This window comes from Hylobates moloch, unplaced genomic scaffold (assembly GCF_009828535.3).
Source record: "Hylobates moloch isolate HMO894 unplaced genomic scaffold, HMol_V3 SCAFFOLD_2, whole genome shotgun sequence".
In the NCBI taxonomy this organism is placed as follows: Eukaryota; Metazoa; Chordata; class Mammalia; order Primates; family Hylobatidae; genus Hylobates; species Hylobates moloch.
In genome coordinates, this window is record NW_026652277.1 from 124,704,488 (window position 1) to 124,776,576 (window position 72,089).

The window sequence follows — 72,089 nt, forward strand, 5'->3', positions numbered from 1 at the left end:
GTAGAGACAGATGTCGACATATTGCCAAGGCTGGTCTTGAACTCCTGGGCTCAAGCGATCCTCCCACCTCCACCTTTCAAAGTGCTGGGATTACAGACATGAGCCACTGTGCCCAGCCTCACGCTGCACTTTCTAATTGTGCTGGTGATAATAATAATGGTAGTAATGAGGGTGATGATAAAAATAACTAGCATGTGTTCCATGTTCACAATATACCACTCACAGGTCTATATGCTCTAGACTCACAGCAGGCCCTGTGCTGTTACCTAGTGTGCCTTACATTACTCAGCTAGTAACTGGTGGAGTGGAGATTCTGACAAAGGAACTCTGGCTCCAGAGCACACGTTCTTAATCGCAGCGCTCTGTTCTTCTGGACACTCTGGTATTAGTTTTCTGAGCCTGCAATAACAAACTACAGAAATTATTCTCTCACAGTTACAGAGGCTAAAAATACAAAATCCAGCAGAGCCATGCTCTCTCCAGGGGCTCTAAGGAAAAATTCTTCCTCGCCTCTTCCAGCTGCTGGTAGCTGCCTTGGCATTTCTTATTTTTTTTCTTTGAGACAGAGTCTTGCACTGTCACCCAGGCTGGAGTGCAATGGTACAATCTCGGTTCACTGCAGCCTCCGCCTCCCGGGTTCAAGTGATTCTCCTGCCTCAGCCTCCCAAGTAGCTGGGATTACAGGCGCCCACCACCATGCCTGGCTAATTTTTTCTTGTTGTATTTTTAGTAAAGACAGGGTTTCACCATGTTGACCAGACTGGTCTCGAACTCCTGGCCTCAGGAGATCCGCCCACCTCAGCCTCCCAAAGTGCAGGGATTACAGGTGTAAGCCACCGCACCCAGCCTGCCCTGGCATTTCTGCTTAGGCTGTGGTTGCATCATTTCAACTTCTGCCTCTGTCTCCACATGGCCTTCTCCTGTGTGTGTCTGATTTCCGTCTGCTTCTCCCTTGTCACTGGACTTGGGACTTATCTGGATAATCTAAGACAAGTTTCTCTTCTCAAAAAATCTTAACTTGCCGGATGCGGTAGCTCATGCCTGTAATCCTAGCACTTTGGGAGGCCAAGGCAAGAGGATCATTTGAGCTCAGGAGTTCGAGACCAGCCTGGGCAACATGTAGAAACTCTATCTCTACAAAAAAAATACAATTAGCCAGGCACTGTGGCTCACACCTATAGTCACAGCTACTTGGGGGGCTGGGACAAGAGAATTGCTTGAGCCTGGAAGGTGGAGATTACAGTGAGTGGAGATGGTGCCACTGCACTCCAGCCTGGGTGACAAAGTGAATCCCTGTCTCAAAAAAAAAAAAAAAAAAAAATCCTTAAACACTTCTTTTTGTCATAAAAGGTAATATCCACTCTTTTACTATATAAGTATATTTACATGTTCTGGGCGTTCGGATGTGGACATATCTTTTGGGAACTACCATTCAACCCATAAAACTATAAAAAATCAACTGACTTTTGTATATTCCATATAAACCCAGCAAACTGGCTGTATTTTCCTATCAGCTCCAATAAATGTCTGTTGATTCTTTTGAGTTTTCATTCTAGTCAATCACGTCATCTGTGAATTAGCTAAAACTGCTTTTTTTGTGGAGATTCCGTATTTTATTGTGCATGCTACCCTATTATCATAATTGTCATCACAAACAACAAATGTTTAGTGACTGTTTACTTGGTAAAAAACCATTGTACTAGATAATATGGGCATCAAAAGGCTGAAAAGGACATAGTCTTTGCCCTCTCAGAAGCATAATAATTGAGATATGGCTCATATACATGAAAAAAATCACTATTAAGCAAAAGGGAACAAGGTTGCAATTACCTTTGCAGTGTGAGTCTTCACTTAAAAGAACTGCTTTTCAGCCAGGTGTGGTGGCTCACGCCTGTAATCCCAGCGCTTTGACAGGCCGAGGCCGGGGGATCACCTGAGGTCGGGAGTTCGAGACCAGCCTGGCCAACATGGAGAAACCCCGTCTCTACTAAAAATACAAAATTAGCCAGGCATAGTAGCACATGCCTATAATCCCAGCTACTCAGGAGACTGAGGCAGTAGAATCACTTGAACCTGGGAGGCGGAGGTTGCAGTGAGCCGAGATTGGGCCATTGAACTACAGCCTAGGTAACAAGAGCAAAACTCTGTCTCAAAAAAAAAAAAGAATTCTTTTCTTCTGCCTCAATAAATAAGCATGCTGCATCACCCCACATGGGCTATTTCATCAAGACTCCCTACTTTCCCTCTCCTCTTTTTTTTCTCTCCCTTGTTTTGTACATGTCCAGTCTGTGGTCCGAATCGCTCATATTATTAGAAGTCAATGGAAAAGGAAAAGCGAAGCAGGAGAAGCTTGCAGCAGAACGGCAGAGTGAGCAATAGCTATCATTATTCTCTCTACCTGGCAGGGCTTCTTGCCTCTTACATAAAACAGAGATTACTGAGGTTGCAAAAGACTGAAATCTGGCTAGGTGTAGTGGTTCATGCCTATAATCTCAGCACTTTGGGAGACTGAGGCAGGGAAGATCATTTGAGTGCAAGAGTTCAAAACCAGCCTGGGCAACATAGTGAGATCCCATCTCCAACAAAAAATTTTAAAAATTAGCTGGATGTGGTAGCGTGTACCTATAGTCCCAGCTACTCAGGAGGCTGAGTTGGGAGGATTGCTTGAGCCCAGGAGGTCGAGGCTGTAGTGAGTTGTGATGGTCCAACTGCACTTTAGCTTAGGTGACAAAGTAAGACACTGTCTCAAAAAAAAGAAGACTAAAAAAAAAAAATCTGAAATCTTTCCCAGAAGTTGATTGCCAGGCTGAGAATTCTAAAGGAACATAAGACAAATAAATAACATTAATTTCTTATCCATGAAAAGAGCAAAAGATTAAGAAAATTAATAAAAGAAAATATAAGCATAAAATTTGGATTAAGGAGATATTTTTAGCCTTTCAGTTGTTTTCAGACAATTTTGGAGTAGCGTTAATTTAGCTAATCCTTGGATGGATTACTACATAAAAAATTTTAAATGGTTTACAGAATAGGGTGTCCAATACAATCTATTTTTGACAAAAAGAAATAGATATGCACAAAAAGGAATGTCAGCTGTCAGCTGCTATCCCAAGTGCTATGTATGATTTTAGTTTTTACTTTCTTCTTTTATAGTAACCACATTTTCTATATTGAATATATATTACTTTAATAATTTTTAAAATATAATGTTTAATTTAAAAATATGTTAACATATGACCATTGTGCCCATGTCATGCACTCTATAGAAATTATATTAAGCCAGGTGCAGTGGCTCACGCCTGTAATCCCAACACTTTGGGAAGCCAACGTGGGCAGATCATCTGAAGTCAGGAGTTTGAGACCACCCTGGCCAATGTGGTGAAACCCTGTCTCTACTAAAAATACAAAAATTAGCCGGGTGTGGTGGCATGAGCCTGTAATCCCAGTTACTCAGGAGGCTTAGGCAGGAAGAACAGCTTGAACCCGGAAGGCAAAGGTTGCAGTGAGCCGAGATCATGCCATTGCACTCCAGCTTGGGCAACAACAGCAAGACTCCGTCTCAAAAAAAGAAAAAAAAAAGAAAGCATATTTACTACACAATGTCACACCTGTGAACCAGCAGGAGCGAGACCCAGAATTGGGGAGATGGAAGTAAGGTCAATCTCTGAAGTAGAAAATAGTGGAATTCCTTTAAAATAACATCCTATACAGAAAGATCATTGGCCAATTATTTTGGTGGGACTGAACTAGCTCCCAAGTTGTTTCTTGAATTATAGGAAGTTATGTCTCAGGAAGACATGGACTGAAAAAGAGCTCAGACAAGGATTAGAAGAGGGGCTGCCTTGGCCACTCCCGTGCTTTCCTGAGCTTGCATTATTAGTTCTATTTTCAACCACAGTTTCTTCGCAGCCACTGCTTCATGGATCAGGTGGATGTTTTCGTTAAATGAGAAAGCATAACCCATAAATCCACTAAACTGGGCTCACATCAGCTACAGGTGGTCAAAATGCACTGAGGGGCTACAGGAGGGTGCCGCCCACCCCCCTCTAAGTTGAGGCCTCTCCAACAGCACACCTGACACAGGCACCATGGCCCTCAGTTGTACTAGATAATACGAGGATCATATTCTGTACTAGATAATATGAGGATCATATTCTGTACAACTCACAGGGGTGAGTGCCAGGAGTCAAAACAAACATTGAATATTAGCAAAGCAAATTAGTAAAGCAGAATATTAGCAAAGCAGAATTTATATTTGTAGATAAAATAAATATAAATAGATATTTTAATATCTTCTTACCATGCTCCAAAGAAGTGTTGGGGGCCCCACGCTCACACCCCACTTTGGAGAACTCTGGTGAAGAGTAGGAACGGAGGCAAACATTTCAAAAGCTTCACATAAACGTTTACATAATCCCATCAACTACTCCATGGGGTAGATCAGGACAGTCTCACTGAAAACGAAGGTTCATAGAAGGAAAGAAAATTGCCACATTCTCATAATTAACCAGGGCACAATTGAAATCCCAAATGTCCCTGCCTAACCCTGCATCCCGGGTCCCATCTCACAGGAGGTCCCTGCCAGGTGGGTTGGCCCAGGAAGACTTTGCCAGTGAGGAAGCCCCGAACTGGGTAAATTGCAGGGCAGAGGGCAGGAGCAGACAGAAAGCAATAGGAAGGAGGAGTTGCTGGCTTGGGGAAATGAAGAGTTTGTGGAGATGAAGGGGAAGTCCGTGTTTGAGCTACCAGCGAGCCTGCAGGAAGAAGTGCCCAGCACAGAGCAAGAAACCAGCAGTCAGGTCAGGTATGCAGATATAGAAGTGGGAGTCTTCTCGGTGGAATTAAAACCAAAGACATATAAGAGAAACATAGGCCGGGCACAGTGGCTCACGCCTGTAATCCCAGCACTTTGGGAGGCTGAGGTGGGAGGATCACAAGGTCAGGAGTTCGAGACCAGCCTGGCCAACATGGTAAAACCCCATCTCTACTAAAAAAAAATACAAAAATGGCTGGGTGCAGTGGCTCACGCCTGTAATCCCAGCACTTTGGGAGGCCGAGGCGGGCGGATTGCCTGAGCTCAGGAGTTCGTGACCAGCCTGGGCAACACAGTGAAACTCCGTCTCTACTAAAATACAAAAAATTAGCTGGGCATGGCAGCGTGCACCTGTAGTCCCAGCTACTTGGGAAGCTGAGGCAGAAGAATTGCTTGAACCCGGGAGGCGGAGGTTTCAGTGAGCCGAGATCGTGCCACTGCACTCCAGCCTGGGTGACAGAGCGAGACTCCATCTCAGAAAAAACAAAAACAAAAATTAGCCAGGCATGGTGGCGCACGCCTGTGATCCTAGCTACTTGAGAGGCTGAGGTAGGAGAATTGCTTGAACCTGGGAGGCAGAGGTTGCAGTGAGCCGAGATCATGCCACTGCACTCTAGCCTGGGCAACAGAGCAAGACTCTGTCTCAAAAAAAAAAAAAAAAGAGAGAGAGAGAGAAACATGAAGAGAGGAGGGAGATGGAGGGAGCCAACAAAGACATGTTTATGTGTAACATGGAGTCACCCACAGGTGCAGTAAATCCTCGGTCAAACCAAAACTAAATAGGTCACGCATCAACACATACATAACATAACTGCAACAGAATTAGCCACAAAAAATGCATAAACCTGATTATTTATTCAGGCACCCCACACAAATCTTATCATTGCTGAATTTTTATCACATGCCTAAAAAAATGAAATATTCACTAGTGAAAGGTGAGCAGTAGCAGAATGATTACCTATAACAGCACTAAATTAAACAAAATTCTAATAAACAATAGCAGCAATTGAAACCCTGAATGATTAGTCATTTTAGGAACACACGCCTTTGCAGACTGAAATTTTTCAAAACACAAGGAGAGCCTGTTTTTTTTCTCAACTAAGCAGCAAAACCCATGGAGTTTCTGCTTCTCCGGTGAGAGGATGCTGACCTGGCAGCTGATCCAACAGAACTGAACTGAGGGAGCCATTTACCCACTGCAGAAGGATGCGTTGACTTTCTCAGGTCATGTGACCACTCCTAACCAGAGACACTGGACAAATTCAGAGTTTTAGAAGACATGGAGTTTGGGCTTTAAACTTGCAGAGACTTTCAGGAGATTTTGGAGGGCCATCCTAGCGGACTCAGGGGATGTTCTGAATTTTTTGGAACTTACCTTTGTTTATTATCCCAACTCTCAATTGGGGTCAGAGCAAATATGAGTTGAAGGTACCCAGCTCTTTTCCTATTGTGATGCCTGAAATGCCACTATTTTAGAGTCTCCTTTTGGCTCTGGAGATTTGCTTGTTGAAATGTTGCACCTTAATTACATATTACTGTTCATCTGAACTTAGTGAGAGGAAGATCTGGTGGGAAGAATTCCTATGGGACATGAACATTAGACAGCCACCCAAAAGTGGTAAACAAAAGAGAGATAGCAAGATGAATCCTGAAGGGAAAGCTAAGAGGGCCTCATAGCAAACTTTCCTACTTACAGTTTTCCTTGATTCTGGATAATCACTCTAGCTAATGGATTCACCTCTAGCTTATACCTATTCCAAACTATCACTTCTTAGTAGATCAGATAGACTCTTGGTAAAGACTCAAATGGGGGGAGGTGCCGGCAGGGCTGGAGAAGGCAGTAGGTCTTGCAGCAGAGCTGAAAATAACGCAGTCTCACTAAGCCAGGGGAGACCTCACAGACAGCCAACAACACTTGTATCTGTGTTGGCTTCTGTGGCTTCCTTTTAAATGTAATAATGGATTAGCCCTTCTCCCTTCTGTCTCTCTTCCTGATTCTGAGCATCTGATGAAGAAATGAACATGGCTAGGAACTGACTGGCCTTGTGCTAAGTCTTGAGGTATCTAAGGGATCTTTGAGGGACAGAACCCACCTCCACCAATGGTGGCTTTTGAGAGGTTTGGTTCAGTTACCAGGTATTTAGGAGAATCTCACTGAAACCAGGAATTCTGTGTCATACAGTACACTGTTGTAAATGCTCTGTAATTTGTTGGAAATTGTGTCAGCACTGAAAGTTAATTGCCAGATGTTTGGATAGTAAATACAGATACTGCTGAATAACACAAATACTTGCTTCCTCAAATATGTTTGATTTGGTGAAATGCATGTGCTGGTCTCTAAATAACCTAGAAAACTAGATGATGTATGGTAAAATTTAACAACCAATGAAAGGAGACATAATAAGTAAGTACTCTTGAAGAATCATAATCAAAATTCCTTTTGTTATCTAGTCAAATGAAAGAAGAAATCCTAGATTCTGGTTGCTACTTTCAAAGGTTTATTATGAACTCACAGGAGGCCACTTGCTACTGTGAAAAGGACATCAGCTTGGTGTTAAATCAGATACCAAATCCCTGCTCTGTGACATACTGACTGTGTGACTTTGGGCAAGTTATTTAACTTCTCTGGACATCAGTTTTCATCTAAAGAACGGGTTGTTGAGAAGACTGAATAGAAAATGTAATTGAGGTACCTAACAGTGACCTCACCTAGTAGGTACTTGCTACAGACTGAATGTTGGTATCCACCTCCCAAATTCATATCTTGCAGCTCTAATCTCCAATGTAGTGGTATTTGGAAGTAAGGCCTTTGGAAGATAATTAAGTTATGAGGGTGGAGCCCATGTGAATGGAATTAGTGACCTTATAAGAAGAGATCTGAGATTTATGTTCTCTCTCTGTCAGGTGAGGACGCAGCAAAAAGACAGCTGTCCGCACATCAGGCCGGGAACTGAATCTGTCCACACCTTAATCCTGAACTTCCTAGCCTCCAGAACTGTAAGAAATAAATTTCTGTTGTTTAACACCCAGTCTATGGTATGTTTGCTATGGCTGTCTGAACTAAGTACTGTATAATAATAGTGCAGTAGGACAATATTTTTTGAAGTCTTAACTGATATTTTTTTTCCAAGTATTCTCTTACCATTTGACTTTTGGTCCCAGTCAGTCATGCAGATCATTATGTAAGGAGCATGAGAGCAGAAGGCAGAGAAAAGAGGTATAACTCCTCAGCTTTTGAATTTCAAAGGCCGAGGCTTTGAAGGAAGGGAATGAACAGATAAGAGATTTGGGTGGTTATAGGATAAATAAGGAAGAGTTACCCTCACCTCAGACCAGAAAGATTCCCTGAGGTAGGGGAAGGAGACTACCATTGAATGCTGGAGTTCTGTGGGGCTGAGAAAAGAAAAGGGAGTGTAGAAAGTCTGTATAAGGAGCAGTGAGGTCCCCTGGACACTCTCACTGCCTCCCATGCCAGGCTAGGCAACCTCTGCTCCCGAACTCTGGCAAAAAGGGAAAGGTCTATTAATCTCTTCAGGGTTGGGACATAAAAGGTTTAGGCAGGGCAGGTACAGGTACACAAAGGTATGGGTAAGGGACTACTGGGAAATGAGGATTTAATGAAAGTTGGAGTTTCAAATAAGTCTTCCAACTTCTTTCCCCTCTGGCAATCAAAACATTGACGCCCAGACATATACTCCCAGGGATAAAATGAGAGGGTACCTTTCTGTGGAAGCTGACCAAGTGAAGAAAAACACCTACAGGCACTGACATCTGCTCGAAAAAAAAAAAAAGTTCGTTTGCTGGCTTCCCCCTCTACAGTGAATCCCACCAGTCAATCAGTTCTTTCCTCCCCTCTCTGACAAACACCTAGAACTTCTGATCAGCTTTTTGAGTACTTGTGTCTTGGCTGTCCAAGAATTATCAGACATTTGAGGAGAACCACTAACAGGAAGACAAACAGCAAAACAAAGAAATAGAATTAAAGGATCTTAGAGAAAACAGATAACACAAGGCATATTTATTAATTTTTAAAAAAATTGGCTACCTATTGTGGCTCACACTCATAATTCTAGCACTTTGGGAGACTAAGGTGGAAGGATTGCTTGAGCTCAGGAGTTCAAGACTGGCCTGGGCAACACAGTGAGACTCCATCTCTACAAAAATTAAAAAAAAAAATTTCCACCAGTCATGATGGCGCATACCTGTAGTCCCAGCTACTTGGGAGGCTGAGGTGGGAGGATTGCTTGAGCACAGGGGGTTGAGGCTGCAGTGAGCTGTGATTATGCCACTGCACTCCAGCCTAAGTGACAAGGCAAGATCCTATCTCAAAAATATATAAAAATTTCAAATTAGGGGCATGAGGCTGACACATGGTGAATGCTGTGCTGTTTGAGTTTCTACACATGGAGATGGTAGCAGAGCTGTGGGATCACAAACCCAACCCTGTCCATGGGGGGACAGAAGATAAGCCTGTTGATCCTGGAGAGCATGGATTTCTGTGTGAGCCAGGTTCTAGGTGAGAGACTGCCCCTGGAGATGCTCATCTCAGGGAGGAGCTGGGTGTCCTCAAGTTCATATGCAAAAATCTGTGGGTGGCTGTGTTCCAATAGATGGACAGCTTGTGCACCAATCACCAAGAGACCTACTTTTTGCAGGACAACAGCTTCCACTCCTCATCCCGATGATCCTGGGCCTGGATTCACTTGTGGCCTCCTGCATGGCACCCTCAGTACCCTGGGTATGGAGAGTTTGGTCACTGCCTCCGTGGCAACCCTGACCACCTGTAAGTTCCCAGTGATAATCTGGAAATCCTGAGGACCCCAGTTCTCCACCCCAGCTGAGCCTCACAGTTGCTTCTGGCCCTCAACCCCTCTGGAGACAGAAGATCCCTTTGCCCAGGGACCCCAGGCCTGCTGCTTTTGGGGGTGGTCTTGGGGCTGGTCCTGGGGATCCCAGCCTCTAGGGGTCACATGTGTTCAGGAAGTGAGTATCAAAGAGAGGTGGGAGCACCATGGGAGGCAAGGAGATGCCAGCTGGAGTTGGGACTGGAGTGGAGGATTCCCACATTGGGCACATTACTCTGCATGGCGGATGCTCACTAAAGGTTCTACGTATGGAAAAAAAATTTCAAAACATTATTATACATATCTTCAGAGAAGCAAGAAATATAATTCATCCATAAAACAAGAACATAATTTTGTGGAAAAAGAACACCTGAAAACAAGAAATAGCTCTAGGAAATTTAAAATATGATTGCCAAATAGAAAAGACATTAATTAACAAATTAGAAAATAGGCGTGGCAAGGTGCCTCAGGCCTGTAATCCCAGCATTTTGGGAGGCTGCGGCAGTTGGATCAGCTGATGTCAGGAGTTCAAGACCAGCCTGGCCAACATAGTGAAGGTGGGAGGACTGCATGAGCCCAGGGGGTTGAGGCTGCAGTGAGCTGTGATTATGCCACTGCACTCCAGCCTAAATGACCAGGCAAGATCCTGTCTTAAAAATATAAAAATTTCAAATTAGGGGCTTGAGGCTGACACATGGTGGATGCAGTGCTATTCGAGTTTCTACACATCTCCACTAAAACTACAAAAATTAGCTGGGCATGGCAGCAGGCGCCTGTAATCCCAGTTGTTCAGGAGGCTGAGACAGAAGAATCACTTGCACCCAGGAGGCAGAGGTTGCAATGAGCCAAAATCGCACCACTGCACTCCAGCCTGGGTGACAGAGTGAGATTCCATCTCAAAAGAAAGAAAGAAAAAAAGAAAGAAAGAAAGAAAGAAAGAAAGAAAGAAAGAAAGAAAGAAAGAAAGAAAGAAAGAAAGAAAGAGAGAAAGAGAGGGAGAAAGAGAGGGAGGAAGAAAGGAAGGAAGGAAGGGAGGGAGGGAGGAAGGAAGGAAAAGCTTAACCCATTTTCCAGCAATAATGAGAAATATGAAAAAAAGATAAGAAAATTAGAGGGTTAATCCAAGAGGTCTACAATCCAACTAATAGAAATCCAGAAAAGGGAAGAAACTAAAGGGAAGAGTTTATTAAAAGAATAGCAATATTTAACAGAATTAAAATAGCTCACAAATTAGCCAGGTGCAGTGGTGCACATCTGTAGTCCCAGCTACTTGGTGGGCTGAGGCAGGGATTGCTGGAACCTGGGAGTTTGAGATTACATTGAGTTATGATCATACCACTGCACTCCAGCCTGGGCAACAGAACCTGTCTCTAAATAAATAAATAAATAAATAGCCAGATACGGTGGCTCATGCCTGTAATCCCAGCACTTGGGGAGGCCAAGGCAGGTGGATCACAAGATCAAGAGATCGAGACCATCCTGGCCAACATGGTGAAACCCCATCCCACTGAAAATACAAAAATTACCCAGGCGTGGTGGTGGGTGCGTGTACTCCCAGCTACTCAGGAGGCTGAGGCAGGAGAATCACTTGAACCCGGGAGGCAGAGGTTACAGTGAGCCAAGATTGCGCCACTGCACTCAAGCCTGGCGACAGAGCAAGACTCCATCTCAAAAAAAAAAAAAAAAAGAAAAGAAAGAAACAAAATAAAACAAAATAGTTTACAGGCCAGGCGCAGTGGCTCACGCTTGTAATCCCAGCACTTTGGGAGGCCGAGGCGGGCGGATCATGAGATCAGGAGATCGAGACAACGGTGAAACCCCGTCTCTACTAAAAAATACAAAAAATTAGCCGGGCATCGTGGCGGGCGCCTGTAGTCCCAGCTACTCGGAGAGGCTGAGGCAGGAGAATGGTGTGAACCTGGGAGGCGGAGCTTGCAGTGAGCCGAGATTTCGCCACTGCACTTCCAGCCTGGGCGACAGAGCAAGACTCCGTCTCAAAAAAAAAAAAAAAAAACAAAAACAAAAACCTTTCGATCATTAAGGATAACCAGAGTTAACAGTTAACAGTCAAACAACAAAGTGGGAATAAATTATTTGTGGCCACATCAAAATAAAGGGCTACTTTCCCTAAAATATAAAGAGCTCCTATAAACAATAAGAAAAAGATTAACAACCTAACAGAAAAATTGGCAAAAGTTTACATAAAAGGAATTTTAAATGGTTCTTAAGATATGAAAAGGTGACCGACCAGCTGTACTCACGAGAGAAATACAAATTAAATCTCACAGACACCTTTTTCACCTGTAAGATTAACAAATATAAAAATATATAATGTCTGTATTGGCAAGAATATGCAGAAATAAGCACTCTCATACAACAATGGTAGGAGTGATATTGGTATAATCTCAGTGGTGGGCAATTTGGCCAAACCTATAAAAAATACAAATGCATATATTTTTTAGCAGAAACTTTACCAAAATTTTTTCCTATAGATATATTCACACATGTGAAATCACTTACGTATAAGATTATTCTCTGAAGCATTGTTTTCATGGATAAAGATTTAAAACAACCCAAATAGTAGAAGACACGTTAGATACATTATATCTATAAACTGGCATAATATACAAGAACAAAAAAGAATAAGGTTTATGTACTTAGTTTGTGAACTAAAATGGAAAACATTTTAGTTTAAAAAACGAGGCCAGTCGCAGTGGCTCATACCTATAATCCCAGCACTTTGGGAAGCTAAGGTGGGTGGATCACCTGAGGTCGGGGGTTCAAGACAAGCCTGATCAACATGGAGAAACCCTGTCTCTACTAAAAATACAAAATTAGCGGGACGTGGTGGCGCATGCCTGTAATCCCAGCTACTCAGGAGGCTGAGGCAGGAGAATCGCTTGAGCCCGGGAGGCAGAGATTGCAGTGAGCAGAGATCGTGCCATTGTACTCCAGCCTGGGCAACAGAGTGAGACTCCTTCTCAAAAAAGTAAATAAATAAAAAATAACAAAACAAAATAACAAAAAACTGCTAGTTACAATAGAAATAAAATGCATGAAACACTTAGAAATTAGCTAAATGAGTAATATGCAAATTAAATAAGAAAAACTATAAAACATCAAGGAACACTGAAGAAAATATAAGTGATGGCCGGGCGTAGTGGCTCACGCCTATAATCCCAGCACTTTGGGAGGCTGAGGCAGGTGGATCACGAGGTCAAGAGATTGAGACCATCCTGGCTAACACGGTGAAACCCCGTCTCCCCTAAAAATACAAAAAATTAGCCGGGCATGGTGGCGGGCGCCTGTAGTCCCAGCTACTCGGGAGGCTGAGGCAAGAGAATGGCGTGAACCCGGGAGGCGGAGCTTGCAGTGACCCGAGACCGCTCCACTGCACTCCAGCCTGGGTGACAGAGCGAGACTCCGTCTCAAAAAAAAAAGAAAAGAGAAAATATAAGTGAAGAGAAATGCCTTGCTCACAACGACATAATGCATGGCTATTTTTGTCGCACTTGTCATTTTTACTGTCATTTCACCACTGCCCCAACATCCTGGCTACAGATTTCCCTTCTCTGGGTTCCCCACCATGTGCAGGCTTGTAGCGACTGTCACTCAAAGCGTCCTCCAGGCAAGGAGTAGATGAGCTACCCAAAGGAGGACCATTGAATTCTTTTTCAGAATCTGAAATTCGAGCAAAATACCTGAAAGCTGGAAAGTTGGAGGAGCTAAGAACGTAAGTGGAGTTGAGTTCAGCTGCTCTGAGTCCAAGAGCTGCTTTAATTTTCCCATTCCCACATCTAATTCTTCAGCTTTTCTTCACATATGTGAGCGACTCCAAATCCTTTTAGAAAATCCTTTCTTTCAACTTTTCCTTTAAATCAGCTGTCTTAGTTCAGGCTGCTACAAGAAGTAACCATAGACTGGGTGGCTTAAACAACAGACATTCATTTCTCACAGTTCTCGAGCTGGGAGTCCCAGGTCAAGGTGCCTGGCAGATTCCTTGCCTGATGAGAACACTAGTCACCTCTCAAAGGCCCCACCTCCTCATGCCATCATATTGGGGATTTAGGATTCAACATATGAATGAATTTGAGGGAAACACAAACATTCAGTCCATAGCATCAGCCAAAATCTTTCTGATTTTTTCAGCTAAAGAACCGTGACCAAATGAAATAGAAAGACATGGTATTATAAAGATGTCAATTATCTCTAAATTAATCTATAATTCAATGCAATACAAATAAAAATCACAACAGAAATGGAAGAAAATGGTGTTAAAGTTCATCCTACAAAGTGGTACTCAACTTTGATTACACATTTAGAATCATCTGGGGAGCTATTAAAACTCTGTTCCCATACTGCACCCCTAGCAATTAAACTGGGACCTCTGGAGTGGGGTGAGGTTATCAGCATTCATTAACGTTCCCTGAGAGATTCCAGTGTGCAGCCAAGGTTGAGAACTACTGCGCTGGAAGAATAAACATGTGAAAACAATGGGAAATTTTAGGAAGGAAAGAAAAATGAACAGATTTGCCCTATCAGGCATTGAAACAGATTATAAAGCTACAGTAAGTAAAGCAGTGTAGTACTAGCACAAGAAATGACAGACAAATCAATAGAACAAAATATACACTTCAAAAAAATGCCCAGTCAGAGTGGCTGTAATCCCAGCACTTTGGGAGGGTGAGATGGGCAGATCACCTGAGGTCAGGAGTTCAAGACCAGCCTGGCTAACTTGGTGAAACCCCATCTCCACTAAAAATACAAAAATTAGCCAGGCATGGTGGTGGGTGCCTGTAATCCCAGCTACTCAGAAGGCTGAGGCAGGAGAATCACTTGAACCTGAGAGGCAGGGGTTGCAGTGAGCCGAAGTCACACCATTTCACTCCAGCCTGGGTGACAAGAGTGAAATTCTGTCTCAAAAAAAAAATATATATATATATATATTCCAAAAAAGAGTCAAGTATGTACAATTTAAACATAATAAAGGTAGCATTTCAAATCAGTGGAGAAAATATGGACTAAGTAAATAATGTTGTGACAACTAGCTAAGCATGTGGAAAAATAAAGCCATTAAGATAAATTCTGGATGGATCAGATGTTAAAATAAGAAAATTAAAACTACAAAAGCGTGTTGCTTTTGCCTGCATGGTATATCTTCATCCTTCTTTTGGTAATAGTACCCCAGTTTTCCTTGGGAAACCACTTATTTGCAATTTTCAATTCATCTAATTAGAGATTGAGGTAAAAAGATCAAAAGATATTAACCCTTATTAGAAACTAAAGAATACAATAAAAACAATGAAGTATCAGTTGTTGCCCATTTTCTTGGCAAAAAAAATTAATTGATAATACCTGCTCTTGTTGGGGGAGGGTTGCATGTGAGGATCAGAAACCCTCAAAGTAGGCGGGGTGCAGTGGCCCACGCCTGTAATCCCAATCCTTTGGAGGCTGAGGCAGGCAGATTGCATAAGGTCAGGAGTTCAAGACCAGCCTGGCCAATAAGGTGAAACCCTCTCTCTACTGAAAATACAAAAAAAATAATTAGCCAGGCATGGTGGCATGCAACTGTAGTCCCAGCTACTCAGAAGGCTGAGGCATGAGGATCCATTGAGCCCGGGAGGCAGAGATTGCAGTGAGCTGAGATCGCACCACTGCACTTCAGCCTGCATGACAGAGCAAGACTCTGTCTCAAAAAACAAAAAGAAAGAAAGCAAGCAAGAAAGAAACCCTCAAAGTATAAATGGCAATAAATATTGTAAATGCATATCCTTCAATCCAGCAATTCAACTTTTAGTAACATAATACAAGCTGACAATAAGCCACAATCACAAAGATGTACAGGCAAGGATTTTGTTCATCATAGCTTTGTTTTCACAGTAAAAAGCTAAAAACAAGTCAAATGTCTCTCGAGAAGATAAAATATATCTGTATTTCTGTTGACATTAAAGATTTTCATGGCTCTTTACACTCATTAGGACGGCTATTATTTAAAAAAAATTAAGTGTTGGTGAGGATGTGGAAACCTGGAACCCCTGTGCACTTTTAATGGGAAAGTAAATGGTGCAGTTTCTGTGGAAAACAGTATGGCAGTTCCCTAAAAAAGTAAACATTGTGCCGGGCGCGGTGGCTCATGCCTGTAATCCCAGGCCCAGGATTTGGGAGGCCGAGGTGGGTGGATCATGAGGTCAGGAGCTCGAGACCAGCCTAGCCAACATGGTGAAACCCCCTCTCTACTAAAAATACAAAAATTAGCTGGGCGTGGTGGCAGGCACCTGTAATCCCAGCTACTTGGGAGACTGAGGCAGGAGAATTGGTTGAACTCAGGAGGTGGAGGTTGCAGTGAGCCAAGATCGTGCCACTGCACTCCAGCCTGGGTGACAGAGAAAGACTCCGTCACAAAAAATAAAATAAAATAAACATTGAATTTTGTTTGTTTGTTTGTTTTTTGTTTTTTGGTTTTTTGAGATGAAGTCTTGCACTGTTGCCCAGGCTGGAGTGCAGTGAGGCGATCTCAGCTCACTGTAACCTCCACCTCCCAGTTTCAAGTGATTCTCATGCTTCAGTAGCTGGGATAACAGGCGCCCGCCATCACACCCGGCTAATTTTTTGTATTTTTAGTAGACGGGGATTCACTATGTTGGCCAGGCTGGTCTCAAATGCCTGACCTCATGATCCACCCACCTCGGCCTCCCAAAGTGCTGGGATTAGAGGCGTGAGCCACCGTGCTCGGCCTAAACATTGAATTATTAAATGATCCAGCAATTCCACATCTGAGTATAGACCCAAAATTCACAGGAGGGACTAGAACAGATAGTTGTATACCCATGTTAACAGCAGCATTATTTACAATAGCCAAAAACTGGAAGCAACCCAAGTCCACATCAATGGACGACTAGAAAAACAAATATGGCATATACACACAATGGAATATCATTGAGCCTTAAAAAGGAAGGATATTAGCCAGGCGTGGTGGCTCACGCCTGTAATCCCAGCACTCTGGGAGGCCGAGGCGGGCGGATCACCTGAGGTCAGGAGTTCAAGACCAGCCTGGCCATGGTGAAACCCCATCTCTACTGAAAATACAAAAAATTAGCCAGGCGTGGTGGTGCATGCCTGTAATCCCAGCTACTCGTGAAGCTAAGGCAGGAGAATCCCTTGAACCCGGGAGGCGGAGGTTGCAGTGAGCCAAGATCACGCCATTGCACTCCAACCTGGGCAACAAGAGCAAAACTCTATCTCAAAAAAAAAAAAAAAAAGGAAGGATATTCCGACATATGCCATGTGTGATGAACCTTGAGGACATCATGCTAAGTGAAATGAGTCAGTCACAAAAAGGACAAATATGATTCTACTTATATAAGATACCACAGTAGTCAAATTCACAGAGACAGACAGTAGAGTGGTGTTTGCCAGGGACCAGGGCAATGGGGGCAGGGTGTGCAATGAGGATGGAGTATTAGTGTTTAGGGGATACAGTTTCAGTCTTATAAGATTAAAAAGTTCTAGAGATGGATGATGGTGATGATTGCAGACCAATGTAAATGCCAGAGAACTGTACACTTAACAATACAAGATGGGGCCGGGCACAGTGGCTCATGCCCATAAATCACAGCACTTTGGGAGGCTGAGGCGGGCAGATCACTTGAGGCCAGGAGTTCAAGACCAGCGTGGCCAACATGGCGAAACTCTGTCTCTACCAAAAATACAAAAATTAGCCAGGCGTGGTGGCATGTGCCTGTAATCCCAGCTACTCAGGAGGCTGAGGCAGGAGAATCGCTTGAACCTGGGAAGTGGAGGTTGCGGTGAGCCAAGATTGAACCATTGTACTCCAGTCTGGGCAACAAGAGCAAAACTCTGTCTCAAAAAAAAAAAAAGGCCGGGTGTGGTGGCTCACGCCTATAATCCCGGCACTTTGAGAGGCTGAGGCAGGTGGATTACCTGAGGTCAGGAGTTTGAGACCAGCCTGACCAACATGGTGAAACCCCATCTCTACTAAAAATACAAAATTAGCAGGGCGTGGTGGCTCATGCCTGTAATCCCAGCTACTAGGTAGGCTGAGGCAGGAGAATCACTTGAACCCAGGAGGCAGAGGATGCAGTGAGCCGAGATCGTGCCATTGCACTCCAGACTGGGCAACAAGAGTGAAACTCCGTCTTAAAAAAAAGAAAAGAAAAAAAAAAGGCCGGGCACGGTGGCTCATGCCTGTAATCCCAGCATTTTGGGAGGCCGAGGTGGGTGAATCACGAGGTCAGGAATTCGAGACCAGCCTGCCTGGCCAACATGGTGAAACCCTGTCTCCTAAAAATACAAAAATTAGCCAGGCACGGTGGCAGGCACCTGTAATCCCAGCTACTCGGGAGGCTGAGACAGGTGAATCGGTTGAACCCGGGAGGCTGAGTCTGCAGTAAGCCAAGATCATGCCACTGCAATCTAACCTGGGCGACAGAGCAAGACTCCATCTCAAAAAAAAATAAAATAAAATACAAGATGGGGCCAGGCACGGTGGCTCACACTTGTAATCCCAGCACTTCGGGAGGCTGAGTTGGGCAAATCACTTGAGGCAAGGAGTTCGAGACCAGCCTGGCCAATATGGTGAAACTCTCTCTCTACTAAAAATACAAAAATTAGCCAGACATGGTGGCATGTGCCTGTAATCCCAGCTACTCAGGAAGCTGAGGCTGGAGAATCACTTGAACCCAGGAGGCAGAGGTTACAGTGAGCCGAGATCACACCACTGCACTCCAGCCTGGGTGACACAGCAAGACTCCATCTCAAAAAAAAAAAAGTTGGTAAATTTTATATTATGTTTATTTTGCACCACAATAAAAAACTTTTCTGTGAAAAGAAGCTTTATTTACTTATTTTCATTTCAATATTTCTCTTTATCATTGTTGTCTGTGAAATTTGCTTCTATGGTGAGTCATTTGAAAATGACTCCAAAACCAAATTTTGAGAACACGAAGCAAAATTTTCTTGATGTCATTTTTCACAGTAGCTTTTATAGTTTGTGATCATCAATCATTTTTATTTGTAATTATTATTTATTAAGTAGGAAGAGTTTAGGGGAGAAAATATATATATAAAGTCAACCACAAATGCAATCATGGGAAATCAGGTGGTAACATCACATCTTAAGTTACAAGTCGCTTCTTTGTGGGGTAATTTTCCATATTGGAATTTTGTTCCACATTTTCTCAGCAGCTCCATTTCATTCGCAGAAGCCACCCAGAAAGAATCTAGTGGCCCAATCATGCGTACTGGGGACCTAAAATATGAGAGGATTCCCTTGGCTAGCCATGAACTCTTAACTAGAGACGATCTGGTTTCTTTCTCAGAGCTGGAACAAAATAGTGAAAATATTTCCACTCAAAATAGGAACTGCAATCTAGAAGAAATCCTGTTCCTTTTCTTTTAAAATAAGGACACAAGCAAAAATATGAAATGGAACTTTGGATTACCTTATGCTGTGGTTGTAAGAAAGGAATTGCAGCATATAAAAAATCAAATCTTAAGCAGCACTAGATTACATGGCATGTACTTTATTTTAAAATTGTCTCTAGTGCAGCTGCTGAGCATAGAACGTGGTCCAGATAAAAGGGAAATAACACCAACTTCTTGTCAGAAAATTCAAACGCTAAACCATCTGAAAGCAGGTAAATGCCTTCCCTTAGGCCGAGCTCGATGGCTCATGCCTTTAATCCCAGCACTTTGGGAGGCCAAGGCAGGTGGATCACCTAAGGGCAGGAGTTCAAGACCAGCCTGACCAACATGGCGAAACCCCGTCTCTACTAAAAATACAAAAATTAGCCGGGCATGGTGGTGCACACCTATAATCCCCACTACTCGGGAGGCTGAGGCAGGAGAATCGCTTGAACCCGGTGGGGCGCAGAGGTTGTAGTGAGCCGAGATAGCGCCACTTCATTCCAGCCTGCGCGACAGAGCAAAATTCTGTCTCAGAAAAAAAAGTAATGCCTTCCCTTTATGTCCATGTAAATATGAACTGAGGTTGATAGACACAAGAGTGCCATTATGAATGCAAGACAGGACTTTATGCAATTTGGTCCAAGGAACTAGCTGACCTTGATATAAAGGTCCCCATTTACAACCAAACTCAGTGAAGTTGTTCAAAGGCATTACCAAAATAATAGGAAAATTCATGGTACTGAAAACAGTTATGACTGACTGCTCTCTGACCACTTATGCTTCTGTTCCAATATAAAGTCACTCTTTTTAGGGACTTCACCCCATCTGTTTCTGAGGTTTGTTTAGACTAGTTTTGGTGATTTTATACCAAAGGTGCATAAAAGTGTTGTTGTTTAACTCAGACATTTGGCAAGAGATTTCTTGGGGCATGATATATTCATATTTCTGAGGTTTTAACATTATTATTATCATTCCTTTTTTTTTTTTTTTGAGACTGGGTCTTGCTCTGTCACTCAGGTTTGAGTGCAGTGGTGCAATCATAGCTCACTGCAGCCTCGACCTCCTGGACTCAAGCAATCCTCCCTGCTCAGCCTCCCCAGTAGCGAGGACTACATGCGCACACCACTACACCTAGCTAATTTTTTTTTTTTTTTTAATTTTTAGCGATCTCACTATATTGGCCAGGCTGATCTCAAACTCCTGGGCTCAAGCAATCCTCCCACCTCAGCCTCCCAAGGTGCTGGGATTACAGGTGTGAGACACTGCACCCAGCTTAAAATTATTTTTAAACACTACACAGAAGTACTACATCACATAAATACTACTAGACATCTGCCTAGTCTCATTGTTGCAGGTGACTTTGTTCATTGCAGTCATTCCACTGTAGCTGGACATGTATTTAGAATTGAAGTCGCATACTGCACCCAGTAATGCCAATTCTTCTTGAGAAACCTCAGAAATCTATTTAACAGCCATCTGGAGGTTCAATTAAGGCAACACCAATAAACCGGTTGACTAACACAATCAGTTCTTGCCATCTAGTGTAACTGGAAATGAACATGCCCCCACGGCCTGGCAACTCCATGTCTAGGTATAAACACTGTAAAATAAATGCACAATGAGACACGTACTAGGAGGGCCATTGCAATATTGTTTGTAGGATGATCATAATTGGAAAGAAACCTAAAAGTTTTCCAGAAAATTAGATACATAAATTGAGGTGCAATTGTGTAATTGTGGATATAATACAATACTCATAGGAGTTAAAATAAATAAATTACTGTATGTACTAGCTTAGCATAAATTGGGTACATATCAAATTATTTATAATAGTTGCTTTTTTTTTTTTTTTTTTTGAGACAGAGTCTCACTCTGTCACCCAGGATGGAGTGCAGTGGCACAATCTTGGCTCACTGCAACCTCCGCCTCCCGGGTTCAAGCTATTCTCCCAGGTAACTGGGACTCCAGGCACACATCTCCATGCCCGGCTAATTTTTTGTATTTTTTGTATTTTTAGTAGAGACAGGGTTTCACCGTGTTAGCCAGGATGGTCTTGACCTCCTGATCTTGTGATCCACCAGCCTCGGTCTCCTAAAGTGCTGGGATTACAGGCATGAGCCACTGCACCTGGTCTGTGTGTGGTATTTCTAAAAATATATTGAACTGAAGCAACATGACGCAGCACCAACATTTGTTCATCCTGATTATGAAAGCCCAGGTTATTATACTAGCCCATGTACTTTTCTGTATTCTCCTCCCCACCACACCAAAAAATAAATCTAGTATTTAAATTTTAGGGAGTTTTTGCTTGTTGGTTGGTTGGTTGGTTGGTGGTTTTTGCTTTTCTCTCTATTGGAAACCACAAATCTTTTTATTAAAATCCCTCAACACAAACCTAATCACTTAAGGATCCAACTTAGAGTCCTTGACAATTTCTCTTGGTCATTTGAAATTTGTTTTTTTAGGGAAGTTGCTTTAAGAAGTCAGGGTATAAATGTATGCTATATTTATTTTTAAAGACCTTTCTGGAAAATATTATAATAAATAGGCCAGACACGGTGGCTCATGCCTGTAATCCCAGCACTTTGGGAGGCCAAGGTGGGTGGCTCACGAGGTCAGGAGTTCAAGACCAGCCTGGCCAACGTGGTGAAACCCCCATCTCTACTAAAAAAATATATATATATATATATATTTGTGTGTGTGTATATATATATGTGTGTGTGTGTATATACATATATACATATATACACACACAAAAACTAGCCAGGTGTGGCAGCAGGCACCTGTAATACCAGCTACTTGGGAGGCTGAGGCAGGAGAATCGCTTGAACCCGGGAGGCAGAGCCTGCAGTGAGCCAAGATCATGCCACTGCACTCCAGCCTGGTCAACAGAGTGAGACTCCATCTCGAAAAAAATTTTTTTAAATAAATAAAATTAACATAAAAGCAATTAAGCTTTTAAGTTAATTAAGCTAAAAGTCCTCCATGATAAATTGCAAGTCTGGCTTGTCAGGCCCATATTCTCAATGAGAAGCTAGTGGGTTTTAGGATGGGCTGTTCCACTATAGTCCATGGTTTGGTGTGTACCAGTAAGGGAACTAGTAGGGGAACCACTATGTTTAGCAACATTGAAAAGCCATGGTCTCCCTCAGGTTCCAGGACAGTACTGGAATTGGGAGAGCGGGACCCTCCTACAGGAACTGTAGGAACTGTAGGAGATGCAGAAGGAGGCAGCCCCTACTAGAGTGAAGCCCAGTTGCTGAGGAGGTAAAACACCCCAAGCCTCTCTTTCCACCCTCAAATCTCCAGCCAGTGCTTCCCACTAACTGACCAGCCAGTAGCCAGAGGCCAAAGGAGTCCAAGGGAGGTAATAGTGTCACAGCAGGACAGACAGCAGGACAGAGAAAGGCAAGGAGTGACTATTGGGAGCCAAGCAGAACATGAACCATCCCATTTTCCTCTCAGAGAAAACAGAAAGACAAGGTTATCTTATATGCAAATGGCATAGTTTTATTGCCAAGAAATACAAATGGCAGAGAAAATGGCTCCAAATTCATGTTTTGTAGATGTTAATTGATAACTTACAAAGAAGATCGTCTCGAGGAAGGCCTGGTTACTGAGGAAACCATTTGAAATAATCTTGGGCATGGTGACTCACTCCTGTAATCTCAGCACTTTTGGAAGTCAAAGTGGGAGGATCACTTGAGCTCAGGAATTCAAGACCAACCTGGGCAACATAGTGATACCCCTTCTCTACAAAAGATTAAAAAATTAGCTGGGCATGGTGGCACTTGCCTGTAGTCCCAGCTACTTGGGAGGCTGAGGTGGAAGGATCCCTTAAGCCAGGGGCTGCAGTGAGCCAAGATCAAGCCACGGCACTCTAGCCTGGGCAACAGAGGGAGATCCTGTCTCTAAAAAATATAAAAATCTTATTTTTGAAAGTATACTACAAGTTAAATTACTTAAAGTTGGGCATACTATTGATCACATACTCTATATGTCAGATAAAGATAATGTACATAGATACATAGAATGTATTTTATAGAGAGAATATATATAGGATTATATATTTTGTGTTTTATATATAATGTTCTATACATCAAAATATTAATGGCCACAGATGAGTAATTGCTAATGTCTTTTTCACAAAATTTTCTAACTAAAATAACTGCACGCCGGTGGGAATGGAAATTACTAACACCCGTCTGGCAGATAGTATAGGGCAATGTATTTCACAAGCTTTAAAAATGTGCACACTACTTTGGAAGGCCAAGGCGGGTGGATCACGAGGTCAGGAGATCGAGACCATCCTGGCTAACAGGGTGAAACCCCATCTCTACTAAAAAATACAAACAATTAGCCGGGTGTGGCGGCAGGCACCTGTAGTCCCAGCTACTCGGGAGGCTGAGGCAGGAGAATGGCATGAACCCAGGAGGCAGAGCTTGCAGTGAGCCGAGATCACGCCACTGCACTCCAGCCCGGGCTACAGAGCAAGACTCCATCTCAAAAAAAAATAATAATAAAGTGCACACTAAAAAAAAATTTTTTTTTTTAAATAGAGACGGGGTTTCACCATGTTGCCCAGGCTGGTCTCGAACTCCTAGACTCAAGGGACCTACCCGCCTCGGCCTCCCAAAGTGCTGGAATTACAGGCATGAGCCACCACACCCAGCCTAAAAATTATTTTTAAATAATTATGCCCAGTGTAGGCATGGGCTGTTCACCATCCCTGAGCTGGCTCCTTTATGGTCATGACATGATGTCAGCTTCACCCTGGGCTTGATTAAGTGACAAATCTTATGCACTTGCTCTTAACAGCAAACAGAAGAGCCAAACTCCAAGATCTTGTCAAAGAGAACCCTTCAAACTCTCATAGAGGAAATGCTAGTGCAGTGGCCAAGAGCAAGGAGCCACCCGACATGGGCTTCGTAGAGTGACCCTGTGCAAGCGACCCAATGTCTTTCAGTTTCCTCATCTGTAAAAAAGAGATCATGATGCTCATGGCACTGATTCCAGAAAAATGTTGTGAGTATTAAGTGAGCAAATATATGTAAAAACACTGAGAATAGTGACTGGTATGTGGTATTTGCCATTATAATTTTCTGTTCAATCCTTATCAAAAGGCTAAATTATAAGAAATAATATTCATGGAAAATGTTGTCCATCTATTCCTCTAAATAATCAGGGTTCTTCCTATACATATTCAATTTTAGAGCTGCATTATTTGGTTAGCACTATTTTAGCTGCTGGTAATATTGCTTCTGCTAAAGTATTTGCTGTGTCACTTGTCTTCATGAAAATTATAAAAACTTGCTGGTGCCGTAGCGTCATTGTAGGGATGGTGCCAATAACAGTGATCACATTTCACCCGGAAGCTCCTTCATCAGGACCCATATGAGAATCTTTCCTCAGGCCTCAGCACTTCTGGGTTAGTCGTGTGTTTTAAATGCAAAGGCGGTTTAGCTTCTATTTCTAATCATAGGCCTTCCCTCCCATCAGCTATAGCAGTTATTCAGGACCCCGTGGCAAACATCCTTGAATCCTATCCATGAATTGATGGATTTTTTTCTACCTGTACCTGTCCTCTACCTCAACTTCCTAATCTATTTGTAACCTGTTGCTTAATGCATATTTTTACAAGTTAACTCAAAATACTTTGGGGGGTAGGAATGAGACAGAGCATGAAAGTCAATAAGCAAGTAATAAGTAAATATAAAACCAAATACATGCTGATAACACATAGTGGTAACATGAAGCTACACAGGAAACCTTGTTTGCTGATTGCTGTCACAGTCATGTCTCAACAAGGGTTGTGTCACTGGTTGTCTTGCCCCACCAAACAGTTCAAAGCTATTGCAATCTCATTTAAGATGAACAGCAACTACCAATGAGGCAGTCATTTGTGCTAATATATCATTAGGGGAAATTTTTCCAAGTCTTCATAAAAAACAGTAGGTTGCACATATGACAACCAGGTAACAGAACAGATGAATATGATGAAAGCCCAGGATATCCTAGAATAATGGCAAGGAATTTACATTAATTTTTATAGGCTCAGCTTGGGAGCACTGAGCCCAATTTTTCATGGATGAGACAGCAAGTTCACCAAAGCTCACAGAAGGACAACATTTTGATTCATGGAATTTAGTTTTTAATTTGTACAGAATCTTAGTATTTTAAAACTGGAGGCCAGTCGCAAGGGCTCACACCTGTAATCCCAACACTTTGGGAGGCTGAGGCAGATGGATCACTTGAGGTCAGGAGTTCAAGACCCAGCCTGGACAACATGGGGAAACCCCATGTCTACTAAAAATACAAAAATTAGCCAGGTGTGGTGGCGCACGCATGTAATCCCCAGCCACTCAGGAGTCTGAGGCACAAGAATCACTTGAACTGAGGAGGCAGAGGCTGCAGTGAGCTGAGATCACACCATTGCACTCTAGCCTGGGTGACAGAACAAGACCCTGTCTCAATGAAAAAATAAAAAATAAAACTAAAGTACCTCCAAAAAATGCAATCCTCTGGAAGTCCAAAGATGCTTTCAGAGGCCATGCAGCAAGTTGGCAGACCCAGGCTGGGATTGGGATCCCCTGACAATGATGCCTCAGGCACTGGACATAGGCGACTGTAGCATGAATCCATGTGTCCATTCAACCACTCCCTGCTATGGTGGTAACCACACTTTCTAATCTGTGGTACCATTGTACTCATCTTCCAGCTGAAGCTGAGTGTTCTATCTGCACAACTTAAGTATTTATTCCTCAGCTTGAGGGAGCACAGTGGGTCTGTGGCTCAGAAGGAAGGGGTGCCCTTTGTGCCTTGGGAAGGAAATTCCCATGGACACAGAGCAGAGGCACTTCAATGCCATTTTTGGTTGGGTAGAAATCCAAACAATAGACTGGAGGAAAATGACCTCACTTATCTCCAAGAACAACCCTGATGTGTGTACACCTACTAGGCACAAGGATTTGAAGCCAAGGGTCTGAACCATGTCTGAATCGACAGCCCCTGCCAGCTCATTGGCATGAGAGGAGAGGTGCCCCTACCCACACCCACCTGGGCTTCTCAATGTGGCTACACTTTAGAATCATCTAGGGAACTTTTAAAAACTAACGATTAAGGCAACTTTAGTTAACAATAATTTATTGTATATTTTCAAATACAGTCATGTGCTGTGTAATAACATTTCCGTCAATGACAGACTGCATATATGACAGTGGTCCCACACCTTATAATATGGGATTTTTACTGTGCCTTTTCTATGTTTAGATACACACATTCTTACCAATGTATTACGACTGCCTTTCAGTGCAGAAACATGCTGGAAATGTTCGTAGCCTAGGAGCAATGGACTATTGCATATAGCCCAGATGTGTAATAGGCTATACCATCTAACTTTGTGTAGGTATACTCTATGGTGTTCACGCAACAAGGAAATTGGCTTACAATGCATTTCTCAGAACAGATCCCTGTTGTTAAGCAACACATGACTGTGGCTAGAAGAGAGGATTTTTTTCTGTTTTGTTATTTTTGGTTGTTTGTATTTTGGGGTTTTTTTGAGACAGTTTCTGGCTCTGTCGCCCAGGCTAGAGTACAATGGTGCAATCTCAGCTCACTGCAGCGTCTGCTTCCTGGGCTCGAATGATCCTCTCACCTCAGCCTCACAAGTAGCTGGGACTGCAGGCACACACCATCGCATCCAGATATTTTTTGTATTTTTAGTAGAAATGAGGTCTCACCATGTTGCCCAGGCTAGTCTTGAACTCCTGACCTCAAGCAATCCTCCCGCTTCAGCCTCCCAAAATGCTAGGATTACTGATGTGAGCTACCAGGCCTGGCCTAGAGGAGAGTATTTTGAATGTTCCCAAAAGGAAGAAATGATCAATTTTGAGGTGGTGGATATACTAATTACCCTGATTTGATCATTACACATTGTACATATGAATCAAAATATCACACTGAACCCCATAAATATATACAATTATTATGTGTCAATTAATGTAAAAAAGAAAAAAAAAGCTACAGATGACTGAGCTCCACCCCAACCAATTAAATCAGAGTCTCCTAGGTAGGTAGAGGTGGCAGACATCACTATCTTAAAAAAGCTTCCCGGGCTGGGCGCGGTGGCTCACGCCTGTAATCCCAACACTTTGGGAGGCCGAGGCAGGCAGATCATGAGGTCAGGAGATCCAGACCATCCTGGCTAACACTGTGAAACTCCGTCTCTACTAAAAATACAAAAAAATTAGCTGGGTGTGGTGGCACGCACCTGTCCAGCTACTCGGGAGGCTGAGGCAGGAGAATCGCTTGAACCTGGGAGGCGGAGATTGCAGTGAGCCGAGATTGTGCCACTGCACTCCAGCCTGGGCGACAGAGTGAGATTCCGTCTCAAAAATAAAAATAAAAATAAAAATAAAGCTTCCCAAGACCAGGGAGCGTGGCTCAGGCCTGTAATACTAGCACTTTGGGAGGCCAAGGCAGAGGGATCACTTGAGCACAGGAGTTCAAGACCAGCTTGGCCAACATGGCGAGACTCCATGTCTACAAAAAAAAAAATTTTAATAACTGGGTGTGGTGGCCCATGCCTGCAATCCCAGCTACTTCAGAGGCTGAGGTAGGAGGATCACTTGAGCCCGGGAGGCTGAGGCTGCAGTAAGCCATGTTCCCGCCTCTGTACTCCAGCCTAGGTGACAAAGCCAGACTCTGTCAAAAAACAAAAACAAAAAACTTCCCAAGTGATTCTAATATGTGGTTGGGGTTGAGAACCACTGCTATAGATGGACAAGGAGACTGCCTACCTAATGAGGGCTGAGCAGCCCTAAGAGCCCAGCCTGCTTGGAAATAGTCCTCACCATCCTCTTAGACGTCCCCCCATGCCCTCATACGGTATCCAAGGTCTGCCCTCCCCTCCCCCAGTTACCGTGGTACTAAGTTACCCTGGTATTAAGATATTTCTGTTGGCTATTTTACTTCTCAACATTAATTGAGCACCTACTCTCAGTCATACGCCAAGAACCCAGAAATGAATATGACACAGCTCCTGCTTTCAAGGAGCTCACAGTCAGGGCAACATAATTTTTACACATCAATAGAAAATAATGCACTGGCCAACATTTATGAAACACTCACAATGTGCCAGACTCTTAAGACCTCGTGTATTACCTCATTTAATTCTCCCAACAACTTTATAAGATAGGTACCATTACTATCAAGCCCATTTTACAGACAAGATTCCTGGGCCATAGAGAATTTATGTAACTGCCTAAGGTCTTTTAGTAGTAGTTGGGCTGGGAGCCAAACTGAGGCAGCCTGGCTCTAGTGTGCACACCTTTCCACCACACTGAGTGGATAAGTGAATGTACTAAAAGTCACAGAGGCATGAAAATATGTTGATTCAAAGAATGGTGAGCAATTCAGGGTGGCCGGCCACAGGGCTGAAAATTTGGGTTTGGGCCAAATTATGAAAGGCTTTACAGGCCATGAACAGGGGGTTCTGTTCTATCTCCTCTAGACAAAGGGTAGCCTGCCAAAGTTTTGTTTTCTTTTTTCATCTTTTTAATTTTTATTTTAGATTCAGAGAGTACACGTGCAGGTTCGTTATAAAGATATATTATATAATGCTGAGGTTTGGGCTTCTAATGACCCCATTGCCCCACGCAGTGAGCATAGTACCCAATAGGTAATTTTTCAACCCTTCATGTCCTCCCTCCCTCACCACTTTTCAAATCCGCAGTGTTCATTGCTCCCATCTTTGTGTCTGTGTGTACCCAATGTTTAACTCCCTCTTATAACTGAGAACATGAGGTATTTGGTTTTCTGTTTCTGCATTCATTGATTTGGGAAAATGGCCTCCAGCTGTATCTGATGTGATGCAAAGAATATGATTTCATTCTTTTTTATGGCTGTGTAGTATTCCATGGTGTATATGAACCACATTTTCTTTATCCAATCTACCATTAATGGACACCAGAGTTGATTCCATGTCTTTGAGATTGTGAATAGTGCCACAATGAACATACAAGTGCAGGTGTCTTTTTGGTAGAACAATTTATTTTTCTTTGGATATTGCCAGCCAAAGTTTTAAATCAAGAAACAAAGTGAGCAGATCTACATTTCAAAAGATAAGGGTGAGAATAACCACAGGACGGAGAGATGGGGACAGAGAGGTGCAACTGTGACAGACGATGCAAGTTAGAGGAAGGCAATGGGGTGGAGGAGAAGAAAAGCAGGATACCTGGACACTTCTGACTTCGAAATGACAGGATTTCGTGGATGATTGGAGAGGGAAAGAGAAAAGGAAGGCAGCTCCCAGGCCTGTAATGAAATCGACTTAACAAGCAAGTGCTCTGGATAGAAAAGGAGTCGGTGAAGGAGTACCTGGAGGAAGGTAATGAGCTCACTTCTGGACATGTTAGGTTTCCACAAGCCTTACTATCTGCCAGTTAGTTGCTAAGAGGCATGACAGTTAAGTCACTTCAGATCCTTTGGGCTCACGGAGATATTTCTTTGCAAAATGATAAATATGGGTACTTCCTAAAGTTTCTTAGAAATGCATTGATTTTAGAATTTAGGTGTAATTTGAAGAGAAACTGAGAAGGAACCCACGATGGTGATTTTGTTGTTTCAAAAAGTGCCATCCTACCAAAATTAGAAAAAAAATACTCTTTTATACTGAGTAAGGAATCCAAAGATAACCAAGCCAACCCCAAACGAGGCCTATGAGACATGAAAAACACATACTTTTCAGCTAACTAAATATTTGAGTTCTATTTTAAGGACAGTGGTGGCATTGGGTGTGTGTCTTTAGAATGTTTCATTCTAAATAGATGTTCATCTTCCCTTTATGGATAATACTTCAACTAGATTTTTGTTTCTACACTGTTTGCTTTTATCTTCTAAGGCTAAAATTTGTTGAAGAGACACTCATACAATGGCTACTCATTACTCAATTTAGCCATAAATCATATGAGTAGTATTTAAGTGTGAATATTAAAAATATAACCTCAGAATGGAAATCTGATAAATAAAATAGCCCAGATGAGTTTAAAAGCATTTTCAAAGACAAGTGGAAAAAAAGTCATTAATTTCCTCCTCTGTGAGGATTGATCATTATTTTGTTTGTTTGTTTCGAGATGGAGTTTCACCCTTATCGCTCAGGTTAGAGTGCGATGGTGCCATCTCGGCTCACTGCAACCTCCGTCTTCCGAGTTCAAGTGATTCTCCTGTCTCAGCCTCCCTAGTAGCTGCAATTACAGGCACCTACCACCACACCCAGCTAATTTTTGTATTTTTAGTAGAGACAGGGTTTCGTCATGTTGGCCAGGCTGGTCTCAAACTCCTGACCTCAGGTGATCCACCTACCTCAGCCTCACAAAGTGCTGGGATTACAGGCATAAACCAGCCCGCCCTGCCGATCATTAAGATATTCACCCAAATTTTTTGTTGCTTATATGATAATGATCCAGCGTTGGCATGATGGTGACTTTTAGGATTTCAAAGCAAAGCCTTGCCAATTCTCTGTAGACAACAACTCTTCTTGGAGAAACAGTTTCTGGCTTGCTACCATGCTTTAGTGAGACTGAACCCTTAACCATGGGCTACCATGGGACCTAAGCTGCCCATCATGATTTGATGGGTTAGACATCATTTTGTCTAACCCACCAGACCATAAAGTTGGTGTGCATAGCAGCACTCATTGTCAAATGAAAGTGGTATATATAAGACTGGCTCAAGCAGGCCCTAAAGACAAGAGTAGGCCGGGCGCGGTGGCTCACGCTTGTAATCCCAGCACTTTGGGAGGCCGAGGCGGGCGGATCACGAGGTCAGGAGATCGAGACCACGGTGAAACCCCGTCTCTACTAAAAATACAAAAAAATTAGCCGGACGTGGTGGCGGGCACTTGTAGTCCCAGCTACTCGGAGAGGCTGAGGCAGGAGAATGGCGTGAACCCGGGAGGCGGAGCTTGCAGTGAGCCAAGATTGCGCCACTGCACTCCAGCCTCGGCCACAGAGCGAGACTCCGTCTCAAAAAAAAAAAAAAAAGACAAGAGTACATTATATGAGGAAGGAGCCCAGATGCCCACAGTCCCCACTCCTTGCTACATGACCTTCTCTCTCTCAGCCTGTACCTCTTTCCTCATGGAGAGTTCCTTATGATCAGTTGATTGAGAAAGACAAAACTTGGGTCTGATTTATAGAAAAAACTTGGGTCTGCTTTGTAGAAAGTACTGCACAATACATAGGATCTACCTAGAAGTGAAGAGCTGCAGCTCTACAAACCCCTTGAGGACATCCCTGAAGGACAGTGGTGAAGAGAAATACCCCTAGTGGACAGAATTACAAGCAGTGCACTTGGTTGTTCATTTTGCTTGAAAGGAGAAATGGCCAGAGATATAGAATCTGGCCATCAGGCTATGGACCATGATTTGGCTGAATGGAATTGGAAGAGACATAATTGGAAAGTTGGTAACAAGAAGATCTAGAGAAGAGATGCAAGGATAGAGGTATATAGGCAAACAACATGAAGATATTTGTGTCTCATGTGAATACGCATTAAAGGGTGACCTCAGTAGAGGATTTTAATAATCAAGTGGATCGGAGGACCCATTCTATGGATATCAATCAACCTCTTTCTCCAGCCATCCTTGTCATTGTCCAGTGGGCTCATGGTGGCAGAAGCCCAGCAGCATAGACTTCCATTCACCATGGCCAACCTGGCTACAACCACTGGGGAGTGCCCAACCTGCTGCTGCAGAGACCAACACTGAGTCTTCTCTGTGGCACCACTCCCCAGGGTAATCAGCCAGCTATGTGGCTTGATTACACTGGACCTCTTCCATCATGGAAGGGGCAGCATTTTGTTCTTAGTAAAATAGACACTTATTCAGGATATGAATTTGCCTTTGTTGCATACAGTGCTTCTGCCAAAACTACCATTCGTGGACTTATAGAATGCTTACCACCATCATGGTAATCCACACAGCACTGCTTCTGACCAGGGAGCTCACTTCATAACCAATGACGTGTGGTAATGGGCCCATGGTGATGGAATTCACTGATCTTAGCATAGTGTGTCCCTCATAAAGCCAATGACTTGACGGAACAAAGGAATGGCACTTTGGAAACAAGTTACAGGACCAACTAGATGGCAATACCTTGCAGGACTGGGACAGTGTTCTCCAGGAAGCTATATATGGTCTAAAGATGGTGCTGTTTCTCTCATAGCCAGGTTTGCAGACCCAGGAATCAAGGAGTGGAAATTTAGCAACACCACTCATCATTACCCCTAGGGATTCACTAGCAAAATTGTTACTACCTTAACCTCTGCTGGTCTAGAGGTCGTAGTTCCAATGGAAGAATGCTTCCAACCTGGAAACAGCAATGATCCCACTGAACTGGAAGTTGAGACTGCCATCCAATCACTTTGGGCTCCTCAAGCCTCTGCATCAAAACGCAAACAAGGGCTGGGCATGGTGGCTGATGCCTGTAGTCCCAGCACTTTGGGAGGCCGAGGCAGGTGGATCACCTGAGGTCAGAAGTTCGAGACCAGCCCAACCAACATGGAGAAACCCCATCTCTACTAAAAATACAAAATTAGCCAGGCATGGTGGCACATGCCTGTAATCCCAGCTACTCAGGAGGCTGAGGCAGGAGAATCGCTTGAACTCGATAGGTGGAGATTGTGGTGAGCCGAGGTTGCGCCATTGCACTCCAGCCTGGGCAACAAGAGGAAAATTCCGTCTCAGAAAAAAAAAAAAAGTCAAAGAAGGCAGTTACTGTACTGTTGAAGTGATTAATTCTGATTACCATGGGGAAATTGGGTTGCTGCTATACAATGGAAGTTAAGGAAAAGCATGTTTGAAATACGGATGTCTTAGGGCATCTCTTAGTACTACTATGTCCTGTCACTATCAGTGGGAGGCCAGGCACAGTGGCTCAAGCCTATAATCCTAGCACTTTGGCAGGCTGAGGCAGGCAGATTACTTGAAGTCAGAAGTTCGAGACCTGCCTGGCCTACGTGGTAAAACCCTGTCTGTTAGCCGGACATGGTGGTGCGTGCCTGTAGTCCCACCTACTCGGGAGGCTGAGGCAAGAGAATTGCTTTAACCCAAAAGGTAGAGGTTGCAGCAAGCTGAGATCGTGCCACTTCACTCCAGCCTGGGTGACAAAGCAAAAGACTCTGTCTCCAAAAATAAAATAAAATACAATCAAAGGGAAACCACAATAAAATTCAAGCAAAGATTTGGTTCACCTTGCCAGGCTTAGAACCATGACCAGCTGAGATGCTTACTGACAGCCAAGTTAATATGGAATTGATAATGGAAGAAGGTAACTGTAAAACCAGCTACAGCCACATGACCAGTTGTAGAAATGAGAATTCTAATAGTTATATTTCTTCCTTATGTTTGTGTGTGTGTGTGTGTATGTATATGTATACACAGATAGATGATAGATAGATGATAGATAGATAGATAGATGATAGATAGATAGATAGATAGATGATAGATAGATAGATAGATAGATAGATAGATAGATAGATAGATAGATGATAGATAGATAGATAGATAGATAGATAGATAGATAGATAGATAGATACCTAGATCATCTGAGGGGGTCTTATTCCATCAATTGAAAGGCCCTAAAGGCAGAATTGAAGTTCACTGAAGAAAGCACACTTGTAAGGCCAGGTGCAGTGGCTCATACCTGTAATCCCAGCACTTTGGGAGGCCGAGGCAGGCGGATCACCTGAGGTCGGGAGTTCAAGACCAGCCTGACCAACAAGAAGAAACCCCATCTCTACTAAAACTACAAAATTAGCCAGATGTGGTGGTGCATGCCTGTAATCCCAGCTACTTGGGAGGCTGAGGCAGGAGAATCGCTTGACCCCAGGAGGCAGAGGTTGCAGTGAGCCAAGATGGCGCCATTGCACTCCAACCTGGGCAACAAAAGCGAAACTCCATCTCAAAAAAAAGAAAAAAAGAAAGCACACTTGTGGACTACAACTTCCACATATTCCCAAGTTCCAGCCTGCCTTTCCAGGTTGTCCCTGAACCACCTCGGAATGCACTTGAAGGGTCTCAAAGAAATTCAGGGGGGTGAAAGGAGATGGAAGTGACAATTTAGATGACCAAAGAGGGCCAAGCATGGTGGCTTGTAATCCCAGCACTTTGGGAGGACAAAGCAGGAAGATCACTTCAGCCCAGAAGTCCAACACCAGCCTGGACAACATAGTGAGACCCATCTCTTATAAATAAATTAGACAGATAGATATAGATAAACCAAAAGGATCTGTGGACCTGTAGATAGGGGAAAATTTGCTACACACTCATGGACTTCGCACACGCTGTTCCTTCTACCAGGGAATTTTCCTCAGATCCTCCTACAACTGTCTTGTCATTTGGATCTCAGTTTAAATGTCCAAGATCACGCTACTGCACTCCAGCCTGGGCGACACACTAAAACTCTGTCTCAAAAAAAAAAAAAAAAAAGAGAAAGAAAGAGAAAAATACTGAGGTATATCCCCATGGTTTAAATTAACAGACTTGGGGGCCAGGCATGGTGGCTCACGCCTGTAATCCCAACACTTTGGGAGGCCAACGCAGGAAGATCACTGGAGCCCAGGAGTTCGAGACCAGCCTGGGCAACATGGTGAAACCCTGTGTCCACAAAAAAAAAAAAAAAAAAAAAAAAAAATCCCCAAAATTTGTTTTTAATTATTTTAAAAAATTTTAACAGGCTCATAGAACCATGATTACCCACAAAGTATTCCTTATACTGGAAAAACTTAAAATGCAAGATTGCTCTTTCAGCCATTTCTTTTTATTTACAGTTTGTGTTCAATGCAAATCAATCCCATAACATAAGAAGTTACTATGAATCAAAGCGTAAATACACAAACACAATATACAATCCAAAATAGATGTACAGCATTCTGGAATAAAGCAAAAGAGTGTTCATTCACACACACAGTAGCTTCAGAACTGTTCAATCTGTTTGTTCCCACGTAGTTTTCTAAAGATGGAAAAAAATGACTTTGGTCATCAGGACTACTGTGGCCATATTAGATTACTGGAACATCTAAGCATCAGTGTGTGACCATGCGAACAAAAGACTTCGGGGAGTGTCTATTTTTAAAAAGGTTTCTGTGTGTCAATGCAGTTGTAAAAGATTTACTGCAGAATCAAGCCCACTTTTAGGCTTAGGACCAGATTCTAACTATCTAAAAATATTGACTGATAACAAAAAGTGTTCCAAATGTGGCTATTCTGATCCATAGTTGTTTTTTAAAGAAAAAAATGTATATACAGAAAGAGTATAAAAGTTTTTGTGAATTTAATGCAAATTAGCTTCCAGTCTTAACTTCCCAAATACTTGATTTATAGTTTTGACTCCTTTACATTTTTGCCTTAATTTCAAGATTTGTAATTTTGCCTTCCCAACAGATCGTTTTTTTAAATTGTAAAAAGTATTCAACATATGCAGAAATAAAAAAGCATGTTGACGGCTGAAGGCGGGGGCTCAAGCCTGTAATCCCAGCACTTTGGGAGGCCAACGCAGGTGGATCACCTGAGGTCAGGAGTTCGAAACCAGCCTGGGCAACATGGTGAAGCCCTGTCTCTACTAAAATTACAAAAATTAGCCGGGCGTGGTGGTGGGTGCCTGTAATCTCAGCTACTTGGGAGGCTGAGGCAGGAGAATCCCTTGAGCCCGGGAGGCAAAGAGTGCAATGAGCTGAGATAGCACCACTGCACTCCAGCCTAGGTGACAAAGTGAGACTGTCTAAAAAATAATAATAATAATAAAAAGCATTTTGAAATTAGTCGTGGTCAATGCAATTCTACTCTTTGGAATCCGTTTAGCTAAATGAATGTAGTGCTCTTGTTGAATGGAAATAGGTGATAGGAAATGCCTACCATTTGACTCTATATGGATAATCAAGAGTTGCTCAGGATGCTTGGATCTGGCGGTAGATTCTCATTCATCATTGCCCTGGCACATGTCAATTACTACATAAAAGGTCAAATGCAATGTCAAATCCAAAGCCTCAAGAGGAAAGTGAGTTCAGTTCCCAAGAGAACAGTAATAGCTCAACAATGTAAAACTTCATCTAGAGCGTATCGGCATTAAATTAGCGCTGTCGAAACAATATGTTGAGGAATTACAGTAACACCTGGAAGTACCTTCTCATGTACATATAAATATAATCATGGAAGCTTTTTATATTACCTGTTTTATGGCCTTATAGAATTAATGAACCAAATGAAAACTGAATCTCCATTCCACAATCACATCCTTTATTTCTATTCTTATTTTCAAGGTAGTGTCCATATTTCTCAAGCCACATTCAAGGAAATCATGTCTTAACTATTTTGGGTGTTGCTTCTCCTTCATCTTGTACATGAAACTCCAGCAGATTTAATACTGGCATCCATCATCTAGTCAAACCTCTCACATGTTCTTCAAATCAATCAAATTTGGGATTCTCAACATTTTCTGTGTCAATAAAAGGTGTGGAATTAGTAGATTCGATGAAGACCTGTTTTTCCTTGCCACGTTGGACTTCCAGACGCCATTTGGATTGGGTTTAGAAGATGGGGAAGTTTAGAAGATGTTTCTTGGCCTGAGTCTCTTAACAGTAGAGATGTAGAAGAGAGAGTGAGACCACGAAGAGACTGGCTGTTGACTGCAGGGCACCATCAGCCGCCTTGGTGGTGGCATTAGTTGGATTTGGGGAAATCCCAAAGTTGGAAGTATTCTGGGAGGGGTTACTTGAAGTTGTTCCAGTAATTGTTTCATTGGAATAAATCTAAAATACATAAAAAGTTACATGGATAAATTTCCACATCACAGCTACCTCCACATACTCTCATATAAAATTAAAGTAGGTGATATATTCTTAGATTGCTCTCTTTACCATTGTTCTCTTACCCAACATCATTAAATTCTGAATTCTTGCTCAGCCCACCAAGGTCATTCTCTTTAGTTTCAAAACAAACTACCTAGAGATGCCTCAAAAATGCCAAGTCGCAACAAGAACAAAAAAGTTATTCAATAACTATAACTCCTGTTTTTATTTCTTTGCAAAGGAAAAAAGGACCAAGTTAACTAATTCAGTTTCTGAGATTATATTGACTTAATGGCATTGCAATAAGGTCTATTTTCCCAGAAAGGGGGAGACTTTAAAGTTGCACAAAAAAGGGGGATTTTTAAATATTGTAACTGAGACTTATGGAACTAGAATTCATTGGGTCACTGTCTATCCTGGATTTGCTAGGTAACTTTCACATACTCAATTTAATACAGCCTTGGTAACTTAGCCTTTTCCTTAAGGGGGAAATGCAGTCTTATCTTCTTCCTTGAAATCTGAAATAATAACTCTTCTTAAAAATGGCCACAATATTTGTGTTAAATTGAAAAAGAAAATGAGTTTTTCCTTTAAGGTAGAATGACTTCAAGAAAACACCATGAAGTCGGAGCGATTTCACAAAAGACAACGAGAGGTTATGGTGTTAAGTTTCACCAGCAGCAGCCTCACTGGTCACTAAGCTCAGTGCTGTGGCCAAGAACCAAGGTTCTCCCAGTGTCCCAGCGTCTGAGTGGCATCATTCACCACTGATTTTTCAAGCCACGAAATGCACAGTCCAGTAGGGCACGTGATAATCTCTCCTTTGTCATGGAACAAAGGCAGATCGGAGTTTTCAGCCCTCACTGCAAGGGAGGGTTTACAAGGGCTTCTGATTACAGGCGGGAGGGAGGACGTGGCACCAGGCAAGAGTCTAGGCCCCGTGTACATTTGGCTGCCTATTAATCCAAAGATAATGCCATCCTACATCAGCACCAGCTCCTTTTGTTGTAAAATCCATAAGGTCATTAAACAAATATTGACTAAAGAAATGTACAAATCCTATCCAAAATAGATTAGTGACAACAACAAAAAAATCTTGATCAAGTCAAATTTATTTATCGGGCACCTACTGTGTGCAATATTTAGTGTGCCCCATCAGGAAACGGCACTCCCAATAAAGAAAAGCATTCATATGGTAATTTACTTAAAACAGGGTGCCTGTTTTGGACACCTTGTTTGGGATCCCTGAAAGTAACCTGTTCTTTATTCATACAATGAGTTTTACTGCAGCAGGTAATGTTTTCTTTTTAAAACCCGGTGTATCAGTCTGAGGATCTAAAGATCCTCTACACCAACAAAAAAATTGTTTATTAAATTGACACTAAACAAAATTTTCTCTCCCAAGCTAGATTTATTCCCATTATTAAAACTTCTCACTTACAATGTTGGAGGAAAAAAATCTGGTCGGAGAGAAGATGGTGCGGGGAGTGGAGGGGGCCGGTTTCTCGCGGCCGCGCCCCTCCCCCATCAAAGAATTGAGGAAGGCTCGGGAGCGCAGCAGACTGGGAGGAAGACAATAGGGTACGGTTACCCCGCCAGCGGTGGGGAAGAGCGCTCCACACTCAGGCTGCACTCCCAGGTGAGCCCGGACGTTCGATGTCTGGGGACGGAGGACGCAGCGCGCCCAACTTTGGGGGAGAAGCCCCAGAGACAGTCCTCGATTAACCCCAACTGAAGGCTCTGGAGAGCCGTCACTCCCATCCTCCAAACCCGAACTGACCCAAACAAACATACCTTCTTCGCCCCCCGCCCCCGCTAGGGTCTTCCAGGCCCAGCCCCCGGTCTCTCTCGCCGGCGCCGTGCATCCATACACCCTCAAGGCAGCGCTGCGCGGCCCCCGGTACCTGCACCCGGGGCGAGGTTCCCCGGATGGAGGGTCTGGGGAGACGGCGCTGGTAGCGGCGACCCGGACAAAGCCTGGCGGGGACTTGGGACAGAATCGTCCCACCATGCTGCCTCCCCAGAACTAGCCAATCTGGGTTAAAATAACATGGGGCTCCTAAGATGACAAGCGATGGACGTGAAAGGTTGCCTCGCAGAGAGCGCAGCGTCAGGAGAGAATCCCCGCCTCGGCTTCAGCCCCGAACCTCCCGGGACTGGGGTTTAAAAAGAGCCAGAGAGCCGTAGCTTCTCCGGGATCCCCAATCTAACTCCGAGGGTGGAGGATGGGCGTGAGCCGCCCTCCCCGAAATGGACCGTCGCCTCTCTTTGTGTAGAGCCCGGGGAGCGCGAAGACACTCCCAGAGGGAAGCGGGTCCTCAGGGACCCAGGGACGACGTCCCCCGGGAGCCTGAGCTCTCCAGGCACTAATCCCTGCAGGCACCTCGGGCCTCTGGGTGAAAGTGGGAAGTAGGCACCTGGCTGCCTGGGAAGGGACAGCGTGGAACCTGTGGTGGGGCAGGGTCCTCTCAGCCCGCGCGCGGAGCTGCATTGTTCCCAGGGCCGTGGGAGGGAAGGGGGCAACACGCAAGGGAATGGAAAAATGGGGTCCACATGGCCCTCTCCCCTGGTCAGCTAAGCAAGATTCTCTCCCGGTCCCTGTCCGTGGCCCGAGGTAGGGGCGCAGGACGGTCCCCCGGGACCGGGTCCATCTCCCCTGCCCCCACCCTGGGCACGGCCCTCGAGCCCCGCCGGGCGCCAGGGCCTCACCTGCGTGGGTAGGAGCAGTGCCAGCAGCAGCAGCCCCAGCCCGAGCCTAGCCACCATTGCTCTACCCATGTCCCCTCCGTCGGTGCGCGGCGCGTCTCGCAGGATGCTGGGTGCTTGGAGAACCGCTGGCTCCAGGCGGGCGCAGGCAAGGTGGGGAGCGCGGCGAGCCGGCGAGACCTTATATACCAGGACAGCCACAATAGCCGTGACGTGGCGCCGCCCGCCCACCCCGGCTCCCCTTCGCCGCCGCCCGCCGCCTCCCCGCCTTCCCCGCCCCGCTCCGGGTTCCCCAGCGCCCCCGCCGCCGCCGCTGCCACCGCCACCACCGCTCCGGCCGTCGCGGGCCGGGAGCCCCCCAGGCGGGCGCCGCTGCAGGTGGGCAAGCGCCGCCGGCTGCGGGTACCCGGCGGGTTTCCCCGCCCCGGCTGCGGGCTGCAGGCAGGCTGGCACAGGCGCCCAGCGACTCCCACACAAGACCCGGGGCACACACGCGAGCCACACACGCCGCGCTGGGGGCCGGGCCCAAGTTTCCTTTGTTTCCCAGGACCTGCCATCTTACCCCCCAAAAGAAAAGTCCGCGCTTCCGCTGCGGCGGGGTAGCCGCCGGTCCTGGAGCAAGTGCGTTGCCACCCAGACAGCAAAATGCGCCCCAGGGACCCGAGAGGGGCCGCGAATTCCAGTGCGACCGCGTGGGGGTCGGGCGCCGGAACCCCTCCGGCAGGGTTATCTCTCGGCCCGCCGCAGAGGAAAGGGGAACGCGGCGGGCGTGGCGGGGACGCGGGCCGGACGCTCACCCTGGCCGATGGGACCCGGGCGCCTCCTAGCGCGAACCCTTCCCGGCTGGTCGACGCAGCTCGCAGGCGGTGTCCGGGTCCGGAGCGATCTGCGCGCTCGGCCCCGCGGCCGCGCCCTCCCTGAAGCCCTTGCTTTGTTCGGTGAACGCCTCGTGTCAGCTAGGCGCAGTGAGCTCACGAGGGCGTCCCGGGTCCGCATCTTCCCAGGAGCTGGGGAGCCGCTCGCTGGGCGCGGACCCGCTGCCTGACGCTGCAAACTACAGGGTTTCGGCCCCCCGCGCTCCTGCCTGCAGCGGGCGAGGAGGAAACGGCCCACCGTGAGGGTTCCCCCTCCGCCGCCCTGAAGCCCCCACCGCCCTCCCCGAGCGGCTCTGCTCCCGGGTTCTACTCGGGGGCGGGAACCTCCCCTCCTGGCGGTCCCACTACAATTCACCGTCCCTCTCGAATTCCTGGGGATACACTTTTTCGGTCTCTGTTGCCCGTCATTCGTTTAAAGAGCAGAACCGTTCGGGATAAAGGCATTTACTTATCCGTAGTTGCCATTAGGCAATTTAATGAACTGGCACAAAGAGGAGATTCGTCATCACTCTTTAGATTTTGGTGGAATACTTTTTTCCTATCCATCTTGTTGTGAAAACTTTCAGGCATACAACAAAAGTTGAAGTAATTTTACTGGTGGAGTATTTTGAGTTTAAATTTTAATTGCAAGACTTAATCTTTTTATTGAAGGTTTAGCCCAAGTGTTTTTAAGTCTTTAAAGCAAACAGCAGAGACCAAACCTAGTATGGTTGTAAATTTGTTTAAATTTCAGTTTTGCAGAACATTCTCGTTAGTACTTTTGGTTTAATTTTTAATTGCAAGACTTAATCCTTTTATTTAAGGTTTAGCCCAAGCATTTTTCGGTCTTTAAAGCAAACCACAGAGTAGTAAGATTCTAAATTTGTTTAAATTTCACTTTTGCATAGCAGTCTCATTAAAACAAAGTAAGTTTCAGGGAAGCAAAGTGACAATGAAATCTGCAATAGGTCTGTTGACTGAATAGTGACTGAATCGGTTTGGGCCTTCAAGGTCAGTCACTTCAGCTCAGTAGCTTTCCAAGCACGTTTAAGATGTGCTTGGGAACACAAGAATTTCTGTCGAGCACCAGTGGACTTCCCTGTTTAACAGTGTACCACATTATATAGAAATACTTTGGCCGGGCGTGGTGGCTCACACCTGTAATACCAGCACTTTAGGAGGCTGAGGCGGGCTGATCACCTGAGGTTAGGAGTTCCAGACCAACCTGACCAACATGGTGAAACCTCGTCTCTACTAAAAATCCAAAATTAGCCACGCATGGTTGCTCATACCTGTAATCCCAGCTATTTGGGAGGCTAAGGCAGGAGAATAGCTTGAACCTGAGAGGTGGAGGTTGCAGTGAGCAGAGATCAGGCCATTGCATTCCAGCCTGGGCAACAAGAGCAAAACTCTGTCTCAAAAAAAAAAAAAGAAAAAAGAAATACTCTAGCCCAGCTTCTCCATTCCTTTCCTGGGTGAAAAAATGGACTATTTGTGACTCAGGAGTGCCGGGTTCCAAGGCAAGGAACATACTATGTCCTCCACAAGCTGCTTGTTGAACTAACTGGTGGTATTCCTAGGGTAAGACAGCCTCTAAAGACAGACTGCCAGAGTTCAAACCGTGGCTCTGCTAATTTTGCTGGAGACGAAAAGCCTCAGTTCCTTCATCTATAAAATGGAGATAATAACATCATTACTAATTAGTTATTAAAGAGTTATTATATATATAAGTGTTAGAATACTGCCTGCGTCAGAGTAGTAGCTCTCACTTAATATTTGCTCTTCCACTGAAGGTGCCAGGAACCAGCAGGTAATTACCTTCTCTGCCACTGTGTGATACGTGAAAGAATATCAGTCTCCAAATAATTCCCAAAACTGGCAAGGCACTCAGGATCTGTGCTTTGTGAGCCATTTCATCACTCCCTAATGAGACTGGATAATTCACGTAGCAAAGCCCTTCATCTCTGCCCAGGAGTTCCCCCTGGGCATCCTACCAGGGGTGTTGCCCAGGACTTTGACAACTGGAGGCCCAACACAGGTAAGATACTTCTCTTTACAGGTCTCCACCCTACCCTTTTCCTGTACAGCTAGAAACTCAGGAAAACTGCCTGATTTTTCCTTTGCAGTTCTTTTGGTTTGTGATTCTTTCTTCCTATTCTTTATCCACTTCTCCTGGTTTTTCATAGTTTGTTTGCTAATAAAAACTGAGCCACTGCTGGGCGCAGTGGCTCACACCTATAATCCCAGCACTTTGGGAGGCTGAGGCAGGCAGATCACATGGTCAAGAGATCAAGACCATCCTGGCTAACATGATGAAACCCCGTCTTTACTAAAAATACAAAAAAATTACCTGGGCATGGTGGCACATGCCTGTAGTCCCAGCTACTCAGGAGGCTGAGGCAGGAGAATCGCTTGAACCCAGGAGGCAGAGGTTGCAGTGAGCCAAGATCGTGCCACTGCACTCCAGCCTGGATGACAGAGCGAGACTCTGTCTCAAAAAAAAAAAAAACCTTAGCCAGTAATAACTCATGCCACTAACAAATTGAGACTCTTAGCAGTTATCCTGAACTTTTTGTTGAGACACATGGCCAATTTCCATTTTGTAGAGAAAGTGTGACGTAGAATGATTTTGAAACAGATCGATTGCATAAATTGATGTATGTGTGGAAAGTTATAACTTTCAGTTTTCATAGCTTTCATGAGATAGTATGAAAAACTCCCTCATTTGATGCTGGTTCTCTTCTGAGAATACTGAGGGAGGAGCAATGCTTACAATTTCTATTTTTTTTTTTTTTTTTTTTGGAGACGAAGTCTTGCTCTTGTTTCCCAGGCTGGAGTGCAATGGCGCGATCTCGGCTCACTGCAACCTCTACCTCCCGGGTTCAAGCAATGCTCCTGCCTCAGCCTCCCGAGTAGCTGGGATTACAGGTGCCTGCCACCATGCCCGGCTAATTTTTATATTTTTTTAGTAGAGATGGGGTTTCACCATGTTGGCCAGGCTGGTCTCAAAATCCTGGCCTCAGGTGATCTGCCCGCCTCAGCCTCCCAAAGTGCTGGGATTACATGCGTGAGCCACCATGCCCAGACAATGCCTACAATTTCTAAGGGCAGACCTGAGACCAGACTGGCATAGCACAGAGTGGATTCTGGGGTCAAACCTGGATTTGAATCCTGCACCACCACTTTCTTTCTTTCTTTTTTTTTTTTTTGTAGACAGGGTCTCACTCCGTCACTCAGGACAGAGTGCAGTGGCTCATTGCAACCTTCACCTCCCTGGTTCAAGCCATTCTCCTGCCTTAGCCTCCCGAGAGGCTATGTCTTGTCTACGCAATATCCACTGCACCTGGCACACAATCAGTATTTGCTGGTTGAATGGACTAATATTAAGGAAACAGGTTAATTTGCTTTTTAAGATAAAATAATAAATCTTGTTTCTAGAGGAACAGAAGACACAGGGGTTAATTATTTGACATTTTTAGCACTTTTTGGCAAAATAGGTATGAATATAATGTGAATCCAATAAAGGTGTTCCATCTGTGCTTTATAGCACAAATAGTGACTGGAATAATCAAATATTTAAATTCTGTTCTACAGCATGATACAATTCTTAGTTGTGTTCATAATACTCTTTTTTTTTTTTTTTTTGAGATGGAGTCTCACTCTGTCGCCCAGGCCGTAGTGCAGTGGCGTGATCTCGGCTCATTGCAACCTTCGCCTTCTGGGTTCAAGTGATTCTCCTGCCTCAGCCTCCTGAGTAGCTGGGACTACAGGCGTGCGCCACTATGCCCGGCTAATTTTTGTATTTTTAGTAGAGACGGGGTTTCACCATGTTGGTCAGGCTGGTCTGGAACTCCTGATCTCGTGATCTGCCCGCCTCCGCCTTCCAAAGTGCTGGGATTTGGGGGTGAGCCACCGCGCCAAGCGCTCTTTTCCCTCTTAATTCTGTGCCACCCTGCACTTGGTTGGCATAAATGGAATATTTCCATTTATCCTGGTCTTTTAGTGGAGCTTTGTTCTTCACTGCCAATCATGAGAAGGCAGTGAAGGTAACAAAGTGAGTTTGCATTTCTGACTGATGAGGTCCTAGGTCCAGTAGCTGCAGCATGTTGAATCAGCTGGTGGCGTCCCAGCCGGACTCTCTGTGTGGACGTGCTGCCCCCTGCTGGCCACTGAGACCCTACGTGCTCACTGTCAGGAAAACAAAAACAACTCTTGTGCTGAATGTAAAAAGCCCTGCATTTTGGAATCCTTATAAAGCTAATAAACCACGATGATTTTCTTTGACTATTACTTCCTTTTTCCCCCTGTAGAGTCACTCAAATTCTCTTAAACCTCATTGAGACCAGAAAACAAATGTAAAGAGAAAGAATTGTGACTGTTTTCAGATGCAAATTGAATAATAGGATGCTTACCTCTAAGCATCCTGGGGTGTTTGAAATAAAAGAAAGAAGCAACTCTTAATCTCTTCGGCCAGAATTTAAATTTGGTGTCTCCCGTGTATTGGCAAGGATGCAAGAAAAGTCTTTCTCGTCGATGCTGATGGGATTATGGAAAGGAATTTGACATCTCTCAGTATTAAAAATGCACGTTCTCCTTATTTTAAGAATTTAACCTGGCCGAGCGCAGTGGCTGACGCCCGTAATCCTAGCACTTTGGGAGGCCGAGGCGGGCAGATCACCTGAGGTCAGGAGTTTGAGACCAGCCTGGCCAACATGGTGAAATGCTGTCTCTACTAAAAATACAAAAATTAGCCAGGCATGGTGGCACATGCCTTTAATCCCAGCTCTTTGGGAGGGTGAGACAGGAGAATTGCTTGAACCCAGGAGGCAGAGGTTGCAGTGGACCGAGATCATGCCACTGCACTCCAGGCTGGGTGACAAAGATGAGACTCCGTCTCAAAAAAAAAAAAAAAAAAAAGAATTTAACCTACAGATAAATTTCTACAAATGCAGAATAATGTATGTTCAGGGATTTGTTGCAGCACTGTCATATCATGAAATATTATGAAGTCATTAAAAAGAGTAAAGGAACATAATCTATACTATAGGGGAAAATCCAAGATAAATTCTTAAGTGAAAAAAGCAAGATACATAACAGTGTGTACAGCATGGTACTTTGTGTTTAAAAAACCAAAACTGGCCTGTGGTGGCTCACACCTGTAATCCAGCACTTTGGGAGGCTGAGGCAGAAGGTTGCTTGAGCCCAGGAGTTTGAGGCTGCAGTGAGCTAAGGTGGTACCACTGCACTCTGGCCTGGGCACAGAACGAGACCTTGTCTCAAAAAATAAATAAATAATAAATTTTAAGAATAAAAAACAAAAACCTGACAGAGAAAGTATTTCCAAAGAGATACACAAGAAATTGTCTTGACCACTGAGAAGAGAAACTGGGTGGCCAGGGCACACGAGAATGAGATGCATTTTTCATTACGTTAGCTTGTACCATCACTCATTCACAAATAAAGTAATTTAAATAAGTTAATAAGTCAATATACTCTGTGGCCTTTACCTCTCCAACTCCCACAAAGCAAATATGTGGAAAGGAACTCTCTCCAGCCCCGAGGCCTCAGAATCACCCTCCTCCTTGTCAGGAGCCCGCCTCCTATCACTGGCGAGTTCTCAAGCAGAAATGTGAATTTGCCTCAATTCATTCATCTGTGACAACTGTGAGACCAAATTCTCTCAGTCCAGATGGCACACATAAAAAAATGTTTCAGTAAAAGTGAAGAAAAATGAAGAACCCAGCTGCAGAAAAAATCATGAGAAATCGCTTGGCATCGCATCAGTTTCCACATTTTGTTCTTCCTTCCGGAGCCTCAAGTTATAAAGGCTATGGGGGAGGAAAGCCTCCGGTGGGCAGAGTTTGCCTCAGAGAATGGCCTGAGCTGGGTGGGCTCATCCCATAAGCAGGACCTTTCTAGGACCCCCCTTCCACCCCTGTGCAGGAGGCAGAGTCCAGGCCTAATTGGGGTAATTAAGTTCTAGCAGAAGTGAAATCCCACTTCCACCTCCTAAAAAGAGTCTTCAGACCACAAAAGTGCTACATCATTTGCCATTTGCAGGCAGACCCTGAATGATTCTTTGCTGGGAAATAATGAAATTGGAAGAGTGGAAAAGTATATGTATATTTTATACCCATATACTTTTTTTTTTTTTTTTTGAGACGGAGTCTCGCTCTGTCATCCAGGTTGGAGTGCGGGGTGCGATCTCAGGTCACTGCAACCTCCGCCTCCCAGGTTCAAGCAATTCTCCTGCCTCAGCCTACCGAGTAGCTGGGACTACAGGCGTGTGCCACCACCACGCCCGGCTAACTTTTTTTGTATTTTTAGTAGAGACAAGGTTTCACCGTGTTAGCCAAGATGGTCTCGAACGCCTGACCTCATGATCTGCCCGCCTCGGCCTCCCAAAGTGCTGGGATTACAGGCATGAGCCAGTGCGCCCAGCCTCACAGTGGTATACTTAATGAAATGTTACATTGAACTTGAAACAGGGATCACATTTTCAGACTTCGTGAAATCCTTTCTAAATCTGTTAACATACTTTTTCCGAGATTCCACTCAATAATATCTAAAGCAGATGCTGGCTGACATCTTATTCAGTATAGTTTTAGGTGTCACTCAGAGGAAAAAGCATTCTGTAATAGCCAATAAAAGGAGAGCATATGAATTTTTTTTTTTTTTTTTTTTTGAGATGGAGTCTCGCTCTGTCACCCAGGCTGGAGTGCAGTGGCGCGATCTCGGCTCACTGCAAGCTCTGCCTCCCGGGTTCACGCCATTCTCCTGCCTCAGCCTCTCTGAGTAGCTGGGACTACAGGCGCCCGCCACCACGCCTGGCTAATTTTTTGTATTTTTAGTAGAGATGGGGTTTCACCGTGGTCTCGATGGCCTGACCTCGTGATCCGCCCGCCTCGGCCTCCCAAAGTGCTGGGATTACAAGCGTGAGCCACCACGCCCGGCCCGAGCATGTGAATTTAATTAGCTAGGTTGAATAAGGACTTCTCTATTGTGAACCATATATTTGTATGTAGATCTCAGAGTTAAAAAAGAAAAAACTTGGCCAGGCATAGTGACTCACGCCTCTAATCCCAGCGCTTTGGGAGGCCAAGGCAAGGAGGAGCACTGGAAGCCAGGAGTTTGAGACCAGCCTTGGGAACATAGCAAGACCCTGTCTCCACTTTTAAAAAAGAAAAAACTTTCTCTCAATATTCTTTTTTGTTGTTGTTGTTGTTGTTTGAGGTGTCTCGCTCTGTCTCCCAGGCTGGAGTGCAATGGCACCATCTCAGCTTACTGCAACCTCCGCCTCCCAGGTTCAAGCAATTCTCCTGCCTCAGCCTCCCAAGTAGCTGGGATTACAGGCACCTGCCACCACACCCGACTAATTTTTTTGTATTTTTAGTACAGACAGGGTTTCGCCATGTTGGCCAGGCTGGTCTCGAAATCCTGACCTCAGGTGATCCACCTGCCTCGGCCTCCTAAAGTGCTGGGATTACAGGCGTGAGCCACCATTCCCAGCCTTCAATGTTCTTTTGTTTATTTTTTCTTGTTCATATTATAAAAGTAATACATGTGCGGTATAGAAAATTTGGGCTGGGTGTGGTGGCTTGCACCTATAATTGCAGCACTTTGGGGGGCCAAGGCAGGAGGACTCCTCGAGCCTGGGAGTTCAAGACCAGCCTGGGCAGCATAAGGAGGCCCTATCGCTACGAAAAAATTTTAAAAATAGCTGGGTTGGTCCCACATGCCTGTAGTTGGGAGGCTGAGGCAGGAGGATCACTTGAGCACAGGACGTCGAGGCTGCAGTGAGCCGCGATCATGCCACAGCACTCCAGCTTGCTTGGACTCCAGCCTGGGTGACAGAGTGAGACCCTGTCTCAAAAGAAAAAGAAAAAAGAAAAAAAAAATTTTGGAAACTGCAGAAAAGCATAATAAAAATATTAAAATTAAAATATTAAAATTACCCGTAGCCAGGTCGGGGGTGGTAGCTTATGCCTATAATTCTAACATTTTGGGATGCCGAGGTGGGAGGATTGTTTAAGCCCAGGAGTTCAAGACCAGCCTGGGCAACACAGCAAGCCTCCCATCTCGAGTGAAATAAATAAATAAATAAGGATAAATTTTTAAAAAATAAAATTACCCATAGCCCACTAATCAGAGGCAATCACTAATAACATTTTAAAATATATTCTTTTCACATGTATATAGAGAAAGAGAGTTTGCTTGTTTGTTTTGCTGAAGTAGGAGCAAATGTACGTGAAGTTTTCTTATTTATTTATTTATTTGTTATTTTATTTTATTTTTTTGAGACGGTCTCACTTTGTCACCCAGGCTGAAGTGCAGTGGTGTGATCTCAGCTCACTGCAGCCTCAACCTCCTGGGTTCAAGCTATCCTCCTGCCTCAGCCCCCCAAGTAGATGGGACTACAGGTGCGCACTACCACACCCAGCTAATTTTGTTTGTTTGTTTTTGTAGAGACAGGGTTTCACCGTGTCGCTCAGGCTGGTCTTGAACTCCTGAGCTCAAGCGATGTGAGCGATCTGCCTGCCTTGGCCTCCCAAAGTACTGAGCTTACAGACATGAGCCACCGAGCCAGGCCCATAAAGTTTTCTATCTTCCTTTTTTTTTCACATAATAGAAAACATTTAAAAAATCACAGAATTAGTGGTCACGTCTCTACAAAGTTAACGAAATATCTGGGATGGCTTATGGAGGTGGTCAGCCAGGATTTCTGCAATATCCAGATCCAACCAGGTCCTGGCTTCAGTTTGAGGCCCTTGGTGGCATTTATCTGCACTACCTATCAGTGGAGGTGATTCTGGGTTCGGGGTTGACAGGACCTCCAGGACCACAGTGGCAAGGCTTGGAATCTCTTGGAGCTAGGAGAACCCTGGGGCAGAACTCCTTGCTTCCTCGTTTTCGAGAAGAGATTTCTGTTTTCCCCGACTCGCCTTGTCCTCTTTCTGCATTCCCCACATCCTAGAAGATAAGAGCTTTCTTTAGTGCACCCCATTAGAGAAGGGGATCTGGTGAGGATGGTAGCCAAACTGAATTTGCATTATCTTAGGAAAAAGTTTTTGCCAGGTTTTACTGTATTTTTATTGGTCATTACATGTTTTCTAAAAACACTTTATAATGACTATACAATATTCTATTTGGACAATTGCTCTTATTGTAAATAATCTCATAAGAAACACTGTTATACATGTTTCGCTTTTATTTCTGGTTATTTTCTTAGAATATACTTCTAAGGTCAAGGCTGCAGTGAGGCAAGATCACACCACTGCACTTCAGCCTGTCTCAAAAATAAAATAAAATACGGCCAGGCGCGGTGGCTCATGCCTGTAATCCCAGCACTTTGGGAGGCCGAGGCGGGCGGATCACGAGGTCAGGAGATTGAGACCATCCTGGCTAACACAGTGAAACCCTGTCTCTACTAAAAATACAAAAAATTAGCCGGGCGTGGTGGTGGGCGCCTGTAGTCCCGGCTACTCGGGAGGCTGAGGCAGGAGAATGGCTTGAACCCGGGAGGCGGAGCTTGCAGTGAGCCGAGATTGCGCCACTGCACTCCAGCCTGGGCAACAGAGCGAGACTCTGTCTCAAAAAAAAAATAAAAATAAAAATAAAATAAAATAAAATAAAATAAAAATCCTGTCTCAAAAAAATAAAAATAAAAATAAATAGGGCAGGCACAGTGGTTCACACCTGTAATCCCAGCACTTTGGGAGGGCTAGGCAGGCAGATCACCTGAGGTCAGAAGTTCAAGACCAGCCTGGCCAACATGGTGAAACCCTATCTCTACTAAAAATACAAAAATCGGCTCAGCCTGATGGTGTGTACCAGTAATCCCAGCTGCTCAGGAGGCTGAGGCAGGAGAATATCTTGAACCTGAGAGGCAGAGGTTTCAGCGAGCTGAGACTGTGCCACTGTACTCCAGCCTGGGCTGGAGTGAGACTTCATCTCAAAAAAATAAATTAATTAAATAAAAATAATAATAATACATAAATTAGAAAATGTCACGTACATTGAAAGTCTGGGTCTTGATATAAACTGCCAAATTGTCCTCCAGCAATGTACACTCACAACAGCAGTGTGGAAGATTGTCTAATTCACAAACTTTTGCTAACTATGAGAATTACAGTGCAAAATATATTTTTTTAATTTCATGGGAGAAAAAGATTTCATTTTTATATTTATTTATTTTCAGACGGGTCTCGTTCTGTCGCCCAGGCTGGAGTGCAGTGGCATGATAAAGATTTCATTTTTAATTGTATGTTTACTATCAATGAGATTAACCTTTTTTCCGGATATTTATTGGCCATTTGGATTCTCCTTTTATGAATTAAATTGTTCTTTATAAATTTTGCACATCTGTAGGAGCGATACATGTCAGAGTGCACTCTGGGTGAGGAAAAACTAGACCCAGGCGTCTCTTGGTTAGATCAATAGAACCTAATCACCTGAAGGATGTAGAATCAAGTCACTGCAGTCAGGCTGCAAAGCAGACAGAGATGCAGTATTTTCCAGGAGAGTCAGAACACGTTTCCAGGTCCTGAAATCTTCACTGGGCAGATGATAAAATCTACATGCATGAAGGTGAGATCAGAACACCTAGAAGTCTACTGGTCTCTATAACCAGTCTTATGTACTTAGGCTAAAATAGTTCTGCTTGTAAACTCCTCTGTATATATACTGGAACTTGGCGGGGCCAGGAACACCTCTTCGGTTTTGAAATTTTATAATACACAATGTGACTACAGAATATGGTACCCTGAGACATGAACTCAGTCCTCTTAACCACTTTTTTTTTTTAAATGCTGTATTCTGGTTTATTTTTTATTTCATTTCATTTTATTTTTTGAGACAAGGTCTTACTTTGTCACACAGGCTGGAGTGCAGGAGCCCAGTCACGGCTCACTGCAACCTCCGCCTCCTGGGCTCAGGTGATCCTCCCACCTCAGCCTCCCGAGTAGCTGGGACTACAGGCACGTGCCACTACACAGGGCTGATTTTTGTATTTTTTGTAAAGATGGAGTTTCACATGTTTGCCAGGCTGGTCTCAAACTCCTGAGCCCAAGGGATCCACCCACCTCAGTCTCCTGAAGTGCTGAGACCACATGTGTGAGCCACGGGCACCTGGCCTTTAACCACCTTCAAGAAATATGTTTGTTGGGGCTGGGTCTGTGGCTCATGCTGGTAATCCCAGCACTTTGGTGAGCCAAGGTAGGAGGATTGCTTGAGCTCAGAAGTTTGAGACCAGCTTGGGAAAGACAGCATAAACCTCGTTTCTACTAAAAATAAAACTTAAAAATTTTTTTTTAATTAGCCAAGGCCAGGCACGGTGGCTCACGCCTGTAATCCCAGCACTTTGGGAGGCTGAGGCGGACAGATCACAAGGTCAAAAGATAAAGACCATCCTGGCCAACATGGTGAAACTCCGTCTCTACTCAAAATATAAAAACTAGCTGGGTGTGGTGGCGGGTGCCTGTAGTCTCAGCTACTTGGGAAGCTGAGGCAGAAGAATTGCTTGAACCCAGGAGGCAGAGGTTGCAGTGAGCCGAGATTGTGCTACTGCACTCTAGCCTGGCGACAGAGCGAGACTCCATCCAAAAAAAATAATAAAATAATAATAATAATAAATTAGCCGAGTGTGGCCAGGCGTGGTGGCCCACACCTGTAATCCCAGCACTTTGGGAAGCCAAGGCAGGTGGATCACAAGGTCAGGAGATCGAGACCATCCTGGTCAACATGGTGAAACCCCACCTCTACTAAAATGTAAAAAATTAGCCTGGCGTGGTGGTATACACCTGTAGTCCCAGCTACTCGGGAGGCTGATGCAGTGGAATCGCTTGAACCCAGGAGGCAGAGGTTGCAGTGAGCTGAGATCACACCACTGCACTCCAGCCTGGGTGACAGAGCAAGACTCCATCTCAAAAAAAAAAAAATTAGCTGAGTGTGGGGGAATGTGCTTGTGTGCTTGTAGTCCCAGCTGCTTGACAGGCTGATGTAGGAGGATCACTGGCGCCCAGGAGGTCAAGGCTGCGGTGAGCCATGATTGGACAACTGCACTCCAGCCTGAGCAACAGAGCAAGACTCTGTCTCAAAAAACAAAACAAAAACCCATGTTAGTGGGCCCTGGGGATGGCTTGAGGGAGGAGGAGGAGAGGTGGGGGTTGGAAGGCTACCTATGGGATAATATGCTCACTACCTTGGTGACAGGATAATTTGTACGCCAATCCTCAGCAACAAGCAGTTTACCCAAGTAACAAATCCGCCCACCTATCCCCTGAACCTAATATTAAAATAGAAAAGAAAGGCCAGGCACGGTGGCTCATGCCTGTAATCCCAGCACTTTGGGAGGCCGAGGCTGGCGGATCACGAGGTCAGGAGATCAAGACCATCCTGGCTAACACGGTGAAACCCCATCTCTACTAAAAATACAAAAAATTAGCCGGGTTTGGTGGCAGGCGCCTGTAGTCCCAGCTACTCGGGAGGCTGAGGCAGGAGAATGGCGTGAACCCAGGAGGCGGAGCTTGCAGTGAGCCGAGATCGTGCCACTGCACTCCAGCCTGGGCGACAGAGTGAGACTCTACCTCAAAAAAAAAAGAAAAGAAAAAAAATGTTTGAAATCCACTGGCTGTGAGGGAAAAAAGAAAAGGATAAAAATAAGTAAATAAAAAGAAAAGAAAAAAGAAACATGTGGCCGGGCACAGTGGCTCACGGCTGTAATCCTAGCACTTTTCGAGGCTGAGGCAGGTGGATCACCTGAGGTCAGGAGTTTGAGACCAGCCTGGCCAACATGGTGAAACCCCATCTCTACTAAAAATACAAAATTAGCCAGGTGCATTGGCTCATGCCTGTAATCCCAGCTACTTGGAATGCTGAGGCAGGAGAATCGCCTTAACCTGGGAAGTGGAGGTTGCAGTGAGCTGAGATTGCGCCATTGCACTCCAGCCTGGGCAACAAGAGCAAAACTCCATCTCAAAAAAAAAAGAAAAGAAAAGAAACGTGTTCATAAGAGATTCATCTGAGTGAGGATCTTGCACATCTGACTGTCCAGAGTGAAATTAAGGGTGAGGACTGCCAAACAGTGCCCAGGGTGTCAATCTCCAAGGGGCCCGAAAGCACTCCTAGAAATAAGATGAAGACAATATTTTCTTTAAAATTCTTCTTTCTTGATAATTCTATATGTGGTGTGAAGGAATGTTTGATACACACTTGGGAAAGTGCTTGGATGCAGTAATATCAAACAGTATTGTTTTGTTATTGTGTTTTGTTTTGCTGGCTAAATTGCTTGAGACAATAGAGAAGATACTGAGTGGCGTTGCTGCTGGAAGTTCCTCACTCTTCTCTAAACTTCTCAAACTCTCCTCTAAAGAAAGGTACAGGTGAGGCATGGTGGCTCACGCCTGTAATCCCAGCACTTTGGGAGGCCAAGGTGGGCAGATCACCTGAGATCAGGAGTTCCAGACCAGCCTAGCCAACATGGTGAAACCCTGTCTCTACTAAAACAAAAATTAGCCAGGCTTGGTGTGCACCTATAATCCCAGCTACTCCAAAGGCTGAGGCAAGAGAATCGCTTGAACCCAGAAGGCGGAGGTTGCAGTGAGCCGAGATTGCGTCATTGCACTCCAGCCTGGGTGACAGAGTGAGACTCCATCTCAAAAAGATAAATAAATAAATAAATAAATAAATAAATAAATAAATAAATAAATAAATAATGAAAGATACAAATATTTTTAAATACTGGTTTAAATTTAAAGGTGCAACAACTAGTTACCCTTCTCTGAGCACCCACATGTCTCCGTTAAAGTTATTCTGTACACTTTTCTCTGTCCTAACACACTGGAGGGTTGTAGCAACCTACATTAGCATCAATTGCTTTGGACAGCAGCAATTCCCATGGGCCTGGGGTAATGGGGTCCTTTGTGAAAGAGTCCTCTAGAGTTCAGAGTCGCTAGTCATGCCACTACAGCTTTATTAATTAGCCACAAAGGATTTAACGTAAGTTGTGGAGCATTAATCAGTAAAAGGCAAACATATGACAATGCATAAACAAATAATTCAAAATAATTAGCATTTATTCCCTGAATGTGTAGCTGTTGTAGCAAATAAGGAAATTCAAAATATCATGCTTAATTTGCGATCGTATTTTTCCCTTTAATTGCATCTGCCACCTGCTGTTAATTTAAAACAATTAAACCCTGAAGGCAGTATTCAAAAGTAAGAAGACTGCAGATCTCACCTTTGGGCAAAAAATTATACAACAGCTTCACCCAACTTAAAAAAGAGTGAAGCATTCTTTTCCAGAAGTGGTAGAGTGTTTTCTGTTTGCATAGCATGCCCTAGTAAGTGAGAGGGTGATGTTAAGGATGTGATTGCCAACTCCCTTTAGTATGCTGGGCTATATAAGCTACATGAAATTCTTGTCTTCTTGGAGATCTATACCAGTATTGCCAATAGAAATACAATGCAAACCAAAGATTTTACATTTTAAATTTTCAGCCAGGCACCGTGCCTCATGCCTGTAATCCCACCACTTTGGGAGGCTGAGGTGGGCAAATCACCCGAGCTCAGGAGTTCCAGACCAGCCTGGGCAACATGGTGAAACCCTGTCTCTACAAAAAAAAATTAAAAATAAAAAAATTAGCCGGGCTTGGTGGTGGGTACCTGTAATCCCAGCTACTTAGGAGGCTGAGACAGGAGAATCGCTTGAACCCGGGTGGTGGAGGTTGCAGTGAGCTGAGATGGCGCCATTGCACTCCAGCCTGGGCAACAGAGCAAGACTCTGTCTCAAAAATAAATAAATAAGTAAATTTTAAATTTTCTAGTGGCCACATAAAAAAGTAAAAAGAAATAAAATTAAGTCTGATAAAATATTGTATTTAACTCAAATATTAAAAATATTATTTCAACAAGTCATCAATATTAATTATTGAGATAGTTTACATTCTTTTTTCGTACATTAGTTAGCTATTGCAGTATATAATAAATTAATACAAACTTAGCAGCTTATCTCACAGTTTCTGTGGGTCAGGAATCAGGATAGAGCTTAGCTCAGTCCTCTGTGTAAGAGTCTCTCAAAAGGCTGCAATCAAGGTGTCAGCTAGGGCTGAGGTCTCATTTGAGGCTTGACTAGGGAAGGATCCACTTCCAAATTTGTATGGTTGCCCGCAGGATTCAGTTTCCCTGGTGACTGTCAGCTGGAAGCCACTCTGAGTTCTCCTCCATGTGGGCCTTTCTATATGGTGAATTAGCTCATCAAAGCCACCAAGGGATAAATCATTAGAGTCTGCACTGGGCACGGTGGCTCACACCTGTAATCCCAACACTTTGGAAGGCCATGGCGGGAAGATCACTTGAGCCCAGCAGTTTGAGACCAGCCTGGATAACATAGGGAGAGTTTGTTTCTACAAAGTATTTAAAAAGTGGGCACAGTGGCACACTCCTGAAGTCAGGTACTCAGGAGGTTGAGGTGGGATGATTGATTGAGCCCAGGAATTCAAGGCTACAGTGAGCTGTGATTGCACCACAGCACTCCAGCCTGGGTGACAAAGTGAGACTCTGCTCCAAAAAAAAAAAAGACTAGTAAGAATTTGGGCCAGCCATGGTGGTTCATGCCTGCAATCTTAGCACTTTGAGATACCGAGGTGGGAAAATTATGTGAGCCTAGGAGTTCAAGACCAGCTTGGGCAAAATAGACCCTGCTTTTAAAGTTTTTTTGGCCAGGCACAGTGGCTCATGCCTGCAATCCCAACACTTTGGGAGGCTGAGGCGGGCATATCACGAGGTCAAGAGATCAAGACCATCCTGGCCAACATGGTGAAACCCTGTCTCTACTAAAAATACAAAAATTAGCTGGGCATGGTGGCACACGCCTGTAGTCCCAGCTACTCGGGAGGCTGAGGCAGGAGAATCATTTGCACTCGGGAGGCGGAGGTTGCAGTGAACCAAGATTGTGCCACTGCACTCAAGCCTGGCAAGAGAGAGAGACTCCGTCTCAAAAAAAAAATAAAAATAAAAATAAAGAGAGTCTGCACTGGGTACAGTGGCTCATGCCTGTAATCCCAGCACTTTGGGAGGCGAAGAGGGGGGTGGATCACTTTAGTCCAGGAGTTCAAGGCCAGCCTGGGCAACATGATGAAACCTTGTCTCTACAAAAAAACACAAAAATTAGCCAGGCGTTGGCCGGGCACGGTGGCTCATGCCTGTAATCCCAGCACTTTGGGAGGCCCAGGTGGGCGGATCACCTGAGGTTGGGAGCTCAAGACCAGACTGACCAACATGGAGAAACCACGTCTCTACTAAAAATATAAAATTACCTGGGCGTGGTGGCGCATGCCTGTAGTCCCAGCTACTCAGGAGGCTGAGTCAGGAGAATCGCTTGAATCCAGGAGGCGGAGCTGAGATCGTGCCATTGCACTCCAGCCTTGCAGGGAAGAAAAAGATTTCCAACCAGATGGTTTGCCTTCTCTTTGGGGTGAGTGATGTATGCATCCGGTCTGTCTCAAAAAAAAAAAAAAAAAAGGCTAGGCACAGTGGCTCACACCTATAATCCCAGCACTTTGGGAGGCCAAGAGGGGGGCGAATCACGAGGTCAGGGGTTCGAGACCAGCCTGGCCAACATGGTGATACCCCGTCTCTACTAAAAATACAAAAAATTAGCTGGGCGTAGTGGTGGGCACTTGTAATCCCAGCTACTTGGGAGGCTGAGGCAGGAGAATCACTTGAACCCAGGAGGTGGAGGTTGCAGTGAGCCAAGATCGTGCCACTGCACTCCAGCCCGGGTAACAGAATGAGACTCCATCTCAAAACAAAATAAAGAATAAATAAAAATAAAATGTAAACATTTAAAAAAATTTTTTTAAAAAACGAGAAAATTTTCTAACAAGATGGAAGCTACAATCATATGTAACATAATCATTTTTTCCAACAAGATGGAAGCTACAATCATATGTAACAAAATGAAAGTGGCATCCCATCATCTTTGTCATATTCTACTGATTAGAAGCAAATCACTGTTCCTGCCCACACTCAGGGGAAGGAGATTCCACAGAAGTGTGAATACCGGAAGGCAGGAATTATTGAGAGTCATTTCAGAGTCTGTCTACTACACATATTAAGTCTTCGAGATCTACAGTTCTGTGTGTTCTCTATTTACAACATTTCTCAAGTCAGAGCAGCTGCATTTCAAGTACTCAGTAACCACTGGGTAGTGGCCACCATATTGAACAGTGTTATTCTGTATCGATCAAACCCAGAGATCTGGGGAATTACAGGATACCCAAACACTGGTGTTAGCAATCATGTGTTTCTATAAAGAATTCAGTCTCAAAAGAACTAGAAGCATAAAGGTATGGTAGGTTAAGAACATTTTGTTATTTCTTTTTGTTGTTGTTGTTTGTTTGTTTATTTTATATTTGAAACAGCATCTCGCTCTGTCAGCCAGGTTGGAGTGCAGTGACACGATCTTGGCTTACTGCAACCTCCACCTCCCAGGCTCAAGTGATCCTCCCTCCTCAGCCTCCCAAGTAGCTAGAACTACAGACACGAACCACCATACCTGGCGAATTTTTGTATTTTTTGTAGAGACAGGGGTCTCTATATTTCTCAGGCTTGTCTTGAACTCCTGGGCTCAAGAGATCCACCTCTTTTGGCCGTCCAAAGTGCTAGAATTACAGATGTGAGACACCGTACCCAGCCTTGTCATCTCTAATAGATAAAGAATGTATTGGTATTATTTTTATTTATTTTTGAGATGGAGTCTCACTCCTGTCGTGCAGGCTGGAGTGCAGTGGCATGATCTCGGCTCACTGCAAACTCCACCTCCCAGATTCAAGCGATTCTCCTTCCTCAGGCTCCCGAGTAGCTGGGATTACAGGCATGCGCCACTACACCCGGCTAATTTTTGTATTTTTATTAGAGACAGGGTTTCACCATGTTGGCCAGGCTGGTCTTGAACTCCTGACTTCAGGTGATCTATCCACTTCGGCCTCCCAAAATGCTAGGATTACAGGCATGAGCCACCACACCCAGCCGGTATTATTTTAAATCTGGATCCTCAAAGCAAGTAGAGGCTAGAAAATATGATTTGCATTTATTTTTACAATTCTACTTTATACTTGCCCTGACTTAATGGGCAAGTCTTATAGGCTGAGAGAAATAGTTTTTAAAAGGCCATTTACAGAAAGGCCAGGTGACTGTAACATCAGAGGGCTCCCAGGAAGATATCTTGGTAAATACCCTTACACCTTTCCCCTTGACTCATAGCAGGACCACTCTAAGCCAGTCAACAGAAAGAATTGATCCTTTTCCCTGCATGCCATTTTACCAGTAACAGGAGGCTCAAAGCAGAGACACAGATGGGGATATTTTCCAAGCAATTCTCCAGTTTCCCATTTGACTGATTATGTGAGAAACCCCAAGTGGAGGGAGGATCTGACCCCTAAGCATGAGTGTCAGTCTGAAGAGGAGTCTGCAGATGGACCTCATTCCTCACTAAAACCTGAGCATCCCCCCTGAAGCCAGTGGCTCACTCCAGTTCTTCCCAGCTCTTCCTGTACCACCCCAAACTCAATTCAAGTATTGGCTGAGTGCAGTGGCTCACACCTATAATCCCAACACTTTGGGAGGCCAAGGTGGGCAGATTGCTTGAGCCCAGGAGTTCAAAACCAGCCTGGGCAACATGGCAAAACCCCATCTCTATTTAAAAAGAATAAATAAATAAAAATTTAAAAGTAAAAAAATTTTTAAAAAGCAAGTATTAATTACATATACAGATCTGCACTTGCTTCCATTGTCCACGTGATATATTCATGTATCTCTTCTCATGCTTTCTCCTGTCACCTCTCTAAGGACAGCCCAAAACCTATGCCAGCTTCTCATTGGAATTTCCAGCTCCACGTCACCACCTGCCTCCTGGATGTTTCTCTCTGAATATTCCCCTTTCATCCTTGGCTCAACATTCTCTAACAGCAAGTGTCCCCTTTCCTTTCATAAACATGCTGCTTCTATTTGAGTTGTTCAAGCATTGAATATTGCAGTATCTTAATCCTCATGCATCTTTGCTTCCATTTGCAATCTTTTTTTTTTTTTTTTTGAGACAAAGTCTCGCTCTGTTCACAGGCTGGAGTGCAGTGGCGCAATCTTGGCTGACTGCAACCTCCGCCTCCTGGGTTCAACCACTTCTCCTATCTCAGCCTCCCGAGTAGCTGGGATTACAGGTGTGCACCACCAGGTCCGGCTAATTTTTGTAGTTTTAGTAGAGACAGGGTTTCACCATGTTGGCCAGGCTGGTCTCAAACTCTCGACTTCAGGTGATCTGCCCACCTCGGCCTCCCAAAGTGCTGGGATTACAGGTGTGAGCCACCACACCTGGCCCTGCAATCATTTTTTAAATAGTTCTTTTCTGTTGTCTTAGGCTTCAGTTCTTATCCTATCATATTTTAATTTTTTTTTTTTTTGACAGGGTCTTGCTCTGTCACAAAGGCTAGAGTGCAGTGGCATGATCACAGCTCATTGCAGCCTCAACTCCCCAGGCACAAGCGATCCTCCTATCTCAGCCTCCCAAGTAGCTAGGACCTAGGCATGTGCCACCATGCCTGGCTAATTTTTTTTTTTTTTTTCTGAAGAGATGGGGTCTCCTATGTTGACCAGGTTGGTCTTGAACTCCTGGATTCAAGTAATCCTCCCATCTCAGCTTCCCTAAGTGCTGGGATTATAGGCATGAGCCAGCTCACCCAGCCTTATTTGAATACTTTCACAGTTGTTTCCTAACATGTCTCTCAACCTCTCATTCCTCCTTTTAAAAACATACGTTCTGGCCAGGCATGGTGGCTCACGCCTGTAATCCCATCACTTTGGGAGGTCAAGGTAGGCAGATCGCTTGAGTCCAGAAGTTTAAGACCAGCCTGGGCAACATAGTGAGACCTCGATCAGACATGGTGGCTCATGCCTGTAGTCCCAGCTACTTGGGAGGCTGAGGTGCGAGGACTGTTTGAGCTCAGGAGATCAAGGCTGCAGTGAGCTCTGATTGTGCCACTGCACTCCAGCCCAGGTGACAGAAAAACCTGTCTCAAAACAACAACAACAATAAAACAAAACAAAACAAACAAACGTAAAAACCATATATTCTGAATGAACAAGACTACCTTGTCTTTTTTTTTTTTTTTGAAACGGAGTCTTGCTCTGTCGCCCAGGCTGGAGTGCAGTGGCGCGATCTCGGCTCACTGCAAGCTCTGCCTCCCAGGTTCACGCCATTCTCCTGCCTCAGCCTCCTGAGTAGCTGGGACTACAGGCACCCGCCACCACGCCCGGCTAATTTTTGTTTGTATTTTTAGTAGAGACGGGGTTTTACCATGTTAGCCAGGATGGTCTCAATCTCCCGACCTCGTGATCCACCCGCCTCGGCCCCCCAAAGTGCTGGGATTACAGGCGTGAGCTACCGCGCCCGGCAGTCTTTTTCTCTTTTTTTTTTAAGTGATATTTATTCATTCATCCACTCCAAAATACTCAGTGGCTCTCCATTGTCTTTGTGGTAGTTCTTAATCCTAGATACATTTCAGAATCACTCATGGCACTCGTTTTAAACATAGGCTGCCAGACCAAACCTCAAATCCACTGGCAAAGACTGCTAATTGCCCCTTGTCCTCCAATATTTGCTTTTCCTTTCTTCCATAATGATAAAACTCCCAATCTTTAAGAGAAGAAACTGCCACCCTGAAAAGACCATATTTCCCAGCATACTTTGTAGCAAGGTATAGCTATGTATCTAAGGTCTGGCCAACTGGAGATAAACAGAAATGGTCTTTGCAAATTTTTAGGAAAGCCTTTTTTCTCCCCTTTTCTTTTTCCTACTGGCTAAAATGCAGATGTGATGACTGGAACTGCAGTAGCAATTTTGGTCTATAAGGTGTTAATCATGACAGAATAAAAAGGTAGGATCTTTGATGATTATGGAGCTGCCATTATTCGCTTTGGCCTGCCAACATCTACATAAGGAGGAAATAGACTTCTTGTTCAAGCCACTTTTACTTTGGGATTTCTGTCATGAACAGCCAAACTTAATCCTAACTTGCCTAATTCTCTTTTTTTAATCTATTACAAAGACCTATTGATTCTACCTTAACTATCCTTCTCCTTCCATCCATGCTGCCACTGCCTTTGTTCAGTTCTTCAGTATTTCTTGCAAAGATTATTATGTTAATCTCCTGTTTTTTCAGCCTTCAGTGATGCCCTTTTTCAATGCTGCCCAGGTAAGTAGTTCTAAAATGCAAATCTGATCATTTCATTGATCTGTTTAAAATCCTTCATGGTAGGCCAGGCACGGCGGCTCATTCCTGTAATCCCGGCACTTTGGGAGGCCAAGGCGGGCGGATCACGAGGTCAGGAGATTGAGACCATCCTGGCTAACACGGTGAAACCCTGTCTCTACTGAAAATCCAAAACAATTAGCCGGGTGTAGTGGCGGGCGCCTGTAGTCCCAGCTACTCGGGAGGCTGAGGCAGGAGAATGGCGTGAACCCGGGAGGCAGAACTTGCAGTGAGCCAAGATCACGCCACTGCACTCCAGCCTGGGCAACAAAGCGAGACTCCGTCTCAAAAAAAAAAAAAAAATCCTTCAGGGTATATGGTGGGGATGTCTTGCCAGATAACAATAATTCAAGCATACCCTGAGAATGACCCTATGTTCTCTTTCTTTGTTTTTTTGAGACAAAGTCTCACTCTGTCACCCAGGCTGGAGTGCAATGGTGAGATCTCAGCTCACTGCAACCTCCACCTCCCAGGCTCAAGTGATTCTCCTGCCTCAGCCTCCTGTGTAGCCAGTACTACAGGTGCACAGCACCGCATCTGGCTAATTTTTGTATTTTGGGTAGAGATTGGGTTTCACCATGTTGCCCAGGCTAGTCTCGAATGAGACCAGAGCTCAGGTGATCTGCCTGCCTCAGCTTCCCAAATTGCTGGGATTACAGGTGTGAGCCACTGTACCAGGCCTGTTTTTTTTTTTTTTTTTTTTTGAGACAGGGGTCTCACTGTGTTGCCCAGGCTGGTCTTGAACTGCTGGGCTCAAATGATCCTCCTGCCTCAGCCTCCCAAAGTGCTTAGATTACAGGCATGAGCTGCCATACGCGGCCGACCCTTTGTTCTTTGGCGAATGTTTGTTCACTGTTCTGAGCTATGGACTCTGGGAAAGGCCAACCTGGATGTTTACGCTGTACTTATGAAGGTGTGAAGGCTCAGAGCAGGGACACAGATGGGGGCACAAAGAACACCTGGACCCTGGCCTCGTTTCTTGGAACACAAGTCATACAAGAAGCCAGTGGCCTAGGCCGGGCACAGTGGCTTACGGCTGTAATCCCAGCACTTTGGGAGACCAAGGCAGGTGGATCACTTGAGGTCAGGAGTTCGAGACCAGCCTTGCCAACATGGTGAAACCCCATCTCTACTAAAAAACATACAAAAATTAGCCGGGCATGGTGGCACATGCCCACCACGCTACTCGGGAGGCTGAGGCATGAGAATCGCTTGAACCCAGGAGGCAGAGGTTACAGTGAGCCAAGATGGCACTGCTATGCTCCAGCCTGTGAGACAGAGTAAGACTCCTTCTCAAAAAAAGAAAAAAAATAAACCAATGGCCTTTGTTTTAAGCTAGGTGGAGGTTGCTAAGTAGAGGTTGCTGTGTGGGAGTTCCTACTAACCTGCATGCTTTCCACAAAAGGCAATGGAACTCCTGTCCAGCCTTCCACTCTTGGACACTCCATGCATAAGTTCCCTGAATAAACTCTAGGTCTTTTTTTTTTTTTTGAGATGGAGTTTCATTATTGTTGCCCAGGCTGGAGTGCAATGGCACAATCTCGGCTCACTGCAACCTCTGCCTCCTGGGTTCAAGTGATTCTCCTACCTTAGCCCCCTGAGTAGCTGGGATTAAAGGCGTGTGCCACCATGCCCGGCTAGTATTGTATTTTTAGTAGAGACCGGGTTTCTCCATATTGATCAGGCCCTTCTCAAACTCCCCATCTCAGGTGATCTGCCCCTCTCAGCCTCCCCAAGTGCTGGGATTACAGGCGTGAGCCACCATGCCCGGCCTAAACTCTATGTCTTACGGACTGTCTTCAGGTCTTTTCTTCGGTCTCTCAGTGACTGTGCCTTCCCAGTTTGCCCGTTTGGGGGCCCAGCACAACACAAGGAAGAATGCAAGCCAAGGTCTTTCTTTGCTTGGATAATTTCTATGCATTTCTCAGGACGCAGATTAGTGTCATCTCCTTGGAAAGCCATCCCTTACCCTTCAGCGTTGGTTAGGGCCATTCTGAAGTGTCCGCCCCTGGATCCGCCAAGTCCCCAAGCTTTCCTCTGTCATTGTACATGTAACAGGGATTGCAGCTTTTTCCTCACCAGCTGAGCTCCTTAAAGAAAGGAACCACATCATGTTCATCTTCCTTTCCCCAGTGCCTAGTAAAGTGCCTAGTACATAATAAGTCCTCAGCAAATGAATTTCTACACGGGAACCACCAGAATCCAAGCACAATGAGAGGAAGGCCATCTTTTAACTCTACCTACTCACTTTACCTCGAATTTATTAACATCCTAGGCTAAGAGCCATTTTATATCTCAACGGAAACAGCAATCTTAGAAAATATCTTCAAGTAACTCTTAAATTAGGATACTACTAAGCCTCCTGGCTAATCTTAGAGCCCTTCGATGGTGATTTTTTTTATTTATATAACCAGTTTCTAAAACACATCTTCACTCACTAATAAACTGAAATGTATGTGGGTCATTCTTCTGAAATTTGTGTTTTATTCTAACTGTATATGAAGACTTTGATTTGGTTGTACATGGGAATTTAATCTTTCCACTATGGTGGTAATTTTTTATTTGTCTTAGAGCCTCAGATGTGGCCACCCTGGGTACAACGGTGCATATCATTTCTGTCTCACCTGTAACCTACAGACCTGAGCTCAGATTTCAGCTCAACCACTTCCACCACAGACTTGCCTTTCTGAGCCTCCTGTAAAATGAAAATGATCATATTTATGCTGGAGATAGTAACAGGATGTGAACATGGAAGTCCTTTCTGTCTCCATTTCAACCGAAGCTCAAAGGCCCTCAACAAAACAAGTTCTCAGGTTCCAAAGTGAGGTGCCAAGCGCCCCCTGCAGGAACTACAGAGCAAAGGCGCTTTCTCCTTACCCCAGTCCAGTGAGAGGTGCTCTTAGGGGAACAACGGGAGAGACACTTATCTCTTAGAGTTTAGTGGAAGAAGAAAAAAGAATGAGAAAGTTAAAGGTCAAGGCTGTGGCAGAGCAGGAAAGGAGCTGCATCATGGGCAGCCTGCCCATCCTCCAACGTCAGCCAGAGACGCTCAGCTCTACATTCCAGACGTGGGCTCCCAGGAGAGCTGTCTGAGGTGCATTTTGAAAGGCCCCCAACCTGAGGTGTCATTCTGCCATGGGCAAGCCAGCCTCAGCAGGGGCTGGAGGCGTTCCACAGAGCAGAAAGGGGGACGCGGGGGTGTGTGGGGGGCGTCAAAAGTAAGGCATCAGCATTGCCCCAGTCAGGGCTGTTGCCACGTTGGGGGCAGAGGGAAAGCTTCCTCTCCACCCTCTGAAGGTTTGCAGAACATAAACTGACGAAATGCAGATACACAGGAGAAAAAGGCATACGAAATTTACTTAACGTGCATAGGAGAAAATCACAAGACTCTAATTATCCAGTAACCCGATGAGGCCCAGCTGCTTATATTCTTTTCCATGGGGAAAGGGAGACAGGGGTTGTAGGAGTAAATGATTTCCAGAGGAAATCAATGAGCCAAAGAACAATGGCTGCGGACAAAGTTCCTTTGAGCACTGGGGAAGGCGGCAGGAAGGTGAGGGGTGGACTATCACTGTGAACAAGTGTTCTTTTTTTTTTTTTTTTTGAGACAGAGTCTCACTCTGTCACCCAGGCTGGAGTGCAGTGGCATGATCTCGGTTCACTGCAACCTCCACCTCCTGGGTTCAAGCAATTCTCCTGCCTCAGCCTCCCCAGTAGCTAGGACTACAGGTGCACACCACAACGCCCAGCTAATGTTTGTATTTTTAGTAGAGATGGCGTTTCTCCACGTTGGTCAGGCTAGTCTCGAACTCCTGACCTCAGGTGATCCACCTGCCTCGGTCTCCCAAAGTGCTGGGATTACACACAAACATGAGCCACCGCCCGGGCCGTCAATGTTGTCTTATTATGCAGATAAAGTCTCCCAGGCAATCTCTCAGGGCTGCTGTCAGAAGAATAGCTAAAAGCTCCACCTGGTTCGGTGGCTCACCCCTGCAATCCCAGCACTTTCAGAGGCCGAGGTGGGCAGATCACCTGAGGTCAGGAGTTTGAGACCAGCCTGGCCAACATGGGGAAACCCTGTTTCTACTAAAAATACAAAAATTAGCTAGTGTGGATGAAGTGCCTGTAATCCCAGCTACTGGGGAGGCTGAGGCAGGATAATCGCTTGAACCTGGGAGTCAGAGGTTGCAGTGAGCCAAGATCAAGCCACTGTACTCCAACCTGGGTGACAGAGGTAGACTCCGTCTCAAAAAAAAAAAAAGAATAGTTGAAGGCTGCATACAGTGGCTCACACCTTTAACCCAGCACTTTGGGAGGCTGAGGTAGGAGGGCCCTTTCAGCCCAGTAGTTCAAGACCAGCCTGGGCAACATGGCAAAACCCTGTGTCTACACACACACACACACACACAAAAGCCAGGCACACAGCTGTAGTCCTAGCTACTCTGGAGGCTGAAGTAGTGGAGGCTGAGGTAGGAGGATTGCTTGACCCTGGGAGGTAGAGGCTGCAGTGAGCTGTAATCTCACTACTGTACTCCACACTGGTTTACAGAGTGAGCTGCTGTCTCAAAAACAATTTTTTTTGGCCGGGAGTGGTGGCTCATGCCTGTAATCCCAGCACTTTGAGAGGCCGAGGCGGGTGGATCACAAGGTCAGGAGTTCGAGACCAGCCTGGCCAAGATGGTGAAACCCCGTCTCTACTAAAAATACAAAAATGAGCCGGGCACGGTGGCAGGTGCCTGTAATCCCAGCTACTCGGGAGGCTGAGGCAGGAGAATAGCTTGAACCCAGGAGGCGGAGGTTGCAGTGAGCCAAGATCGCACACTCTAGCCTGGGCAACAGAGCAAGACTCTGTCTCAAAAAAAAAAAATTTTTTTAGTAATAATTTAAAATTTACATAATAAAATAAAAATAGATGGAAAGCCTATGTGGGTATGGTGATGACTCCCAGTCTCTTCTCTTCTCCGGTGGTCGATCATTCCTGGCTATCTGATGAGGTTCCTAGAGAGAGGGGTCTTAAAATAATTGCATTTATTTTGGAAAGAAGCTTTGTTAGTCAGATAATGAAATTCCAGAGAGAGTTCCTGGGAAAGAAAGAGGATCAAAGAGACAAAAAGGCTGGGAAAAGTCAAGAGAGGGACCTTGGTTCTGAGGCTTATCTCTGAGGCCTTTAAATTTCAAGAAGTAAACTCCATGAGTTTGAAAGACTTGGCTTAATCTTCCCAGTGTACATAATCAAATATGTACATAATTATATATGTACATAATCATATAAATTCAGTGTACATAATTGTATAAATTTATGAAAATTGTTATCCCCTACTGTTTCCCAGAAAACCCTTGACTCGGAGATGGGAAGACCTTGCATTCACTGTGCCTCAGTGCAGCCCTTAGACAACCGTCTGTCCCATCACACACCAAGGCCTTCATGGACACCTCTGGCCCTGCTGAAATAGAATAAAGAAACTCCCGGCCGGGCACGGTGGCCCACACCTGTAATCCCAGCACTTTGGGAGGCTGAGGCTGGCGGATTACGAGGTCAAGAAATTGAGACCATTCTAGCCAACATGGTGAAACCCTGTCTCTACTAAAAATATAAAAATTAACTGGGCGTGGTGGTGGGCATCTGTAGTCCGAGCTACTCGGGAGACTGAGGCAGGAGAATTGCTTGAACTAGGAGGTGGAGGTTGCAGTGAGCCGAGATCTTGCCACTGCACTCCAGCCTGGCGACAGGGGGAGACTCTTTCTCAAAAAAAGAAACCCATCGCCTAAATCTTAAACACCAGTCAGATGAAATATAAGACTGATAAAATATTCTTTGAACCTTGGCTGAGTGTGGTGGCTCACACCTTTAATCCCAACACTTTGGGAGGCCAAGGCAGGAGGATTGCTTGGGTCTAGAAGTTGGAGACCAGCCTGGGCAACATGGCAAGACTGTCTCTAAAATAAACAAACAAATAAATAAATAAACAAAATATTATTTGAACCAGGGTGAAGAAATGATAGTGCCTAATTTGATTCTATATGATAACAAGGTAATGGGAAGGATAGTGTAGTTACAAAAATGTCTTTGCTCATAATAAAAATGTCATTAAATGGCCGGGCGTGGTGGCTCATGCCTGTAATCCCAGCACTTTGGGAGGCCAAGGCGAGCGGATCATTTGAGGTCAGGGGTTCAAGACCAGTCTGGCCAACATGGCAATATCACATCTGTACTAAAAATACAAAAAAAAAAAAAAAAATGAGCTGGGCGTTAGTGGCACATGCCTGTAATCCCAGCTACTCGGGAGACTAAGGCAGGAGAATCGCTTGAACCCAGGAGGTGGAGGTTGCAGTGAGCCAAGATCATGCCACTGCACTCCAGCCTGGGCGACAGGGCAAGACTCTGTCTCAAAAATAATAATAATAATAAATAATAATAATAAAAGGCAAGGGTGCTTGACCGACCTTGGGTTAGAGGCCCAGCTTAGGAAGGTTAGAATCCGAACTCCTGACCTCGTGATCTGCCCCCCTTGGCCTCCCACACTGCTGGGATTACAGGCATGAGCCACTGCTCCCGGCATGTTCTTTGTTTCTTTAGGTCATTGCCAAAAATACTGATTATAACAACAAAATAATTCTGCAGAACTGCAGGTAAGAAAAATAAATTTATGAAAACAGGCTGGGCTCAGTGGCTCACGCCTGTAATCCCAGCACTTTGGGAGGCCAAGGCGAGTGGATCACCTGAGGTCAGGAGTTCAAGACCAGTCTGGCCAACATGGTGAAACCCCGTCTCTGCTAAAAATACAAAAAATTAGCCAGACGTGGTAGCGGGCGCCTGTAATCTCAGCTACTCGGGAGGCTGAGGCAGGAGAATCACTTGAACCCGGGAAGCGGAGGGTGCAGTGCGCTGAGATGGCATCATTGCATTCCAGCCTGGGCAATAAGAGTGAAACTCCATCTCAAAAAAAAAAAAAAATTACAAAAACATATATGAGTTATGTATGTCTTTTTGTTTCATCCAGACATCAGTAGCCCATTAACAGAATGCTCAGACATATAGGCAATAATAATTAGATTTAATAATCTCAGATAGTTCAGCAACTTTCTGTCAATAAAAGCCACCATTTTATTTATTTATTTATTTAGAGACAGAGTCTGTCGCCCAGGCTGGAGGGCAGTGGCGCCATCTCAACTCAGTGCAACCTCTGCCCCACAAGTTTAAGTGATTCTCCTGCCTTAGCCTCCCAAGTAGCTGAGATTTCAGGCGCACACCACCTCACCCAGCTAATTTTTGTATTTTTAATAGAAACTGCGTTTTGCCATGTTGGCCAGGGTGGTCTCAAACTCCTGACCTCAAGTTATCCGCCCACCTGGGCCTCCCAATGTGGTGGGATTACAGGCATGAGCCACTGTGCCCAGCCAAAGCCATCATTTTAAACACATTTTAGGCCTGGTGCAGTGGCTCACACCTGTAATTCCAACACGTTAGGAGGCTAAAAAGAGAGAATCACTTGAGGCCAGGAGGTCAAGACCAGCCTGGACAACATAGCAAAACCCTGTCTCTACAAAAACATTTTAAAATAAGCCAGGCATGGTGGAGTGTGTCTGTAATCCCAGCTACTCAAGAGGCTGAGGGAGCAGAATCACTTGAACCCAGGAGTTAGAGGCTACAGTAAGCTATGATCATGCCACTGCACCCCAACCTGGGTGACAGAGCCAGACCCTGTCTCTTAAAAAAAAAAGTTAACACATTCTATTTTGATATTATAAAGTGGCTTTAAATTTTTTTTTGTTTGATTTGGTTTAGGGGGAAGTGTTTTTTTTTTAATTTTGAGACACTCTCACTCTGTCACCCAGGCTGGAGTGCAGCGGCTCCACTGCACTCTGCTCACTGCAACTTCTGTCTCCCCAGTTTAAGCAATTCTTGTGCCTCAGCCACCTGAGTAGCTTGAATTACAGGTGCACACTGGCATGCCCAGCTAATTTTTGTATTTTTAGTAGAGACAGGGTTTCACCTTGTTGGCCAGGCTGGTCTCAAACTCCTGACCTCAAGTGATCCACCCATCTCAGCCTCCCAAAGTGCTGGGATTACAGGCATGAGCCACCATGCCTGGCCCATTATAAAGTTATATTTATCAATTTACAAAGACAAATTATATTTTAACAGCTGTTAACTTGACTTATAGCATTTACACACTTGGAATGTGCCTCCATTTTTATGCTTGCCCTAAATGTTAGTGACCTAGAATGAATTAGGTGCCTATTATTAATCCATCAGAATTAAAAGCAATATCTGTCTGGCACAGTTACTTGCAACTGAAATCTCTGCAATCATTCAGAAATAAGAGATGCCCTTTTCAAAAAGAAGGCCAGGCATGGTGGCTCACACCCATAATCCCAGCACTTTGGGAAGTCAAGACAGAAGGATCACTTGAGGCCAGGCGTGTCTACCAAAAATTTAAAAATTAGCCGGGCATGGTGCTGTGCACCTGTAGTCCCAGCTACTCAGGAGGCTGAGGCAAGAGGATTGCTGGAGCCCAGCATTTCAAGGTTACAGTGAGCTATGATCATACCACTGTATCCCAATCTGGAGACAGAGTGAGACCCTGTCTCTAATAAATAATAATAATAATAAATAAAAGTTAGAAAGAAACTATTGCTGAAAATTGTTCATTTATAATGCTGTCTTATGACAGGATGTCATGGACAGTAATATATAGACCAGAGACATCCCTTTGTAAAGTTATGTGCAGAAACATCATATATCTCAAAGGAAGGAGAAAAACAGCAGGGGAAAGAAAGTAGGTAAATTGAAGTGGACATCTCCACTGTTCTTGAAAGGACCGTATCAATGAGGGTGTCAGACTTAATAGCTGGGGAAATGAGAAGAGAAATTGGCCACTCCTAGAGACTTAGAAATACACTGTGGAAGAGCAGGTAAAAGCAGCAACTTGTTAAGAGGAAAGAAGAGCAAAGGTACAAGGAAAAGGCAGGGGCAGGAATCAAGATTTGTGGAGCATCTGCCATGTGCCTGGCCCAGTGCTAAGCGTATAACATGCTTCGATGATACCTTCAACTACACAACACACCAGAGGCTTAATAGGATTTAGTATATGAAAACTGTATGTAGAGGCTACTTTAAACAGCCCCTAGTGCCTATTAGGCAAAGTTCAAAATTGTTAAAAAAGTAGCTGGGCACAGTGACTCACACCTGTAATCCCAGCACTTTGGGAGGCCGTGCCTGGCGGATCACCTGAGGTCAGGAGTTCGAGACCAGCCTGACCAATATGGAGAAACCCTGTCTCTACTAAAAATACAAAATTAGCTGGGCATGGTGGCACATTCCTGTAATCCCAGCTACTCAGGAGGCTGAGGCAGGAGAAGCGCTTGAACCCAGGAGGCGGAGGTTGCGGTGAGCCGAGATCATGCCATTGCACTCCAGCCTGGGCAATAAGAGTGAACTCCATCTCAAAAAAAAAAAAAAAAGAAAGAAAGAAAGAAAGATGCCTTCTTGACAATATTCTTGATGGAGACATGGGAAATAGCTATTCATTTTTGTTTAGAGACAGGATTTTGCACTGTTACCCAGGCTAGAGTGCAGTGGCACAATCATAACTCATTACATTCTCAAACTTTGGCCTCAAGCAATCCTCCTGCCTTGGCCTCCTGAGTAGCTGAGACTACAGGTGTGCATCACCACACCCAGCTAATTTTTTTAAAATTGATTTTTCATTTTTTGTAGATGGTGTCTCACTCTTTTGCCCAGGCTGGTCTCAAACTCCTGACCTCAAGTGATCCTCCTGCCTTAGCCTCCCAAAGCTCCGGGATTACAGGCATGAGCCACCATGCCCAACCCATAAACAGCTTTTATGTATTTGTGCTAGTCACTATAATGAACAATTACACAGGGTTGCCAGATAAAACACAAGCCACCCAGCTAAATGTGAATGTATATGTTCCATAAAATATTTGGGATATACTTATACTAAAAAAAATTTGTTGTTCATTTGAAATTCAAATTTAACTAGGTATTCCAGATTCTTATTTGCTAAGTCTTATACACAGAGTATCATTAATCCTCACAATAATTCTGTGAGGTAAGCACTGTTATAACCATTTTACAGATCCAGAAACTGAGACATAGTCAGATTATGTAATTTGTCCAAAGTCACACATCTATCTGCTGACACACATCTAAAAACCAAACTCTTAGCCTGCTTTGTTTCCACTGATGGCCGGTTTTGTGCGTTTTATGTTGATTACTATCATCCTATCACTGAATCCCATTTTCTGACCTTGTTCTCAAATTATCAGAGTACAC

The 72,089-nt window shown here is 44.5% G+C and overlaps 1 protein-coding gene and 1 pseudogene across 2 annotated transcripts; one reads left to right on the plus strand and one right to left on the minus strand.

Annotated features, from left to right (window-relative positions):
- Positions 1 to 9,183: 9,183 nt before the first annotated feature.
- LOC116470473 (trafficking protein particle complex subunit 6A-like) lies at positions 9,184 to 9,628 on the plus strand (annotated as a pseudogene).
- A 25,251-nt stretch (positions 9,629 to 34,879) lies between these two features.
- On the minus strand, positions 34,880 to 39,813 carry CD24 (CD24 molecule). 2 transcript variants are annotated; one of them, XM_032155993.2, is made up of 2 exons: positions 39,637 to 39,813; positions 34,880 to 36,888 (listed from the first exon to the last, which is right to left on the minus strand). In XM_032155993.2, exons 1-2 carry the CDS (start codon positions 39,703 to 39,705, stop codon positions 36,712 to 36,714), a joined length of 246 nt encoding a protein of 81 aa, XP_032011884.1. In that variant the 5' UTR covers positions 39,706 to 39,813; the 3' UTR covers positions 34,880 to 36,711. The 2 variants fall into 2 exon arrangements, with proteins under 2 accessions (XP_032011884.1, XP_032011880.1); XM_032155989.3 differs by lacking the exon at positions 39,637 to 39,813 and adding an exon at positions 38,714 to 38,938 and having other exon boundaries at positions 35,012 to 36,888.
- Between the last annotated feature and the right edge of the window lie 32,276 nt (positions 39,814 to 72,089).

What these genes read in the sequence shown, in the direction of transcription:
- CD24 (XM_032155989.3), bottom strand. Translation starts at nt 38,938, where the DNA reads ATGGTGGGACGATTCTGTCCCAAGTCCCCGCCAGGCTTTGTCCGGGTC. An exon ending in GGGGCGAAGAAGGTATGTTT is followed by an intron (nt 36,889 to 38,713) that starts GTTTGGGTCAGT and finishes TATGTATTTTAG; the next exon opens with ATTTATTCCAATGAAACAAT.